A 72089-nucleotide genomic window follows, 5' to 3' on the forward strand; every position below is an offset into this window, starting at 1 on the left:
AGAGTTATAGTGCCCTTTTTGATAGTCGAAAGTAATTGGAGGGCATCTAGCCCCACCCCCACGCCCATCCTTCCCCCAAAGCCATCCAATCAAAATTTTGAGATAGCCATTTTGTTCGGCATAGTTGATTTCCAGATAGAAAATATCTTTTTGAGGAGGGCACTCCCCCACAACCCTCAGGGCAAGGGTTTTAAGTTATGCCCTGGGGGCATATAAGGTATTTATAGAAGGCGTTGTCGTAGAAACTTCAGAAAAGGCTCATTTGATTGGAAATTCAAAGGCTAGTGCCTTTAATAGTCAAAAGTGATTGGAGGGCAACTAGCCCCCCCCCCCCCGCACGCCCATCATTTCCCCAAACACATCCACATCAAAATTTTGAGATAGCCATTTCGTTCAGCGTAGTTGATTTCCAAATAGAAAATATGTTTTTGAGGAGGAAACTCCCCAAAAGCCCTCAGGGCAAGGATTTTAAGTTATGCCCTGGGGGCATATAATGTTTTCAAAAAAGGTGTTGTCGTAGAAAATAAAAAAAACTCAATCGATTGGAAATTAAAAAGGCTAGTGCCCTTTTTAATAGTCGAAAGTGATTGGAGGGCTTCTAGCCCCCCCCCCCCCACACCCATCATTCCCCCAAACACATCCAATAAAAATTTTGAGATAGCTATTTTCTTCAGCGTAGTTGATTTCCAGATAAAAAATATATTTTTGAGGAGGACACTCCCCCACAGCCGTCATGGCAAGGATTATAAGTTATGCCCTGGGGGATATAAGGTTTCTATTGAAATATTTGTAGTAGAAACTTGAAGAAGGGCTCATTCGATTTGAAATTAAAAGGAATAGTACCCTTTTTAATAGTCGAAAGCGATTGGAGGGCAACTAACCCCCCACTCACGCCCATCTTTTCCCCAAACACATCCAATCAAAATTTTTAGATAGCCATTTTATTCAACTTAGTTAAAAGTTTTGGAACTTAGGTCTTTAAGGATGACCACCCCTCCCGCCCCCCATTAGGGCAAGGGTTGTAATTTATGCCATGGGCCATGTAAAGTTTTTATCGAAAGCGTTGTCGTAGAAACTTCAAAAGGGTTCATTCAATTGGAAATTGAAAGGGCTAGTGCCTTTTTTAATAGTTTAAAGTGATTGGATAGTGACTAACGCCCCTCTCATGCCCACCATTTTCCAAAACACATCCAATCAAAATTTTGAGATATACATTTTGTTCAACGTTTTAAACGTTCTGGAAACTAGGTCTCTTAGGATAATAGCCCCCTCAGTGCCCTCAGTGCAAGGGTTGTAAGTTATGCACTGGGGGCATATAAGGTTTATATAGAAATATGTTGCATAAATCATAGGCAGCACGATCGCGCTGCCTAAGTAAAGAACGGGGACACTCGAGAACGAGACAAGAAACGGGGACTAAGTAAAGAGGAAGACCCTCAGGGCAAGGGTTTTTAGTTATGCCCTGAGGGTATATAAGAATGATGTTTGCACAATGTATTATTTATTAATTTTTTCCTTTAGGGTAGGGCCCTTCGTACCGAAGGAGTTATGGTAGAAACTTCGAAAAGCCTTCGTTCAATTGGAAATTGGAGTGTCTTGTGCCCTTTTTAATAGTCGAAAGTGATTGGAAGACGACTAACATCCCTCTCACGCCCACCATTTCCCCAAACATATCCAATCAAAATTTAAGATAGCCATGTTCTTTAACGTAGTTGAAAGTTCTGGAAATTCGGTCTTAGAGGATGACAACCACCCTAACAGACCTTAGGGTAAGGGTTGTAATTTATGCCTCTCAAAGAAAAGTAAAGAACTCCATTATAAAAAAATGAGCAAAAATAAAATCTAATAATCTACCAAGCGTGACACTACCACAAATTGGCATCGATAAATAAATGAAACCCAAAACGAACAGAAATTACAATACTTAACCGAGTCAAACTCAAAACGAGAAAAAATTAATATAAGTTGGGCGCAAAACCCCTATGCCTTCCGAAAGCCAGAACAAAATTTGCACTTTACTGAAAAAAATGCAAATGAATTTGTATTGTCAGTTTAATATACATATACTGATATTTAGTAATCAAAATCTTATTATTATTTGATTTATTAAAGTTATAAAAGTAAAAACATTTATATTTTTTCAGTAAAGTGTAAATTTAGTTCTGGCCTTGGGAAGGCATAGGGGTTTTGCGCCCACCTTTTCCCCAAACGTATTTAATCAACATTTTTAGATAGCCATTTTATTCAACGTAGTTGAAAGTTTTAAAAATTAGGTCTTTAAGGATGACAACCCCTCCCCCACAGCCGTCAGGGTAAGGGTTGTAAGTAATGCCCTGGGGCATATAAGGCTTTTATTGAAAGCGCAGAAACTTCAAAAGGGCTCATTCAATTGGAAATTGAAAGGGCTAGTGCCTTTTGTAATATTTAAAAGGGATTGGAGAGCGACTAACGCCCCTCTCACGCCCATCATTTTCCCAAACACATACAATCAAAATTTTGAGATATCAATTTGGTTCAATGTAGTTGAAAGTTCTTGAAATTAGGTCTTTTAGGATGATAACCCCCTCAGAGCCCTCATTGCAAGGGTTGTAAGTTATGCCCTGGGGGCATATAAAGTTTATATAGAAAGCTGTTATAGAAATTTCAAAAAGGTTTCATTTGATTGGAAATTGAAATTGCCCTTTTTAATAGTTTAAAGTGAGTGGAGAGTAATTAACCCCCCTCTTATGCCCACCATTTCCCCAAAAACATTCAATCAAACTTTAGAGATAGCCATTTTGTTCAACGTAGTTGAAAATTCTGGAAATTATGTATTTAAGGATGACAAGCCCCCCCCCCATATCCCCAAGGGTAAAGGTTTTAAGTTCTGCCCTGGGGGCATATAAGGTTCTTATAGATAGAGTTGTCGTAAAACTTCAAAAGGGGCTCATTCAATTCGAAATTGAGAGGGCTAGTGCGCTTTGTAATAGTCAAAAGTGATTGGAGGGTAACTAACCCCCCTCTCACTCCTACCACATCCACATACTCCTATCACTCCAAACACATCCAATCAAAATGTTCAGATAGCCATTTTGCTCAACATAGTAGAACGTTCTGGAAATTAGGTCTTTGAGAATAACACTCCCAGTACTTAGGGAAAGGGTTGTAAGTTATGCCCTGGGTGTATGTAAGATTTTTATTAAAAGTGTCGCTGGAAAAACTTCAGGACGGCTGTTGTGATTTGAAATTGAGAGGGCTCGGACCATTTTTAATAGCTTAAAGTGATTGGAGAGTGACTATCGCCCCTCTCATACCCACAATTTCCCCAAACACATCTAATCAAAATTTTGACTTAGCCATTTTGTTTAACGTAGTTCAAAGTTCTGGTAATTCGGTCTTAGAGGATGACAACCATCCTAACAGACCTTACGGTAAGGGTTGTAATTTATGCCCGGGGGGCATATAAGGTGTTTATAGAAAACGTTGTCGTTTCCAAAAAGGCTCATTCGATTGGAAATCGAAAGGCCTAGTGTCCTTTTTAATAGTCGAAAGTGATTGGAAGGCTTGACATTTTTATAGTAAAGATCGATGTGGGTATAATGTATTATTTCTGTTGTTGTTGTTGTTTAGACCAAGGCACTTCAAATCGAATGCGTTGTCGTGGGAGCTTCAAAAAGGGCTCATTCGATTGAAAATAGAAAGGGCTGATGCCCTTTTAATAGTCGAAAGTGATTTGAGGGCAACTAATCCCCCTTCCACTCCCACCCTCCCACGCCCATCCTCCAATTTGCCCATTATGTTTAAAAACCAAATATTGTCTTAAGATTAAATAAAATGCACTGTGATAATGCTAATTCCCGATAAGGCATCTCAGCAGTATCCCAAGAACGACTGAGGGCATTATGTTCAAACTTTGGGGGATACTTCTGCTCTTAAAATTTAACCAAATCAAAATAGCGTAAATGTATCCAAACTATCAAAGAAAGTAAACAGATTTTTTTTTGCGAATGGTACCAAGGTTTCCATTTCAGGTCAACTAGAGGAGGTATGAAACTAAATTAAACAGTACTATTGTGACAAGATTTTTAAAAGGGTGTATGATGTTAAAAATCGCTGAAAATTTTTCTCCAGCATACAAATAGCAGGTCAAACTATAAAATCTTAAAAAACGAAAAAATTTAAAGTATTATTTTCTTTTTCCCTGAAAAGATTATGTCAATATAAAACGAACATTAATTAAAAACAAAATTTCCACAAGATAAGTTTTTCAAAGAAAAGTAAAGAACTCCATTAAACAAAAAATGAGTAAAAATAAAATCAAATAATCTACCAAGTGTGAAACTTCCACAAATCAGCATCGATAAATAAATGAAACCCAAAACGAACAGAAATTACAATAAATCGAGTCAAACTCAAAACGAGCAGAAATTAACTTAAGTTGGGTGCAAAACCCCTATGCCTTCCCAAGGCCAAAAAAAATTTGCACTTTACTAAAAAAATACAAATGAATGTGCATGGTCAATTTATATAGAAATACTGATATTTAGTAATCAAAATGTTAATATTATTTGATTTATTTGATTTAAGTTATAAAAGTAAAAACACTTATATTTTTTCAGTAAAGTGTAAATTTTTTTCTGGCCTTTGGAAGGCACAGGGGTTTTGTGCCCAACTTGTGTTAATTTTGGCTCGTTTTTGAGTTTGACTCGGTTATTTATTGTAATTTCTGTTCGTTTTGGGTTTTATTTAATTATCGATGCTGATTTGTGGTAATTTCACGCTTGGTAGATTATTTGATTTTATTTTTTCTCATTTTTTGTTTAATAGAGTTCTTTACTTTTCTTTGAAAAACTTACTGTGTGGAAAAAGTTTTTTTAATTAATTCAAAGAAACAGAAGACATTTAATTGAAATCTGCTGAAACCTATATCACGGAAAGTGATTATCTTTTTTTATTATTGAGCAATTTCAATCAAATAAACGAGAATATTCAAAGAAAAAGAAGATATTTAACTAAAATCTACTGAAACCTAGATCTCGGCAGCTCATTATATTGTTTTTTATTATTATTCAACAATTTCAATCAAATAAACGAGAATATTCAAAGAAAAAGAAGACATTTAGCTGAAATCTACTGAAATTTAGATCTCAGAAGGTCATTGTATTATTTTTTACTATTATTAAACAATTTCAATCAAATAAACAAGAATATTCAACGAAAAAGAAGAAATTTAAGTGAAATCTACTGAATTCTAGATCTCGGAAACTCATTGTTATTTTTATTATTATTAAACAATTTCAATCAAATAAACAAAAATATTCAAAGATAAAGAAGACATTTAACTGAAATCACCTTAAACCTAGATCTCGGAAGGTCATCAGGCTATTTTTGATTATTATTAAACGATTTCAATCAAATAACATCTTTTCAGCTCTACTTGTAGCCAGCACCACCCCATTTCATTTCAGCACACCCACTCAAACACACAGGCATAGTATGAGAGACAAGCAAAATTTTGGTTTATTTAGGTTATCTTAAAATGGCACACCATATTAAGATAAACTAAATGAACCTAATTTTTTGCTTTTCTCTCGCACTATGTCTTTTTGTCGGAGCGGCTGTGCTGCCATCTATAGGTAGAGCTGAAAAGGTGCGGTGCTATCTGTAAATAGAGCTGAAAAGACGTTATTTGATTGTAATTTTTTAAAAATAAAAATACAAAATGACGTGATGACTTTCTGAGATTTAAGTTTAAGGTGATTTAAGGTAGTTGTTTAAATGTCTTCTTATCCTTTGAATATTCTCGTTTATTTGATTGAAATTGTTTAATAATAATCATAAACAACAATGAGCTTCCGACATCTAGTTTTAGTAGATTTCAGTTAAATGTCTTCTTTTTCGTTGAATGCTCTCATTTATTTGATTGAGAATGTTTAATAATATTAAAAAATAACATAATGAACTCCCGAGATCTAGGCTTAGATAATTTGTATTCTCGTTTATTTGGTTGAAATTGTTTAATAATAATAAAAAAAATTACATAATGAGCTTCCGAGGTCTAGGTTATAGTACATTTCAGTTAAATACCTTCTTTTTCTTTGAATATTCTCGTTTATTTGATTGAAATTGTTTAATAATAATAATAAAAAAAATAACATAATGAGCTTCCGATATCTAGATTTCAGTAGATTTTAGTTGAATGTTTTTTTTTGAATATTCTCTTTAATGTGATTGGAATTGATAAATAATAATAAAAATAGCATAATGACCTATCGAGATCTATTTTTCAGTAGATTTCAGCTAAATATGTTCTTATTCTTTGAATGTTCTCATTTATTTGATTGAAATTGTTGAAAAATAAAAAAAAATAACACGATGAGCTTCTGAGATCTAGATTTCAGTAGAGTTCAGTTAAATATCTTCTTTGTGTTTTAATACTCTCGTTTATTGGATTGAAGATGTTTAATAATCAGAGGCAACGCTATAGTGTTGTCTAAAGCAAAGGCCATACGGCTCCAATGTTTTATTATTATTTTTTTTCCCCCAGAGGCACTTCATATGGAAGGAGTCGTCATAGAAAACTTCAAAGGGGGCTCATTCGACTGAAAATCGAGAGTTCTAGTGCCCCTTTTAAGGGTCAAAGTGATTGGAAGGCAACCAACACCCCTTCCATGCCCACCAGTTCCCCAAACACATCCAATAAAAATTTTGAGATAGCCATTTTGTTGAGCGTAGTTGGTTTTCAGATTGAAATTATGTTTTATAGGAGGACACTCCCCCACAACCCTAAAGGCAGGGGTTGTAAGTTATGCCCTGGGGCACATAAGGTTTTTATAGAAAACTTTGCCATAAAAACTTCTAAAAGTACTCATTCGATTGGAAATTTAAAAGGGCTAGTGCCCTTTTTAATAGTCAAAAGTGATTGGAGGGCAACTAACCCCCCTCTCAAGCTCACCTTTTCCCCAAACACATCCAATCAAAATTTTGAGATAAATATTCCGCTCAACGTAGTTGAAACTTCAGGAAATTAGGTCTTTGAGGATAACTCCCCCCCGCAACACCCCTTAGGGCAAGGGTTGTAAGTTATGCTCTGGAGGCATATAAGGTTTTTATAGAAAGAGTTGTCGTAGAAACTTCTGAAAGGGCTCATTCGATTGGAAATTTAAATGGCTAGTTCCGTTTTTAACTGTCACAAGTGATTGGAGGGCAAATAACACCCCTTCCACGCCAACCATTTTCTCAAAGACATCGAATCAAAATTTTGATATAGCCATTTTGTTCAACGTAGTTGAAAAGTTCTGGAAATTATATGTTTCAGCAAGCCACTCCCCTCACAGTCTTCAGAGCAAGGAATATAAGGCATGCCCTGGGGGCATATATGGTTCTTGTGGAAGGAAGGCTCGTATAAACTTCAGACAGGGCTCATTTGATTGGAAATTGAAAGCTCTAGTTCAATTTTTAAGTGTCAAAAGATATCGGAGGCTAACCAGCTCCCCCCTCCCCCACAAAATTGCTCAAAAGTCAGATAACGAAACTCATGTATCGTCAAAAACCCCAGGGCCCGGGGACAGGCTTTGTAAGTTATGCCCTGGGGCATATATGGTTCTTAAGAAAGGGATACTCGTATAAACTTCAGAGAGGGCTCATTTGATTGGAAATTGAAAGTTCGAGCTCACTTTTTCAGAGTCAAAAGGAATGCTCGTATAAACTCCGGAGAGGGTTCATTTGAATGGAAATTGAAAATTCTCGTTCCTTTTTTAAGCTTCAAAAGAGATCAGAGAGCAACTAGCCCCCTTCCCTCCTAGCCCTAAATGCATCAGATGAAAATTTTGAGATAGACATTTTGTTAATATAGTTTAAAGTTCAAATATCAAAAACTCCAGTGTCGATTCAGCCCTCCAGAGCCGGGGCGTAGGCGTTGTAAGTTATGCCCTGGGGACATATATGGCTCTTATGGAAGGGATGTTAGTTTAAACTTCATAGATGGCTCATTTGGTTGGAAATTAAAAGTTGTAATTCACTTCTTATGAATAAGAAGTGATCGGAAGGCAGCTAGCCTCCCACCGCACTCCATTTATTTTTCCCAGAGGTACTTCATATAGAAAGGATCGTTGTATAAATTTCAAAGGGGATTCATTCGATTGGAAATTGAGAGTTCTCAGGCCCCTTTTAAGAGTCAAAGGTTATCGGAGGGAAACTAGCCCCCTCTTTTTCTCGTAGTAAAGGCCATACGGCTCCATTGTTTTATTACTTATTTATTATTTTTTTCCCCAGAGACACTTCATATGGAAGGAGTTGTCGTAGAAACTTCAAAGGGGGCTTATTTGATTGGAAATCGAGAGTTCTAGTGCCCTTTTTAAGGGCCAAAAGTCATTGGAAGGCAGCCAGCACCCCTTCCACGCCCACCAGTTCCCCAAACACATCCAATAAACATTTTGAGATAGCCGTTTTGTTCAGCGTAGTTGATTTCAAGATATAAATTATATTTTAAGGAGGAAAATCCCCCACAACCCTCAGGGCAGGGGTTGTAAGTTATGCCCTGGGGGCATATAAGGTTTTTGTAGAAGGTGCTGTCATAAAAACTGCAAAAAGGACTCATTCGATTGGAAATTCAAATGGCTACTGCCCTTTTTAATAGTCAAAATTAATTGGAGGGCAACTAACAGACCTCACAAGCCCACTTTTTCCTCAAACACATCCAATCAAAATTTTGAGATAGCTATTTGGTTCAACGTAGTTCAAAATTCAGGAAATTAGGTCTTTGAGGATAACAACCCCCCTCCCAACAGCTCTCAGGGCAAGGGCTGTAAGTTCTGCCCTGGGGGCATATAAGGTCTTTATAAAAAGCGTTGTCATAGAAACTTCCGAAAGGGCTCAATCCATTGGAAATTTAAAGGTCTAGTTCCCTTTTTAATCCATAGTATTGTTTTAGCTTTAGCTTTAGCACAGTTTTTATTGTATCGAATACATTAAGGACTCAGGTATCCACTGTGCAAAGTATGCCACTTTATTTTCAGGCTGATGATATGTGCCTTCAAACCCTGGGCAGTTAAATTGTTCTAAATTAAAAAGTTGAATATTAGGTTCACCTTTTTCAATTAGAATATTGTCTGTAGGTGAATTCCCTTTTACAAATAATACCTTAGCCCCAAAAAAGTTACCCATTTCCTTCACTTTATCCTGAACAGCCTTCAGTTCCATACCACTTTCATTATATGGCTTAATCACTTGTTTGTAAAACCCATTTTGGTTCATGTGATCTAATGTAGGTACGCATAATCGTCTACCGTGTTTATAAATATTGTATTTTATGTCCCAATGGTAACAGTCAATTTCTTTACGATATTCATCTAGCAGCATGAACCCAGGTTCAAAAACAATGCCATAAGATGAATGTTCTAGTCCAATAAATTCTGTATGAAATATACCAATCATATTACAGTCTTTTTTTTTTACTTAATCCTAAGGATCGTGAATTCAAAGAAACTCTAGAGCTAATGATATTACAGTGATATGTTCAAACACTTGATCTAAATTCCCAAGGCTGGAGACATTAGTTTTGGAAGTAATTTGACAACCAATCAGAACACTCTTTTTCCAAGCACATTGACAGCAATAAAAGATTTTAGTAAGCACAGATTTTGAGAAGTTTGAATAGTTTCTTGATTCGGTGAAATATTGTAAAATCCTTTGATGATAAGTAAAAGCCTATGTAGTTGAATTTTTTCTATGCAAAAGTACTTCTTTATTTATTTTCGGTACTCAGTCATAAATTAATAGACTTATGAATCTGATAGTAGTATCTATGTCTCTGAAAATTCCTTTTATAACATCTCCGAATTTTTAATAGACATTCTATATGTTTGACGTGCTAACACACCCTAAAAATAATAATCACATAAGAAAGTAATACATAAAACATTTTTAATGGAATATTGTTATGTAGAATATTAATATAAAAATATATTACATATATTATTATACATTATTAGCATCATTGAACAACTTTTGACATTTTGAATCTGTTTCATAAATGATTCATCATGTTCTCTCTTGATACTGTAGCTATTCTCTTCTGTTAGTTCGTAACCATTAGAATAATCAGTATTCCATTTTAAGTCATACGCAATTTTCACTTGGGTGTCACCAAAAGGTTCAATATGCGTTTCATTTTTGGTATTATTATGTTCATTGACTATATTGGCGCTTTATTTTCCATCAATTTATCTTTATATTCTTAAGTGATATTGTCTGCCGATGTCCTTTCTATTTTTCTAGCGATTTCACTGTCTATTCTCAAATTGTGTTTACACAGGTAACAGCTCTGGCACGTAGACAAGACAGGATTTATGACATTAGTGCAGCGGTTCGCCTTTCTTTTTCCCTTTGCTTTCATTTAAATATTAATACCAGAACGATGGCAAAAGGATCTATCCACAGGTAACGTGTTACCAGAACCATAAGCAAGAAGATGCCCATCTTCATGAACTATTATTTTTATGCTGGCATTCTCTTTGAGCACTATCATCTCTGGAGATCTAACTATCACATATCAACAATGAGTAATGTTGAATGGTTTCGGTAGTCCAAAGAAATTTAGCTCCTCGCTGTCATGACAACGCGCGCATACGCGTTGTTATTTCCAATAACATCTCCAATAATGCTTGTTTCATAGTTCAAGTATTTATCCTTGTCAGCATTCAACACAACTATGATTTTATCGTGCGCACTCACTTTCGTCGAATGTTTCATCTTCATTTTTTTTCAATATTATACAGGTGGTTATCGTTCCAATGTACGAAAATTACCGATTTAATACAAACAATAAACTAGGCATTGTTCATAACTGGTCATACAGTAGCACTGGGGCAGACGCGTTGTGTCAATGAGCACACATAGAGTACCACTGGTACAGTCACTAGCATATTTCATGTCACTTTAAGACATGTAGAAAAAAGTTGAGAAATGTTTTGGTTGTAGTAATAAGGCCTCCAATAAGACGTTCCCACATCTTTGCAAACCAAGTGCCAAGACCATAGATCGTTATTGTGTAATAGTCCATTCCATAAGCCTTTCGTCTTGGACCAAGAGTAGCAACATAGCAATCAAGATCAGGACAAACAAATACCATCCTCATTTTTAAATATGATGCAAGTGTTTATCCTTCCAATGTACAATAATACTGTTTGAAAAATATACTAAACTATGTAGTGTCAATGAGTAGCCATAGAGTACCACTAATACAGGCTCATAAATAAAAAAATAAAAAAAGTTGAATGATTTTCTAAGTCTAAGAAATTCCAAGTCAGAAAAAAAGAAAAGTATTACTACAAACATTACTTTTCTAATAATAGAAATCACGAGTAACACATCTATATCATTCTCATTTTGTATTTCGAAAACATTAAATGTGAATTTTTTTGGTTTTAAGCATATTTATATCATTCTAAGACATGTAAAAAAAAAGTTGAAAAGAAATTTTATGGTGAAAAAATATAAAAAATAAAATATAAAAGTTCAAAACAAAGAATAGAGCCGCGTAAATAAAAAAAAATAATAAAAAAAGTTGAATAATATTCCGTCCAAAAAATTCCAAGTCAGAAAAGTGTTACTTTTCTTTCTAATAATAAAAGTCACGACTAACATATCTATGTCATTCTCATTTTGTATTTTGAAAATATTAAATCTGAATTTTTGTGGTTTTAAGCATATTCAATGTCATTCTAAGACATGTAAAAAAAAGTTGAAAAAATTTTCTATGTTAAAAAAGCATAAAAATAAAAAATAAAAGTTAAAACAAAATTAACATAAAAAAGTATAAAAAATGGGGGAGGGGTGGAGGGGCAAAAAATTTGAAGGGGGGGGGCCTTGGAGGTTAAGGGGAGGGGGCACCTGGGAGGTTGAGGTCCTTGATGGTTAGGGTTTTTGATGGCTGGGGACCTTGATGGTTCAAATCCATAAATACCTCACTACTTTATTTCTAGGGATTTCTAAGGATTGTTCTGAATTTCTATATTAAAATTCTTTTCTTGGCAACTATGACTTTATTAGTTTCAACTTTTTAGCATACTCCAATGCTAAAAAATATTTTATATTGACCACACTCCTCAATTGGTACTTGTGTATTATGAAGACCTCAGTCGAGAAGTGAAAGCTAGGTTAAGTCACAAGATCACCTTGTCACTGCTAACCGTTTTCATAGATTGGTACCCATGACGTTATTCTAACCCAATTTTAACATTTATGTCACGTTGCTTGAGACTTACCATTCCCACAGACTTACCTTAACTGGTAAGCAGTTTTAACCCTTTACCGCTTTCATTCTATCGAAATAAAATAATTTCCTGATTATTCTCATCTTGGTTTCATTCCTATATTCAAGTCATTAATTAAGACCATTTTATGCTTAGCTATACTGAGCAAATATTATAATCTAAGATCATTGACCTACATAAAATATTGGTTTAAAATACATGTTTAAAAATCTAGCTTCATATAACTATTAGGTCAGAAACCTGTCTGGTTTGGCCCAAAACCTGTCTGGTAGGTTTTGTGCGCTTAGAATAAATTATGTTCTTACTACTAAGGTCAGGGATATGCTCCCCGAATATTCTCTTCGAATAAAACTTCGTTAATATCTTTTTGAAGTTGGGAGAGGGGGCGGGAGGGCCAAATATCAGCTCCCATAAGTTTTGGAATAAAATATCGTTGTTTTTTTTTTTTGGGGGGGGTCGGGAACACGGAAGGTCAGGGGTCAGCTTCCATAAATTTTGGAATAGAAATTGTTAATAATTTTGTCGTGGGGGTGGGTCCATGGAGAGCCAGCACTAAGTTCCCACAAGTTATAATAAAATATTGTTAATTTTTGAGGGGGGCCAGGCCATAGACGGCCAGGGGTCAGCTCACATAAGATTTGGAACAATATATAGCCAATATTTTGGCTAAATAAATACGGAAATTAAATAATAAAACTCAAATAAAATTCTCAAATTTGGAAAACGTTATTTTCCACGGGGGGAGTATTTTCTGGGGGGTGTTTACCGGGGGGTATTTTCCACGGAAGTATTTTCTAGGGTGTATTTTCGGCGGGGGAGGGGGTATTTATCTCGGGGGTATTTTCCAGGGGGTATTTTCCGGGGGTATTTTCCGCGGGGAGTATTTTCCACAGGGGGTGTTATCCGGGGGATATTTTCCGAGGGTATTTTCCGCGGGGTGGTATTTTCTGTGGGGAGTGTTTTCCGGGGGGATATTTTCCACGGGATTATTTTCTGGGGGATATTTTCCAGGGGGGGGGGGGTAAACTGCGGCCACCGTTCTGCGGATGAAAGATTACCAAAGATTGTCCTTTTTAGCCAACCATCTAGGGCTGAGCTAAAGGTCGTCCCTGGTTGGGGTGGGAAGATTTCGTAAAGAAAGATTTAAAGGCAATAGGAAACTCCTGGGAGGGAGTAAAGAGGAAGGCTTTGGATAGACTGGGGAGGAGGAGGAGTATACGTAGCTATGTTGGCCTCAGGTGGCTTAGTGTTGCAATGAGTTATCAGTCGTAGTATGTAAACAAAGGTAAAATTGTATAACTTACTGCGCTTCTAGAATCTTACTTGGTACTTATTAACAATCCAGAACACACTTTAGAAGTGAAGTTAGGTTAATTACGACGAAATAAACCAAAATATAATATACAAAATTATGGAAACTACGACAAAGAATTAGGAACAGCAGGCCATGCAGAACTCATTATATTAAAACCTAACGCCTAACCCCCTCAGTATATCAAATATATAATTAAAATTGAACTACATCGTAGTTTTTCTCACTCAAATTAAGCAAATCATAACCGATTCCTGAGAGGCAAACCGGTTTTGTTAGATCTTAAGCAGTGTTATTCTTGAATGTGTAATGGATTGTTAACAAGTACCGTTTAGTTAAAGTAAATCCTGTAAAATGTTCTCATTTGTTTTTTTTTATTTGGATGGAATTGATCACTTATTGATTTGATCTGTAGTTGGGTCCATGAAATCATCTCTATAAATTACTTTGATGTCAGTGTTTGTTTTAGATAAAAATACAGTACAAAACTGTGTCTCCTAATGGTTGTCAAATCAATCTTTCAAGATGATTTCAATGTTTCTTTGCTTGTTTTTTCTTCTCAACTCATCCTGGGCAGGTATTTTGTGGTTTTGTTATACTATTCTATCAAGTACTTTTTTGTGTCAACACTGTGCTTTGTTGCAATTCCGCTAGTATTTGCTACCATAGATGAGACAGTAAGTAGTGGGATAAATTATGTCCTCAAAATTGAGGTGGTGAATGTTGAAGTTTATGATATTTTGCCCCCGCACGTGTATTGTTAATGGTTGTATTTATAAATTTTGAAGCATTTAAAAATAATCTCTTGCAGACAATTCACCCACGAAAAATCCCCCAACTCTGTGTAAATTCCTTCCCCCGTTTAAAGAATTTCCCCTACAGAAAACTCCGACTTGTGAAAAATTTAACCCCAACAATTTCCTCACAGAGAATTGCCATCAAATATTTCTCTCAGCCTCAAGTGGAAAATCCTCCCCTCCAGACAAATCCCTCGTGGGAAATTTTTCCAACATGTAAGGCAAAGATTTTATTTTTAAATTAAAAGTATTTGAAAATTAGGTGAAGATTATTAATAAACCCGTAGGGTATTGTTGGATTACTAATATCCAGAAAATATAAATAATGTGAACACGAGCGACTTTCATGTATTTGTGTTCAGGAGCTTCTAATTTTATATATATATATATATATATATATATATATATATATATATATATATATATATATATATATATATATATATATATATATATATATATATATATATATATATATATATATATATATATATATATATATATATATATATATATATATATATATATATATATATATATATATATATATATAATATATTTCCCTAAAGGTTCTTTTTCCGAAGGAAATTCTTGTCTTAATATTAGAAAATTTAAGGGATCCTCACTTCGTTGTGTTTCAACAAGACTTTCTAAGGATTTTGGTAAGAAATTAAAAGTATCAAAAAATTGCACGGTATATCTTCTGTCTTGATCATTCTTCCAGGAAGCCTTTAGGGAAACCCTATTAAAAGATGTTTTATGTCATAGGAAAGATTATGGAAGCAGATAGGTATACAAACTTTTCTCCGATTTTAGCACCGATTTTAGCACCGATATCGAAGATTTAATTATTAACTCCGAAAATTTAACACCGATTTACAACCATCGTGGACCATGCATCTGAAAGTTCCCGTAGTATGGCAATGATCTTCAACATAACACTTTCCAATAGTCTTTCGGTCATTTTGTAGAGGTTTTTCACATATCCAGCATATATTACTGTTTAGTTTCTCTTTATCAGCTTCAGTTATTACCATTTTCCTGTTTGTGTCATGTACTTTATCTAAACAACCTTCTGCATCTTTTCTTAAGCCATCAATATGGCAAAAAAGCCCTAGATGCTCTAAATTTTTAACTAATTCCCTTTTTGCCTTAACTTTAGCATAGTCGAAAGCTATTGGCTTGAGCTGACCTAAATATTCCTCTGTTTCTTAAATTATTGGTTCAAAATCCATGAAAATGGTATATTCAATTGAAATTCTATGCGAAAAAGGATTAAATTCTAGTGTCAATTTATCCTTCGGTAAAATGTCTGCTATCTGAAGTCCTTGGGGAGGGGGGGGGGACAATATTCTAAATGATCCCTTAAACCACCCTTATTAGTTTTTGGGGCAAGACAATAGACGCAAAAAATCTAGTGTCATATTTTACACGTGGAATGAGTCTACTAGTCTACTAAGGTTCACTATTGGAAAAAAATTTCCGTACTTGTTATTTTCTACGTATAATAAAAAGGAATAATATTTAACGCTAATATTAGACAGGCCGCGCATTGGACATAATTTTCTTTTTTCAAAATCATCAAAATAAGGAGTGTTTATTCCTACACTAGAGTGTTCTGTCTCCCAGAGCTTAATACTTTTCCTTTTAATGGGCCACTTTCCCTCAAAGTATTTAAAGGAAACTATAGGAAATGTTCCCCCTTCTAACTCTGCTTCGTTCACAGCTAGAAGCTATGTCTTACTTTTTACATTACGACACAAAACTTGGTGGCCACTGGCTAAAACAGACCACTAAAAACATTCACTGTGTTGGTTAAAGTATAAATTAACAACAACTTTCTTATTCTTTAAGGATTCAGAGATTTAGGGCCCTTTTGGACCAATGTCATAGCTATAGTCTGCAAATGCTAGGTGCAAGTTTAGTCCCTCTGTTACTGTAAAGGTAAATCCAGAATAATTTTTAGAATATTTTTCAGCGGTCTTGTTAATTTTGGTTTGTATCCCCAAATTTGTGAAAGGTTTCCAATTTTGATAATAAAGTTACTTTTTGATCGTTCATGCCTTCTTTAGAGAATACAATATGAGCAGCAAGTTGTACCCTTTAGCTTATTTTTCTTCTTTTTGAATTTTTAAAGGAATTCTTTTTTGGATTTTTTAAGCGGATCGTAAATATCCTTTAAAGTAATTTTTTAATAAAAAAAGAATTGAGTCAGTTTTTCCTTCACCTATCTAATTGAAAACAACCTTACTTTGATTTAAATCTTGCAGTTCACTAAATAAGGCACTTCAAAATCACGGGGTAACAAATTGGCACTTCACTATTGAAAGGTAAAATTTCTTTAAAAATTATCTTGAAATTCAGGAAGCGGGAGTGTAATCAACCGATTTTCTTCACTTGTGGTGAATATTTCTTCAAAATTATCTTTAAATTCAGAAAGGGGGGGGGGGGGGGAGAGGGGGGTATAATGAACTGATTTTCTTCACTTGTGGTGAAAATTTCTTTAAATTGTCTTGAAATTTAGAAGTTGGGGGAAGTCTCTCTTCCCCCAATTTAGAAGTCTCTCTTCACTTGTGGTGAGATTATCATTAAAATTACTAGGGGAGACTGTGTCTGCTTTTTTTTAAGAAAAAAAGGAATTATTCAGTCTCTCCTCCACCTATCTGATTGAAAACAATATTACCTTGATTTGAATATGGTATTTCACTAAATGAAGGCTCTTCAAAATCAAGGAGAGTAACAAATTGGCTCTTCTCACTAGGGATCGATAAAATTTCTTCAAAATTATCTTGAAATTCAGGAGGTGGGGATATAATGAACTGATTCTCTTTACTTGTAGTGAAAATATATTCAAAATTATCTTAAAATTTAGGAGGCGGGGTATAATTAACTGATTCTATTAAGTTGTGGTCAAAATTTCTTCAGAATTGTCTTGAAATTCAAAAGGCAGGGGAATGATGAACTGTCTCTCTTCACTTGTGGTGGAAATATTATTAAATCACAAGAGGAGACTGTGTCTGCTCCAATATAGCCTACTGTCTAGCATCAAAGTCTTGAAACATTTCATTTGTCAATCTTGCTACAATGTATTCACTTGGGGTTGCATGAAAATTATCATTTAAGTCTTTCCGTTCATTAAATTTCAATGAAGAGTCTATAGCTGGGATGAAGGTTTTGGGGCATAGAAATTGCCTAATAAAGGTTCGCTGTTTCTAGGCATCGATATGAATAAAAAAATTTCCAACTCTTTGTCGATTAAAGAGTCAAATTCTGCATTAGTATCTATAGATGGATTATCTGTTAGGGGCGTAGGAATGGCCCAATAAAGGGTCACTGTTTGTAGGCATATATATGAATCCAAATTTTTCCAACTTTTTTCAAACAGTTCGTGGTACCGAACTGTAAGCAAGGAAAGACCCGGCTCGATAGTAACCGGAACTCTAAAAAACGGAATTATGAAACCAATAGATGCATCAAAAGAATCAGATTTTTATTCTGATTTGAAATATATAAGTTTCATAAAGTTTAGTCCTACCCATCAAAAGTTACGTGCTGAGAAAATTTGTCTGATTTGCGAAAAAAGGAGGGAAAACCCCCTAAACGTTATACACAGTAATGAAAATCACACCATGAGGTTCATTGTATCAGAGAGCCCTACTGTAGAGGTTTCAAGCTCCCATCTGCAAAAATTGGAGTTTTGTAATTATTGTCGGCGGAAAGATCACAGATGTGTGTTTATTTGTTTTTTTCCCCAGGGGTGATCGTATCGACCAAGTGTTTCTGGAATATCATGAGAGGGCTCATTTGGACGGAGATTAAAAGTTCTAGTGCACTTTTTAAGTGACCAATAAAATGGAGGGCAACTAGCCCTTTCCACGCTCATTCTTTTCCCAAAGTCACCCGATCAAAATTTTGAGATAGTCATTTTGTTCAGCATGGTCGAAAATATAATAGCTATGTGTTTTAGGATGACTTAATCCCCCACAGTCCCCGGGAAAGGGCTGAAAGCTATGAACTTTACCCAACCTTTACATATAGTATTGGTTATTGTATTGTAGTATACAGACGTTTTCAAGAGGGATTTTTTCTAGTAGTGGGGGGTGGGTGGGTCGGGTGTTATGTGGGAGGATCTTTCCGTGGAGGAATTTTTCATGGGGGAAGGACACTTCTATGAAGGGGGTGCCGGATTTCCCAGCATTATTTAAAAAAACGATCAGAAACTAAACAAAAAAAACAAACAAGATTTCAACTGAAAGTTAGAAGCAACATCAAAACTTAAAACGAACAGAAATTATTACGTATATGATTGGGTTCGCCCCCTAGTCAATACCTCACTCTTTACGCAAAATTTTTTTTTTACTTTCATAAGAGCTATTTATCCTAATTAACTGCTTTGTGATTAAGGGGTCATTTTTAAAGAATTGGAACAAAATTCGAAATTTAGCGTAAAGAGCGAGGTATTGACTAGGGGGCGAACCCCCTAATTTACGTATTAAAAATATATAAACATAGAAGTTCGTTACGGAAGTTAATTCGTAAGTTATGTATATTTATTAGTAATAAAAACGTTATTATTAAATAAAATTTAAGAACTTTCGAGAAAGCCATTAACATCATATTAGCATATATTATTGTAAAAACATATTTTCCATGAGATTTTGTTCGTGGGGGGGGGGGGGGGTATTTTCCTAGCCAGAAATAATGTCTTGAAAATCTATGCATGGAGCTTAGAACAAAGTTAAAGATCAGATAGCGTCTAGACTCTGCCTCTCAGGTTAAGGGTCCGAAGACATATGTTTTCATACGAGAAAAAGTGCGTTAGAAATGGTTTGCACAATGTGTATGCCACATAGGGATTTGCCTTATAAATGAAGAGAGTGGAGTTACATAGGATTTGTGGTCAGGAACCTACCAAAAGGATAGGTAGTAGCTCGACATAGGAAAATACGAGCGGAAAAAAGAGAGTGGCTCTATATAGGATTTGAGGTTAGGAACTAGCTACAAAAACGGATTGCAGCTTCTACATAGGATTTGGGGTCAGGAACTGACCCCTCTGCTTATGCTTGTGGAATTTCCTTCCAAAGCAATCAACAAATAGGTTTTCAGGGATAATATCCTTGGCAGACTCTTCAAAACAGAGGTGCAGCATCTTCCAGTGCTGTTCTTCAAATACTCAGAGCGTGTTCGAAAGATACTGCAAGCAAAATTCCAGGACAAAATCCAGTGAGACATCCAAGATTGTTGTCCATAAGCTAATATACAGAATGCACTGTGTTTGCTATTTTTTGCAGAAGAATCTCTTTCAGGTTGTTTAAAAAATTACCAAAACTTTTTTGGGGTCTGAGGATCTATCTTTATCTATTTAATTATTATTTTCTTATAAATTATTATTTTACTGGAGCCTATTTAATATACTTAAGTAATTTAGTATATTCAATCTATTTAGTTTTTGTGGTCTATAGTTTTATTTTATTTGCATTTTTTATTTATTATTATTACTTTTTTCTTCTTCTTCTCTTTGCTTTTCGCTCTGTGAGTAAGTGATATTTTTTTTTCTCTGAGTAAGTGACTAATTTGTCTCCCTCCTTATTTACAGACCAATAAGTCTTTGGGGGAATAGTAAAGTGTAATATTGTGTGTGTATTTCATGAAAAATTAAATCTTATCTTATCTTTGCATATTTGGAACTAGCGTTAAAACGCTTATCAAATGGAGTGTTCATGTTTAACCTAGTGAAGTAATAGATAAATTGTAAATTTACCCATTTGACTGTGTCACAGCTCTTTCTTAATGCTAATTTTTTGGCATTATGTACTAACAATTATTGAGAGATAGTTACAAAATAACTAGAACCAGAAAAATTACTTAACTTTTGTCTATATGCTAGGGCTGTTTAGCCTACAACCTACAGAAACAAGAGATGGAGGAAGGGGCTGGAATACAGATAGACTATAAGCAACTCTGATAACAAGAACAGAGCTTTTGGACACGCCTTCAGTGTGGGGTGTTTACTCTTGTACTTAATTCGAACTTACTACGTTTTTGTTTTCTATGTAAACGGAGGTACAATTAGAGAGATAAGTCATCAAATGGAGGGTTATAGGAGACCCTGTAGAAAATTCACATCAACACCACATCATATCTATCATTGGGAGGTTGTAAATTTGCCCAATTGGTGCTAGAGCTCACACATGAGGAACTATTTTGGAACTTTTAGAATGGTGCTAGTAGGTGTTTTGGAACATCTGTAAAATTCAAGTTTTCATTGGGGGCATTCATGAAAAAGAAAATTAAAAAGATATTATTTAAAAAGTTTTAATGATGAAAAACTCGAACGATGAATGACATAAGCAAATTACTCTAAAATATAAGAGAAATAAAGTGAAATATCCATTCTTTTGGGGAAGAATTGTGGGTGGCACTGACCCAATGGAACCCCTGTGTTTTTGTGCAAGTAGAATCATGATAAACGTGAAGGTTCAGTGCTCAGTAGAAAAAAAACCATCATCAAGTATTTCAAAGTAGTGAATTTGAAACTTTTTTTTTTTTTTAGACCAGGAACATCCAGACTCAAAAACCGGAGCATATTGTGCATATGGATGGAGTCTAGTTTGCAGTAGTGAAAATGACTGTAGCTGCTTTCAATATGTAGACGGCTACGTTCGCTACGAAATTGCTGAACAGATTTGTAACGGTTTTGGAGGAGATCTTCCCTCAATCCATTCAGAAGACAAGAACAAGTTCATTTACGTGTTTCCAGACGACTTACGACGCGGTGCCTGGATAGGACTGAAAAGAATTAATAATACATTTATATGGGTGGATGAAAGTGATTTGGACTATACCAGCTGGAATGATGATGCTCCCACAAATGGTGCCAATTCCAGTGACTGCGTTCACTATGTTGGATACGAAGACGAGGGATATACCGTGCCCTTCAAATGGCGTGACAGTCCTTGTACTGAACTACGACCAATCCTCTGTGAAATGCCACTTTCTATACCAACAACTACAGTTCCACCAACAACAACAGTACAACCTGACCCATGTCCTCAGAACTATACAGAAAGGTGTTTCCAAAATAACGCTTGCTATTGCTATTCTGTCAAATCGAGTATGTATTGGGGAGATGGTGTTTCAGTTTGTAGAAGTGAAGGTGCTGATATGGTCTCGATCCATTCTAGTGAAGAAAATAACTTTATCCGAGAAATTGTACCAAGCCGGGCTTGGATTGGCTGCTTGTATAATTCAGTTTATTGGGTAGATGGTACCTATATAAATTATCAAAACTGGTACAGTTCCTATAATAGCTACCTTTTTGGATACATTGACTCCACTAGTGGATATAGTGGATCCTGGAGGGCTAGTTCTTCTGCTAGTGACAGTTTAACTGTTGTATGCAAGGTGTCAACGTATAGTGCTTCATAAATAATCCTGTCTCATTAAAATAAGAAATAGAATGCCTACGTTTACCTTAGAACAACTCTCTAGCAGAAAAATGTTTGAAAAAAGTGCTATATTTCAAGCATTTTAAAATAATTTTTGTGTGGTTAAGTTTGCAAGGATATACTATTTTCAGCAAAAAAATAAACGATAATAGAATAATATTACAGAATTCTGCTTTCATTCAATAAATACAAAGGAACTGAGAAAAAGTCTAAGACTTAATAGTATTATTGATAGAAAAAAGATTGCCCCACCCTCCAAAAAACCAAAGTCACCGTTCCTACCCCTCCCCTATCCATGAAATTCTGGCCTGAGAGTTTCATCTCGATCTCATAGCCGTGAGACAAAACACGATAGATTCACCACAACTAGTACTTTGGCTATGTTCCTTTAAGAAAAGATTCCCCTCCTATTACCGAATTATTTATCTATTTGTACCCCACAACCCTTGGGGCAAGGGTTTTAAGTTATGCTCTGGGGGCATATAAGGTTTTTATAGAAGGCGTTGTCGTAGAAACTTCAAAAAAGGCTCATTCGATTGGAAATTCAAAGGGCTAGTGCCCTTTTTAATAGTCGAAAGTGATTGGACGGCAACTAGACTCCCCCCCCCCCCCACGCCCATCATTCCCCCAAACACATCCAATCAAAATTTTGAGATAGCCATTTTGTTCAGCGTAGTTGATTTCCAGATAGAAAATATGTTTTTGAGGAGAACAATCCCCCACATTCCTCAGGGCAAGGGTTTTAAGTTATAAGGTGATGAGTTTTTAAGTTTTTAGGTTTAAGTTATAAGTTTTAAGTTATAAGGTTTTAAGTTTTTAGGTGATGAAGCCGAGGCTTCATCAAATTTTACAAAATGGTCTGGTTGAAGCCAAATATGCTCTGCTAAAGCTGAAACGAAAGTTTCTGGAGGCTTGCTTAATTGTAGGGTTTTTTCTATTGAATTACGGTGTTCAATAAACCTTTCAACAAATTGTTGGTGAGTCCTACCAATATAGAACTTCCCACAAGAACACGGAATTTTATACACCCCACTTACTAAATTTCCCCGAGTTAAATCCTTATCAGAACTAAAAAAACTACTCATTGGCCTCAGCGATTGGAAACATGTATCAATACCAAATTTACGTAAAACCCGTGAAAGTTTCTCCCCCAAACCAGGTACATATGGTAATGAAATGAAGCTTTTTGAAACAACTAAATCTAAAGACTGAGAAACCTCAATAACCCTACTACTATGTTTGGCCCGTCTATTTTCAATTATTTTATCAATGAACTTAATTGGATAACTATTACAAAATAAAATATCCCTCAAGTATAACAATTCTGAATCCAGAAATTCCTGGGAACAGATTTTAAAGGCTCTATCCACTAGTGAAATTACAACCCCCCTGTTCGCCTGTATCTTTTGACTCATATAAATTGAGCTAGAACTTTCAATTTCCAATCAAATTATCCCCCTCTGAAGTTTATACGAACATCCCTTTCATAAGAAGCATACACGCCCACGGGACAACACTTACAACACCTATCTCCCGGGCTCTGGGGGGTGTTTTTGTTATCTAATTTTTGAACAATTTCCAAAACACTGGCTATCTCAAAATTTGTAGGGGACGGATTAGGGGAGAAAAGTGCGTGGGGAGGGGGGGGGGGTAGTTTAACTCTCTTGACTCTTAAAAAGTGAACTAGAACTTTCAATTTCCTTTAAAATGAGCCCACTATGAATTTTATACGAGCATCCCTTTCATAAGAACCACACATGTACTTAGGGCATAACTTAGAACGCCTTCGCCTGTGCCCTGGGGAGTTCTATTGACACCGAATTTTTTCTTATCTGACCTTTGAACTATTTTTAACAAGATGTCTATCTCAAAATTTTCATCAGATGGGTTGGGGGATAGCTGCCCTCAGATCTATTTTGACTATTCAAAAGTGAGCTCAAACTTTCAATATCCATTCAAATATGCTCTCTCTGAAGTTTTTGGCGAGCATCCCTTTCATACGAACAATATATGCCCCAGGGCATAACTTACAACGCCAGCCCCCGGACCCTGGGGGGTTATGATGACACCTGAGTTTTTGTTATCTGACTTTTGAGAAATTTTTAACTTAATGGCTATCTCACAATTTTTATTGGATGCATTTGCGGAAAAAAGGGCGTGGGGGGGGGGGGGGCTAGGTGCCCTCCAATCTCTTTTGACTAGAAAAAACTTAAATGGAACTTTCAATTTCCAATCAAATGAGTCATCTCTGAATTTTTTAAGAGCATCCCTTCAATAAAAACCATATATTCCCCCAGGGAATAAGCTACGACACCTGCCCTCAGGCCCTGGGGGGCTGTGTCGACCCCGGAGTTTTTGTTATATGGTCTTTAAACTATTTAAAAAAAAAACTATCTCAAACCTCTTACTGAATAGGTTTGAGGAAAACAGGACGTGGAGGGGGGGGGGCTAGGTGCCCTCCAATCTCTTTTGACTATTAAAAAGTGAACTAGAACTTTCAATTTCCAATCAAATGATCCCCCTTTGAAGTTAATACAAGTATCCCTTCCATAAGACCCATATATGCACCCAAGGCATAACTTACAACGCCTGCCCCCGGGCCCTGTTGGGTTGTGTCAATACCGGAATTTTTGTTATATGATCTTTGAACTATTTTTAACAAAATAGCTATATTAAAAATTTTATTCGTTGCATTTGGGAAAAAAGGGTTTTGGAGGGGGGAACCTGGTTACCCTCCAATATCTTTTGACGCTTAAAAGGTGAACTAGAACTTTCACTTTAAAATCAAATGAGCCCTCTCTGAAGTTTATAGGAGCATTCCTTCCATAAGAACCATATATGCCGCAAGGGCATAACTTATAACCCTTGCCCCAGAAGACAGTGGGAGGGGGAGTCTGCTGCTCAAACATATAATTTCCAGAACTTTCAACTACGTTAAACAAAAAGGCCATACCAAAATTTTGATTGGATGTGTTTGGGGAAATGGTGGGCGCGGAAGGGGTGTCAGTTGCCTTAGAATCACTTTCGAATATTAAAAAGAGAACTAGCCATTTAAATTTCTAATCAAATGAGCCCTTTCTGAAGTTTCTACGACAAAGTTGTCTATACAAAACCTTATATACCCCAGGGCATAACTTACAACCCTTTCCCTGAGGGCTGGGGTGGGGAGTTATAATCCTGAAAGACCTAATTTCCAGAACTTAAAACTACGTTTAATAAATTGGCTGTCTCAAAATTTTGATTGGATTTGTTTGGGGAAAAGGTGGGCGTGAGAGGGGGGTTAATTGCCCTCAAATCACTTTCTACTATTAACAAGGGCCCTAGCGCCTTCAATTTCCAATCGAACGAGCCTTTTTTGAAGTTTCTACGACACTTCTTTCTAGAAAAACCTTATATGCCCCCAGGGTATAACTTAAAACCCTTGCCTTAAGGGTTGTGAGGGAGTTTCCTCCTCGAAAACATATTTTCTATCTGAAAATCAACTACGCTGATCAAAATGGTTATCTCAAAATTTTGACTGGATGTGTTTGGGGGGAATGAATGGCGTGGGGGGAGGGGCTAGTTGCCCTCCAATCACTTTCGACTATTAAAAAGGGCACCAGCTCTTTGAATTTCCAATCAAATGAGCCTTTTTTGAAGTTTCTACGACAACGCCTTCTATAAAAAACGTTATATGTCCACAGGGCATAAGTTAAAACCCTTGCCCTAAGGGTTGTGGGGGAGTGTCCTCCTCTAAAACAAATTTTCTATCTCGAAATCAACTACTCTGAACAAAATGGCTATCTCAAAATTTTCATTGGTATATTTGGGGGAATGATGGGCTTGGGGGGGGGGGGCTTGATGCCCTTCAATCACTTTCGACTATTAAAAACGGCACTAGCCCTTTGAATTTCTCATCGAATGAGCGTTTTTTGAAGTTTCTACTACAACGCCTTCTATAAAGACCTTATATGCCCCCAGGGAATAACTTAAAACCCTTGCCCTGAGGGTTGTGGGGGATTGTTCTCCTCAAAAACATATTTTCTATCTGGAAATCAACTACGCTGAACAAAATGGCTATCTCAAAATTTTGATTGGATGTGTTTGGGGGAATGATGGGCGTGGGGGGGGGGCTAGTTGCCTTCAATCACTTTCGACTATTGAAAAGGGGACTAGTCCTTTGAATTTCAAATCGAAGGAGCTTTTTTTGAAGTTTATACGAGAACGCCTTATATAAAAACCTTATATGCCCCCAGTGCATAACTTAAAACCCTTGCCCTAAGGTTTGTGGGGTACAAATAGATAAATAATTCGGTAATAGGAGGGGAATTTTTTCTTAAAGGAACATAGCCAAAGTACTAGTTGTGGTGAATCTATCGTGTTTTGTCTCACGGCTATGAGATCGAGATGAAACTCTCAGGCCAGAATTTCATGGATAGGGGAGGGGTAGGAACGGTGACTTTGGTTTTTTGGAGGGGTGGGGCAATCTTTTTTCTATCAATAATACTATTAAGTCTTAGACTTTTTCTCAGTTCCTTTGTATTTATTGAATGAAAGCAGAATTCTGTAATATTATTCTATTATCGTTTATTTTTTTGCTGAAAATAGTATATCCTTGCAAACTTAACCACACAAAAATTATTTTAAAACGCTTGAAATATAGCACTTTTTTCAAACATTTTTCTGCTAGAGAGTTTTTCTAAGGTAAACGTAGGCATTCTATTTCTTATTTTAATGAGACAGGATTATTTATGAAGCAGTATACGTTGACACCTTGCATACAACAGTTAAACTGTCACTAGCAGAAGAACTAGCCCTCCAGGATCCACTATATCCACTAGTGGAGTCAATGTATCCAAAAGAGTAGCTATTATAGGAACTGTACCAGTTTTGATAATTTATATAGGTACCATCTACCCAATAAACTGAATTATACAAGCAGCCAATCCAAGCCCGGCTTGGTACAATTTCTCGGATAAAGTTATTTTCTTCACTAGAATGGATCGAGACCATATCAGCACCTTCACTTCTACAAACTGAAACACCATCTCCCCAATACATACTCGATTTGACAGAATAGCAATAGCAAGCGTTATTTTGGAAACACCTTTCTGTATAGTTCTGAGGACATGGGTCAGGTTGTACTGTTGTTGTTGGTGGAACTGTAGTTGTTGGTATAGAAAGTGGCATTTCACAGAGGATTGGTCGTAGTTCAGTACAAGGACTGTCACGCCATTTGAAGGGCACGGTATATCCCTCGTCTTCGTATCCAACATAGTGAACGCAGTCACTGGAATTGGCACCATTTGTGGGAGCATCATCATTCCAGCTGGTATAGTCCAAATCACTTTCATCCACCCATATAAATGTATTATTAATTCTTTTCAGTCCTATCCAGGCACCGCGTCGTAAGTCGTCTGGAAACACGTAAATGAACTTGTTCTTTTTAAATGAACTCGTTTGTTTGTTTTTTTTAGAGATTTTTCTCTTTGTTGGTTTTTTGTCATGGCTGGCCGGTTCGGCTTAAGATCTTTCATGCTCGTATAAAATTCCAAGAGGGCTCATTTGATTGGGAATTGAAAGTTGTAATTCACATTTTAAGAGTAAAAAGTGATTGGTTAGTGATTTTAAAATCAAAAACGAACAAAAATTAATTTTAAAAAACTTTCCGAAAAATAAGTTTTCCAAGAAAAGTAAAGGCCATTTTAAACTTAAGCTCAGCAGATACAAATACCTTTTAAAATTCAAACTCAAAACGATCAGAAATTACTATTAAAGAATAAATGAAACCCAAAACGAACAGAAATTAAATAAGCAATAATAGAAAAAACATACAACAAGTAATAATATAAATGAATAAATCGATCTTAAAATGAGTAATGCTTAGATTGAATATGACTATCAACTTAAAATGAAAAAAAATATTTTCCTATTGAAGTATAAATGAAACTTAAAACGAACAGAAATTAAATAAACAATCAATGCAAACAAACATACAATGTATATTAATGTAAATTAATAAATAAATCTTAAAACGGGTAAAACTTAAATTGAATGTGCAAATCAAGCTTGAAACGAACAAAAATCACCACAAACAAGAGTTTGGGTATGACCTCCTTCTCTCACTGTAAAAGTCTAAAACCTACTGCGTCATTGGCGCTTTACTGAAAACTATATGCGCCTTGATTAGTCTTGGAAAGTATAAACAACATCAGATTGAATATTTGATGTATAATAGTATTAATAGTTGGAAGATCCATCAGTTCAAGAATTTGTTTCACTGTAATTGTATTTTTATTTTCAATACTGTAAGATCTGGAAAAGAAAATATTTGTAATATCATCAGTTTTCCGTTAAACGCCTATGACGCAGTAGGCTTTTGATTTTTTTTTACAGTTAGGAAAGGAGGTAATACCCAAGCATTTGTCATTGGTAAAACTATATTCATATTGAACAACGTTAAAAAGAGCTAATAAACCAAACTGAAAATTTGGTGCATAATGATATTAATTGCTGAAAGCTCGCCAGTTCAAAATTTTATAATAGTTTTAATGTTTATTTTTAATATTAAGTACAAAAGAAAATATTTGTCATAAAATTGGTTTCCAGTAAAGCGCCAGAAAAAGATAAGAAAAAAGAACAGGAAGATAAGTCTGCGAGCCAACATTAGAATATTGAAAACTAGAGCAGTGAAAATGGTCAATTATGGTTATGAAACTCGGGGGCTCCGATAAAACGGAGGAGAGTTTGCTAATTTTTTTCTGGAAAAACTGCCTTCTGATTATTTTGGTACCAAACTGACTCCCTGTATCTCAAACAGTAACATGTTCGAGAAATGTGGTTCGATTCCACTTTCTATGGCTATAACGAGAGAAAAGATGAAATGGCTAGGACATGGACGAGGATGAAGGAAGACAGATTTGTCAAAGATTGTCCTTATCTGCTAATCGTCTAGGGCCAAACAAAAAACAGGTCGTTCCCGAACGGGGTGGGAGGATGTCTTAAGGAAAGATTTGGGGGAAATGGGAACTTCTTGGGAGGTTTTAAAGAGGGAGGCTTTGAGTAAATTAGGTTAGAGGAGGGGCGTGCGTTTCTGTGCTGGCTTTAGGTGACTTAGTGCTGCAATGTGTTAGTATTGGTAGCCGTTGTAGTATATTGAAGCAAAAGTGAACTCGCCTAACTTACAGCGTTTAACAAAAAAAGAATACTGAAAAAAAAATAATTAAAATACCCAAGAACGCGAAAAGAAATGAAAACTAAAGCTCTTTTACCAATTTTTCTTCTGCATTATTAGTGTTCAATTAAAGAGGTTAGTTTTTCTTATAGCTGAGGCAGAGATCCTTGCCAAAATATCTATTTTTGTCTTTAGCTTCGTTTATTCCACCGGAAATCATGTTCGTTTTTTGGTTGTTTTTTAGATATATACATTCTTTTTATAATCTCTTCATTTTTGTCGAACTTCATGCATAGCCAGTGTGGTCTTAGACCGTACTTATTACTTGCAACCCCTACCTCATGGGAAGAAGAGGGGAGTTTAATCTTCGAAAGCATAGTTAGAGGACTTTTCAAACATTTATAAAGAAATAGCTATCTAAAAAGTGTTATCGGACGTTTTGGGTGAAGCTAAAATAGACATGGTAGAGGGACTGGTTGCCCTCCAATACAGTTTATATAATTATCCAGTATAATCATTCCCTATCTCACCCATTATAAAAACCCGGACCGAGGTGCAAGTGCTCCGAAGAACGTAAAAACATAAGCGGCATTAGATCTTTTCACGGGTAGACAAGTCAGACGCAAAACAATTGGAAATAAGTGGAAACCCGCTATTACGAATAATGCACTTTGTAACCATTTCTCATTGATAGACGCAAACACACTGATCCATAAGTGAACAAATAAGTGGGAGGAGCTTTTTGTTCGCACCGAGAACGAAGACCAGAAATGATCTGCGATAAACTTACTGGATAATTCTATAAGCTTTGCCCTTCAATTACTTTAGTGTCTTAAAAAATACACTTTCGGTTTCCGATCAAATGAGCCCCCTGTAGAGCTTCCACGACCATTAGGTCGACACGATCACCTTGGGGTGAAACAATTGGAGTGCTTGTTTGACATGGGATGTAAAATTGGCTCAAACTCTTGAGAGATCTTTCTATGGGCCAGAAAATTGAACATTTTGCTTTGGGGGGGGGGGGGGAGGAGGCCTTGACACGGTTCAACTTATTTTAGGCCCTTATCAGAGGCCAAGAGGAACTTAATGCATAAAAAACGTTCCAGGGTACACCCCTCCACACACACATTAAAAACTCCCCAAAATTTACCATAAAATTTATTGCTCAATCAAATTTAAGCTTATATCCTGAAGTTCTTGGGCTAAGGGGACTCCAATAAAGAAGATAAATAGAAAAAAATATTGAATCTTCAAAGACAAGGCCCAACCGTAACTCTTATCTTCGGTCACTTAGCATTGACGAGGTGGTCGTAAGAACGTGGGAGGAAACACATTCGAATGTAAAATTTAAAGTTTTACTCTTTACTTTAAGAGCCAAAAGCTATTAAGGACATCTAGCCTTCATCCTGTGTTTTTTTCTGTTACTCGCCATCCAGTAGCCCCCGGGATATTGAATCAAATTTTTGAGGGGGCACTTTTGTACAAAACGTTGAAAATTCTAGTAAGTATGGCTTCAGGGTAGAAACTATTCACAGAGCCCTAGGGACAATCGTTCTCAATTAAAGAAATTACATATTGTTCAAGGTAGTCAGAGAGCCAAAATGAAATATTGGGTTTAAGTTTATTCTTATCATTTGCGTCTGAGAAGGTTCAATGGTTGTTTTAATTGCTTCTGATTGTGTTGAGGAAAAAAACCCACGCTCGGCATTCCGAGGTCTCTCTTGAGTCGTGTTGCTTGAGAATGCAGCGCTAATCAGGTGGTAAACTCTATCTAAGGCCAAATACGAACGTGAGATCAATAGAAGACAAGTACCGCGAGCGAAAATTGAAAAGAACTCTGAAGAATGAGTTTTATATTGAGTTGTCCCCCTCCCCTCCAAAATGAAACAAAATACAACCGAAATGAAAGGTGATAAGTATCTTTTTTAAAGCTAGATAGCATTTCAATCGCATTAATGATGTGGCGCCATTGAAATTCATGTTTCTTGCATTTTCATCAGTACTTCCACAGAAAAATTATAGATCATATACATCTAGATTGAATCAATTGTTATTAGATTGAAAAGCCTTGCCTTCCTATAAGATGTCATTTATGGCATTTGCTGGTCATTATAGATATGCTTATGGAAAATATAGATAAAAATATGTATTTACAAGAAGAGTAAACTCTTTCAACAGAGATTTTATTTAGGTTTGAGGGTGACCTTTTTAATTTATTAACTAAAAAAACAAGTTTTTTTAAACTGAAAGTAAGGAGCGACATTAAAACTTAGAACAAACAAAAATTATTCCGTATATGGACGGAGCTGTCCCCTCCTCAACAGTAGGGATTACAGTGCCACCGTGAAAGGGGCACCACTGCTTCCATCTATAATCGAGTCTAACGGTACAAGATGATGTGTCTCTTTCTAGACCTGTTTGATGGTTATAATGTTTGATGGTTATATGGTCTGATGGTCGTACTGTTTTATGCCTATATGGTTTGATGTTTTTTCATAGTTCTGATCTGTCTGTTGATGGTTATGCGGCTTGATGTTTATATTGTTTGTTGGTTATATGGTTTGATGTTGTTTCATGGTTCTGTTTGTTGATGGTTATACGGTTTGATGGTTATATTGTTTGTTAGTTTTATAATTTAATGTTGTTTCATAGTTTTGTTCTGTTTGTTGGTCAACTTGTTTGATGGTTTCATGTTGTTTCATAGTTCTGTTTGTTGATGGTTATATGGTTATATGGCTTGATGGTTATATGATTTGATGTTGTTTCATGGTTCTGTTTGTTGATGGTTATATGGTTTGATGGTTATATTGTTTGATGGTTATATGATTTGATGTTGTTTCATAGTTCTGTTCTGTTTGATGGTTATATTGTTTGATGGTTATATGATTTGATGTTGTTTCTTGGTTCTGTTTGTTGATGGTTATAAGGTTTGATGGTTATATTGTTTGATGTTGTTTCATGGTTCTGTTCTGTTTTTTGGTCAACTTGTTTGATGGTTTGATGTAGTTTCATAAATCTGTTTGTTGATGGTTATATGGTTATATGGTTATATGATTTGATGTTGCTTCATTGTTCTGTTTGTTGGTCAACTTGTTTGATGTTTCTAAGCCTAATGGATACGGACAGAAGTCTACACCATTGTCAGATGAGAGCGTGTCTAACGGGAACAAGATCACGTGTCTCTTTCTAGGCCAATCATAGGAGTCGGAAACACGAACGGTACAAGATCATTGACACTTCATTTCTAGGTCAATGGATTTACATAGGTTTCTCTTACATCAAAAAAGGATGCCGAAACAAAGGAACATTCAGAAATTACTTTTGGGAGATTATTTGGGTGAAACAAATTAATCGACATTTTAGGGATTTTTTTTGGGTGAAACAGTTTGAGACATTTTAGAGGAAGATTTGGGGTGGAACTCTGTGGTCGCTATAATAGCCAAGTACACAATTTTGGATTAGTGAAAGAATTATGAGTATGAACCATCAATGACTCTAACCAGAATGGACCTCAACGTTCAGGGGCCACCTCTCCCTAACCCCCAAGACCCTCTTTCCACCATTCCAACTCTTTTTCAGGACACCCCCAAATTTTCAATAGAGGCTCAAATTAAGAGTTAAAATTGTGTAAGAAAAAAGTTAGCAGAACGTCAACTTTGACCTCATCTTTCAGGATTTAGACAAGCGAATGTTTTGATCATCCAATTCTGTTACTTTTTACCTCCCATTTTCAAATATGGCATTTAGAATGTCACACCATTTTTTTTTAAAGTCCCACCCCACTCCCCACCTCCCATGACCTAACATGTTTACCCATTATGACATTTGTATTTACGAACCTTACCGCATCAGCTATTCATGCCAACATCCAGTAATAAAATCACTTTTAAAAGAACCAACAATTTAAAATTAAGACACAGTATAAAGGTCCTTTTTCAAACACATTTTTGACCGTTCTGCTAAAATAAATGACTAGAAACACTTTACAGACGTTCACAAAACGATGAATCTTTCTTTGTTCTCTATAGTCCGGGTGTCATATGAAACATTTATGCATCACGTCCAGAATTGTGTGTATTATTAGCGATATCTATTAATGACAAAAAGCTATATCATTTTCTCAGGAGTGAAACAAAGCTCATTTCAAATTAGCTAGTGAAAATATTAAACAATTTAGGCGACTTATAAAAACATTAATATTTTTTTTGGGAGGTGGGGGGTGATTCAAGGGCTCATTTGGTACATTCTAATGTCCTTCTTTTTCAAAATTAGCTAGTGGAAGTTTTACGATCTATTGATTATATGGCTTTATTTTATTGCTCTTTTTTGGTTTAATGGAGTTCTTTACATACCTTTGAAAAGTAGGATTTTTTCTTTGGACGCAAACCTTCTATAGTTTAGAAGCTAACCGTATTTTTACTTTGTTTTAGTATTCAGTAAACTGCAAATTTATGCTTTACCTTGAAAACGCATAGAGTTTTCGAGCACTACTCTTGTTAATTTCTGCTTGTTTTGAGTTTAACTCAGTCATCTATTGTGTTTTCTGTTCGTTTTGGGTTCAATTTATTTATCAATGTTGATTTGTGGAATTTGTTTTTTTTATTGCTCTGTTTTGGTTTAATGGACTTTAAATTTCTTTGAAAACTGGGATTTTATCTTAGGACGCAAACCTTTTACAGTTTTAGAGGTTATCCGTATTTTTACTTTGTTTTAATATTCAGTAAACTGCAAATTTATGATTTACCTTGGAAAGACATAGAGCTTTCGAGAACTACTCTTGTTAATTTCTGCTTGTTTTGAGTTTAACTCGGTCATCTATTGTATTTTCTGTTCGTTTTGGGATCAATTTATTTATCAATGCTGATTTGTTGAAGTTTTACGATCTATAGATCATTTGCTTTTATTTTATTAGTATTTTTTGGTTTAATTGAGTTCTTTACATTTCTTTGAAAACTAGGATTTTTTGTTCGGATGCAAACCTTCTATAGTTTTAGAAGCTAACCGTAGTTTTACTTTGTTTTAATATTCAGTAAACTGCAAATTTATGGTTTACCTTGGAAAGACATAGAGCTTTCGAGTACTACTCTTGTTAATTTCTGCTTGTTATGAGTTTGACTCGGTTATCTACTGTATTTCCTGGTCGTTTTGGGTTCAATTTATTTATCAATGCTGATTTGAAGAAGCTTTATGATCTATAGATTATTGTATTTTAATTTATTGCTCTTTTTTTGGTTTAATGGACTTTACATTTCTTTGAAAAACTGGGATTTTATTTTAGGACGCAAACCTTCTATAGTTTTAGAGGCTATCTGTCTTTTTACTTTGTTTTAATGTTCAGTAAACTGCAAATACATGCTTTATCTTGGAAAGACATAGAGCTTTCGAGCACTACTCTTGTTAATTTCTGCTTGTTTTGAGTTTTACTCCGTCATCTATTGTATTTTCTGTTCGTTTTGGGTTCAATTTATATATCAATGCTGATTTGTGGAAGTTTTACGATCTATAGATTATCTGGTTTTGTTTTATTGCTCTTTTTTGGTTTAATGGACTTTACATTTCTTTGAAAAACTGGGATTATGTCTTAGGATGCAAACCTTCTATAGTTTCAGAGGCTCTCCGCATTTTTACTTTGTTTTAATATTCAGTAAACTGCAAATTAATGCTTTACCTTGTAAAGACATAGAGCTTTCGAGCACTACTCTTGTTAATTTCTGCTTGTTTTGAGTTTGACTCGGTCATCTATTGTATTTTCTGTTTGTTTTGGGTTCAATTTATTTATCAATGCTGAATTGATGAAGTTTTACGATCTATAGATTATTTGGTTTTATTTTATTGGTCTTTTTTTGGTTTAATTGAGTGCTTTACATTTCTTTGAAAACTAGGATTTTTTCTTTGGAATCAAACCTTCTATAGTTTTAGAAGCTATCCGTATTTTTACTTTGTTTTAATATTCAGTAAACTGCAAATTTATGCTTTACCTTGGAAAGGCATAGAGCTTGCGAGCACTACTCTTGTTAATTTCTGCTTGTTTTGAGTTTAACTCGGTTATTTATTGTATTTCCTGTTTGTTTTGGGTTCGATTTATTTATCAGTGCTGATTTGAAGAAGTTTTACGATGTATAGATTATTTGGTTTTAATTTATTGCTCTTTTTTTGGTGTAATGGACTTTACATTTCTTTGAAAACTGGGATTTTATCTTAGGACGCAAACCTTCTATAGTTTTAGAGGCTAACCGCATTTTTACTTTGTTTCATTATTTAGTAACCTGTCAATTCATGCTTTACATTGAAAAGTCACATAGCTTTCGAGCAATAATCGTGTTAATTTTCGCTTGTTTTAGGGTTTGAATCAGTAATCTATTGTATTTCCTGTTCATTTTGGGTTCAATTTATTTATCAATGCTGATTTGATGAAGTTTTACGATCTATAGATTATTCTGTTTTATTTTATTGGCCTGTTTTTGGTTTTATAGAGTTCTTTAAATTTCTTTAAAAACTGGGATTTTGTTTTAGGACGCAAACCTTCTATAGTTTTAGAGGCTAAACATATTTTTACTTTGTTTTAATATTCAGTAGACTGCCATTTTATGCTTTACCTTGGAAAGGCTTAGAGCTTTTGAGCACTACTCTTGTTAATTTCTGCTTGTTTTGAGTTTGACTCAGTTATCTATTGTACTTTAAGTTCATTTTGGATTCAATTTATTTATCAATGCTGACAAGTGGAATTTTTATGACCTATAGATTATTTGATTCTATTTCATCGGTCTTCTCTGGTTTAATGGAGTTTTGTACATTTCATTGAAAACTGGGATTTTGTCTTAGAACACAAACCTTCTATACTTTTAGAGGCTAACCGTTTTTTTACTTTGTTTTAATATTTACTAACTGCAAATTTATACTTTACCTTGGAAAGGCATAGAGCTTTCGAGCACTATTTTATTGCTCTTTTTGGTTTAATGGATTTCATTACATTTCTTTGAAAACTGGGAAATTTTTTTGGGACGCAAACCTTCTATAGTTTTAGAGGCTAACCGTATTTTCACTTTGTTTTAATATTCAGTAAACTAAAAATTTATTTTTACCTTGGAAGACAAAGAGCTTTCGAGCACTACCCATGTTAATTTCTGCTTGTTTTGAGTTTGACTCAGTTATCTATTGTATTTTCTGGTCGTTCTGGGTTCAATTTATTTATCGATATTGATTTGTGGAAGTTTTACGATCTATAGTTTCTTTGATTTTATTTTATTGCTCTTTTTTAGTTTAATGGAGTTCTTTACTTTTATTTGAAAACTAAGTTTTAGTTTAGAGTATTAGTTTAAAGTCTTAGCTTAGAGTTTTAGTTACGAGTTATAGTTTAGTTTTAGTTCAGAGTTTTAGTTTAGAGTTATAGTTTGATTATAGTTGGAGTTTTAGTTTAGTTTTTGTTAAGAGATTTAGTTTAGAGTTTTAATTTAAAGTTTTAGTTAACAGTTTTAGTTAAGAGTTTTAGTTTAGAGTTTTAGTTTAGAGTTTTAGTTTAATTTTAGTTTAGTTTAGAGTTTTAGTTTAGTTTTAGTTAAGAGTTTTAATTATGAGCTGTAGTTTAGTTTTAGTCAAGACTTTTAATTTAGAGCTTTAGTTTAGTTTTAGCATAGTTTAGTTTTATTTTAGCGTTGTTTTAATTTGAAGTTTTAGTTAGAGTTAGAGTTTAGTTTTAGTTTAGAGTTTTATTTAAGAGTTTTAGTTTATAGTTTTAGTTTAGTTTAGCTTTAGTTTAGAGTTTTAGTTTTGTTTTAATCTAGAGTTTCAATTTAGATTTTTAGTATAGTTTTGTTTTGGTTTAGTTTTAGTTTAGAGTTTAGTTTTGATTTTTAGTTTAGAATTTTAGTTTAGATTTTTAGTTAAGAATTTTGTTTAGAAGAGAGAGTTTTCGAACAGAAATTCACATATTTCATCTTTTAGATATTTGATTCTTCTCCGAAATGTCTCAGTTTCAGATTTTCCTCTTTTTATACTGTCATTTTTGCTCATTTTATAGTCGGTTATTACCTATTATTTATTCAATTAGTAATTTGTGAACGCAAGGGGGACTAGGGCCTCCCCCATCCAGATAGGTTTGAAAGATCTCTCGGAAAACTTCAAATAATCGAATCTTAAAATGTATTTTAGGTCTTTTAGTCGATCCTACTGTGTAAAAAACCTACGAAAGTCACTACCCCTAAGAGGTATGTCCACCTGCGTTATCGAACTGTTCCGCATGGTTCATTTATCGCACCAAACTTCTCTTTGATGGAAGAAAGTCGAAGTTTATCTAACAGTTCGTTTTCAACCATATTGGAATTGAATGCTTTTTAAACTCATAATATAAAGGACTCTTAAGATGATTAATAAAAAAGCTATAATCAGGCATAATCCTTCTTCTTGCAAAAAATACAATGTTTCGAATGAACACTATTGATATTCTAGGACCACTGCGTCGATTCTATATCGACCCTTGTGTTTCAGGAGTTGTTGTTAAAGAATTAGGACAGATTTTGAACTTTTGCTTAAAGAGCTAGGTGTTGAGGAGGGGGCAATAGATATAGATGACAGTGCACAATTGAAACATCAAATACAATATTCCACATTTTTGCACGGAAATACCAAAACCATAGGTTAGGTTAGCTTACGTGCGCGCACGCAAACCATATAACCATATAACCATCAACAAACAGAACTATGAAATAACATCAAACCATCAAACAAGTTGACCGACAAACAGAACAGAACTATGAAACAACATCAAATCATTTAACCATCAAACAATATAACCATCAAACCGCATAACCATCAACAAACAGAACCATAAAACAACATCAAACCATATAATCATCAAACAACATAACCATCAAACCACATAACCATCAACAAACAGAATAGAACTATGAAACAACATCAAACCACATAACCATAAAACAGTATGACCATCAAACAATATAACCATATAACCATCAAACAGATCTAGAAAGAGACACGTGATCTTGTACCGTTAGACTCGATTATAGATGGCAGTAGTGGTGCCCCTTCCGCGCTGGCACTGTAATCCCTACTCTCAACGCCTCGCTCTTTACGCTAAAGATTTTTATTGTTTTAAAAAATAAAGTTGTGAGACACAGTCAAACTTTAGCGTAAAGAGCGAGGCGTTGAGGAAGGGACAGCCCCCTTCATATGCGGGATAATTTCTGTTCGTCTTAAGTTTTAATGTCGCTCCTTACTTTCAGTTAAAATAACTCGTTTTTTGAGTTAATATCTGAACGTTTTTGAATCAATGCAGCTTTGATTTTGCCTCAACGTACATGAATAATTAAAACGAAATTTGCATATTAATTTTCCTTTTTTGGGATAATTGACTTTATCGAAATTTTGTTATGACGTAACTTACGAATTAACTTAGGCCTACGTAACGAATTTCTATATTCGTATGTTTTTATTACGTATATTAGGGAGTTCGCTCCCTTGTCAGTACCTCACTCTTTACGCTAAAGTTCGAATTTTGTTCGAATCACAAACCCCTGAATCACAAAGGCTGGTTAATTAGAATAGATAGCTCTTTTGAAAGTACTAAAAAAAGCTTTAGCGTAAAGAGGAAGGTATTGACTAGAGGGTGAACCCCCTCATATACGCAATAATTTCTATTCATGTTAAGTTTTAATATTGCTCCTTACTCTTAGTTGAAAAAAACTTGTTTTTATATTTAATTTCTGATCGTTTTTTAATAATACCGGGAAATCCGGTGCCCCTTCGTAGAAATATCCCTTCCCTCAAGGAAATATCCTCCATGGAAAGATCCTCCCCGTAACCCCTAATCCGATTCCGACTTCCACTAGAACAAATTCCTCCTAATAACGCCTGTATACTTCCCAATCACCAATACTATATGTAAACAATGGGAAAAGTTTATAACTTGCAGCCCTTCTACCGAGAACTATGGGGGATTAAGTCATCCTCAAAGACATATTAATTAGATTTTTGACTATAATGAACAAAATGGCTGTCTCAAAAATTTTGATTGGGTGACATCGGGAAAAAATGAGCGTGGGAGGGGGCTAAGTTGCCCTTCAATTTATTTGGTGACTTAAAAAGGGCTCTAGAACTTTTAATTTCCGTTCGAATGAGCCCTCTCACGATATTATAGGACTACTGGATCAATACGATCACCCAACATCCGTGATCTTTCTTCTGCCAAAAAATACAAAATTCCACATTTTTGCAGATAGGAGCTTGAAACCTCTAGAGTAGGGTTTTCTGATATGCTGAATCTGATAGTGTGATTTTCATTAAAGTTCTAAGACTTTTAGGGGTTATTTCTTCCTTTTTGCGAAAATAAGGCAAATTTTCTTAGGCGCGTAACTTTTGATTGGTAAAATTAAACTTGATCAAACTTATATATTTGGAATCAGCATAAAAATATAATTCTTTTGATGTATCTATTGGTATCAAAATTCTGTTTCCTAGAGTTTCGGTTACTATTGAGCCGAGTCGCTCCTGCCTTACAGTTCGTTACCAGGAACGGTTTGATAAGGAAAAATGGTCTGAAAAATATCTGCATGTATATTTTTTCATCAAGACCTTAGAAATTGACTGATTAAGGAATATTGAATTTGAGGTTTTGGACAAGTAAATTCACAACTAAATCTAATAAGCAAAAATTAATAGTAATTTTAAATAGTAATTTGTTTAAATAGCAATTTAAATAGCAATGTAAAATAGTAACTTCCAAAGCCAATGGAGGAATCTAGTGAGTAGAAAGTCAATCCATTTGCAAAAGTAATATTAAAGAAATGCAACAGTACGTTTCTAATCAATTCAGTTTTTAAAAAAGATGCAAAATTTTATCTGCGAATGAGCTATCAGCGACTAAAAAAATACTGTTATCTTCCACAAAAAGTGGTGGTTTGCATTTCGTGTCATTTAAAAAGATCTTTATTCGAGGGTTGCTTCTATAGCCCTCGTCCCTTATTTTTCATTAAATAAAAAAAACAAGTTGATTTTAAAACTGAAAGTAATGAGCGACATTATTCCCCCTTCATCTTACCCCCTCCCAGAACTCTACTAATATCCGTAATAGGATTGAAAAGGCCAATTGAATTGGTTTCACTAGGCGGTGTGTACAACAACCAAACTCAGTGTTTCACCGATTCAATCGACTGGCCCCTTACTGGGAATATTACACCCTTTTTATTAGAACGCAAACCCTCTTGAATTTCCATTTCGTACTGTAGCATAGTAACACCGATATTTAAATGCGAGTTGCCCGTTCAAAAATATCTATCGCTCATAGTATTACCGGAAATTTTTCCGCTAAACAAGTGAAATCTACTGGGGGAAAATGGAGTCCTTCTTTCCCATGCACGGCCCAGTAGTTCAAATTTTTTTTGTACCTTCATTTCGTAGAGGTGCTAAAGCTCATATAAGGAAAGCGTACATGAGACATTTTTTGGCCTGTTTCGAAACAGTTTCGTTGAACGCCCTGACATCCTTCTAAATCGGGATCATATTTTAAAACTATACCCCTTTCCCTATATTCCCTTCTTAAAATAAAATCTTCTTTAAATTTACATATATTTACACTTAAATTTTCAATAAATAAAACTGCGGAACCACTCCCATTCTCATTATAATTTTCGAGATGAGTGACAAAATTGTGGTCCAATGCATAAATACAGTCTCGTAATTTTCCAAATGAGGATACACTACCAACATATCGGTGTTAACATAATGGTCATACACCTCCCCATGAATCTCATTTGGATAAAATATTTCTAAAACAGTTGAGGCTTTGATACTGTCCCGACTCCCCAACAGCTGAATCTGGTTTTCTAAGAGTGCACGATTTTTTTCTTTATATTCATGAACGATTTAAATGGGGTCGGTTATAAAATTTCCACCCCCCCCCCTAAGTGTATTAAATGGATCAACAAATTTTGCAGTAAAAACGTTTATTGTATTCAATATCGAATTTGTTTGTTGAAATTCTGGTAGCGACGAGAATTGTGTATTATTACTCCCACCCCCTTGTATATCATTATTACCCTCCCCCTTGTATATCACCAACTAAACCTCCTCCCCCACTTTGTTCAACAATAGGGCTGGTCTGTGTACTAAAATCTCCCAGTTCACTCAACATACCCTCGAGTGTATTAGGGCTGTGAGAATCTGCCCAAGCAAATATATTTTGTTCTTCAATTATACTTGGTTGAACTGGGACGATGTCCATTAAATCAGTGGTGGAAGGGTTCTCATTTAACTCTCTGAAAAATTATCTAAAGTTTACATTGTATTCGGGCTTAACCACGGTAAATCACACTCTGAAGTATCTTCAATTTCTTGTTCAACTATATTATTATCAACACAGAAATAATTATTCAATTTACTGTCTGATCATTCCGTATCATTGATAAAAGTGTTGGCATAACTATCACTACTTTCATGGCATTCCCGTACCTGAATATCACGAAACTCCAACCCAACAGAACAAATAACCTGTTGTTTTCGTACACGAAGTAATGCCAAGGTGACAGAGAGTGTTACATCAGGATTAACAGGAATTTCCTTTCGTAAAATGAAATTAGATGGAGCAAGCGTAAATTTAATATCAACTTTATATTTCATGGTAGCCATTTGGGTGTATTAAATATCTCTTGATTTATTTCCCCAACTAAATGTAATTCACTACTTGTCGCATTTTAAGTGCATCTGTACTATCAGTATCTGTAATATATTTATATGCATTGGACGAACCACTGAACTCGTCTAATTTGAGAGGTTGTTTCTAATGCTCACCAACGTTCCATTTTTGTAGATACTGATTTGCCGAAATAAATTATGTAATATAAAATTTTCATAGGATATTCCATCGGTAAGAATTGGCATTGTATTGTCAGATTTTTATACTATGTCATGTAAATCTATAAACGTTAAAGAAATATCCATGAATTCGTCTTCATTGGAATTTTCCATATTAACCATATTTTACACTCACATCAACATTTTCTGCATTGAATAGATTTAAAGATGAAGTTACTGACGGATGGGAATCCGTTTTTGGTAGATATGCCCTTGTTCAATCGAGGAAACGAAATCCTTTTTTGATCTAACAATTCTCTTCCTTGATTTCTTCTTTTTCTTTGACAAGAGTGATGACTTTCGTTTGTGACCTGAGTAGAGAATGATGAGTGATGCACTGTTTCTAGATCTTTTTAAACATATTCCATTCTGTCGAGATTTCAGTTGCTCGCCAAGGATTCGTGCACCGGACCTGATATTTTCTGAAACACTTTTTCTAAAATCCTTGCCAGAACCTCAATCGTGTTTTGTAGAGGACGCAAAATCTGCCGCATCCGAAACAATATATTTGTTAGTTAAGGGTTGTGCAGAGAGAAACAGCATAGCAAACCAACTGCCAAGCCCATAGCCCGAGATTGATGAACGACATTTGTAATATATCATTACATGACCAAATTGTCTTGGACCAACAGTAGCAACGTAGCAATCAATATCAGGACAAACGAATGCCATTTTCCATTAGACATCTTGTTACTGAATGACGATGGATCAAAAATTACATGAAATCAAGGTAAAACCTCTTGCTATTGTTAAAGGAACACCAAACTCAGTTCTTAGTGTTAATTGAAAGAGTTCCAAATAGGAAGTGTTTACAGGGATTCAATGAAAATGCTTTATATTGTAATAATGAATGTGATCTTGACGGGTTTTTCGTTCAAGAACTCATAGGAGGGGATTATTGCTATTACCGACTCTAGTTTTTTCAAAGAAGGAAGCGTGAAGAAATATAAAACTGTCCGAGTAGAAGGCAGGAAAATATTCAGCAAAACTGATATGATCCCTGCCACTATTGCTTCCAGCACTTTTACCATTGATTATATTGTGTTTAAAACCAAGATCATCTCTTAGATTATCATTTAGAACAACCTTTTCACTGGCAATGAGTGAAATAATGTAGATCTTGCCCGCTTCCATTGAATAGTTGAATTGAAAGGTTCCATTTTTACTAAGGAAAATTTTTCTATTGATAGCAAGACACAAATCAGTCATACTTCCAAACTCTTTGTATGGTAATATGGCAGATGGGTATTCATATGAATTGATCTTTTCAATTAAATGTTGATCGCTAATGAGTGGCCTAAATTTGTGGTCTAATTTTTATATCATATTCATGATCTTTTCTCAGAATATCATATGTATCTTTGAGAATACAATCGACAAGAGCAACTTCATATTCAACGTCGAATTTAATGGTGGTAGAGAGTTTTGTCCAAAAATCTTTGTTTTATTCAAATCACTGTATAGTGGATCAGATACATTGGACATGAATGTCAGACATAAATCATTGGGAACTGATAATGTCTTCAACTGCTACCCAAGAATCAAAATGAGAGTTGTATCCTAGCCACCGAAAAATCAACTGGGTCTTGTCCCTGCGAGTACGACTCTTTAATTTCTTTTCAATTGGATAGATGTCACTATTATTTTTAACTTTTTGTAATTCAGAATCATAAAAAAACACTGAGAATCTCTTCGTCTTTGGTGCTTTGTAGACGATATGTTATGGGTTTAGTGTCTAGGAGTTTTGGCACTTTAGAAAGTTCAGTGGACAATAAGTAATTCTCTTTTTCAAAAATATTAGTTGTTTTATTAATACGAACAGTATCACCGGTATTGAATTTTATCTTTACCACCTTTTCACTGGAACTGGAATATTGTTTAAGAACAGAGTTAAATGTATTATCCTCCAATCCTCGATAGACTTCCTGAGGGCTAACGTTTGACAGAGATCAATGGGGTCGTTGATTATAGATTTGAATGATTTTATCTAAATCTTGAATAAAAGCAACAGTATTTTTCAATGTACAATATCTCAAAATTAAAAGTCGAATATTTCCTATTAATTGTTCAGCCAATGCAGCCTTTATTGGATTTTGACTATGATGGAACGTTGCATTATTTTCAATAATACCTTTTCTACATGTGGACTAACAAATTCACTACCACGATCATTTTGAATTGTTCTATAACTATCTTGTTTATGAATACTTTCTGTACCTTGAGCAATTTCAACACCTCTCTTTGGCCGCAATGGAATAGCATATGCATAGCGACTATAGACACTGATTGCAAGGAGAACATACTTATAGGGTTTATTTTGACGCCTTTGAATCTCATCTAGAGTTAAAAGATCTGTTTCCAATGTATGCAGTGGGATAAATGCTTTAAAATTCGATAATGATTACCAAGAACCCATGATTTCGACATAGAGTGTAGCTTGGTTTATTTTGTAGATACTGTTTTGCAATTTTGGTGCCACCGCCAATATCAGTGGCGACTTTAGGAAGTGCTGTGGGGTAGCTTAGACTTCCCACTTCACCAATATTTTCATAAAAATGTTTTAAAGCTTCAACCATTTTGAACGCAAACACGTAGTGTAATGCCCGCTAACCTTTTACATAACAGTGGATGATGATGATGATGATGGTGACGATGAGTTGATATCAAAACGTCTTCGCTTTTGTCTAGCCATAGCAGTAGCCACTGGTGTAATCAAACCTACATTGTCAACTCTACTGCTACTAGGTGTGCTAGTATTTTCCAAGATCGATTTAAAATCTTTTTCTTCTTCTTTTTTAAATGGTGTTGCTGTTTCAGGAAGTAGTAGTACTATATTCCTTTAGTTTCTTTAGCATTTACTTATTGGTAATAATTTTTTTAGGGAAGTTTAATGTATTTGAAAAGTTGTATAGATGATTGTCAAATGATATTAGTCCTTTATGGTTTGTAACCATATTAAAAATTAAATCAAGTAGATTATAACGTTTCCCTTCAATTATAAGGCGTTTCCCATTGCTATCAACTTGAAAAGGGTGATTTTGTCGACCACTCTTCAACATTATATATGTTAAGAATCTTTTACTTTTTTCACGATATGAGTGTGGCAGAAGGTTTCCAATACTTGACAATATTGAATTCAGTTCCTCCTCCTTTGATTGTGTTGTTGTTCCAGCAGAATCTGGAATAGATGTTTCCTTTTCGGGATCAATGAGACTTAAATTGACTGGTCTCTCGCGATATGGTTTTTGTTTTTCCACTCGCCGAAGTACATCTTGAAGTAAAAAAGTTTTTTTATTATCGGCAATATTCTCATTATTAATGAATTTACTTAGATTGTCCTCAAAGTGTTCCCTTGGTGTAAGGGTTAGTTCTATTGCTGTCAATTTGTAGTGTTTAGCCATTTCGTGAAAAATGTTTACAAGTCCTTCAATTATTGGCAGTAAAAGTGTAAAAAAGCTACCACCTGCCTTAGAAGATGTTTTCTTTTAAAATCTTTTCCTATCTTTATGGAAACCGAGGCAAGTAAAATGGAACGATGCTGCTTTGTCTGTTGTCCTACACCTTCTGGCAATTGAACATTGCCCTTGGTTAAATTTAAGCAAAGTTCATATAATAGATTAATAAATTCTTTGTCAATGCCATGTTTGAGTATGGCTTTCCTACGTGACGGTTTTGAAGTGCTATATTTTTTGAAGTGATATTTTTGAAGTGAAATAAATGTCTATTTTTATGTCGTTTCTTCAGTTTCATAATGGAAAATAATAACATTTTTTACTGTTCACCAGAAGATATACATTAATTTCATTGTCAAAGATATTTGTGACTACACGCAAATCCTTGGGTGTATTCTACTTAAGATCAAATAGAATGTATCTATAGGTTTTATTTGTTTCCTGACTGTAAGCTGAAAGTAGAAATTTTGGAGCAACGGGGTTATATTTGTTTATTGACAGTTATTAGAGAACTTGAATCGCAAACAACTCTGTAAATGATATAGTAGGTACAGTTCAAATCAAGTACTCTCATGAAAGAGATTGTGTAGAACAAGGGTTAAAGAAATCTGTTAATGAAGCGAGCGAACAGTAAACAATTGTAGAATTTCCTGAGACCATTTTTCAAAGGATTCAGCTAAACTATCAATAATCAGCTAAGAGTTTGGTTCAATAAAATTTAAAACATCAAATCCGCGTATGAATTTTACCTGCAGCACAGTATCTGGTGCACAAGCAATTGTTTTTGTTTTATCATTAATTAAAAAAAAGCTTTTTTAACAAAATAAGCTGTTAAAAAAGTGAAGAACTCCATTAAACCAAAATAAACAAAATTGAATCAAACAATCTACCAAGAATAAACTACCACAAATCAGTATCAATAAACAAATGAAACCCAAAACAAACAGAAACTAAAATAAATAACAGTCAAACTCAAAACGAGCAGAAATTAATGTAAGTAGGGTTCTAAACCCCAATCTTTCTAAAGGCCAGAATATAATTTGTACTTTACTGAAAAAATTCAAATAAATTTAATGAAAAAAAAATCTGCATTGTCAGTTTGATATACATAAGCTGATATTTATTCCTTAAAATCCTAATTGATTTTTGATTTATAAAAGATAGAAAATTTAAAACATTTAAAAGAATTTTTTCAGTAAAGCACTAATTATATTCAGGCTTTTAGAAAGCTTGGGGTTTAGAACCCTACCCATATTAATTTCTGCTCGTTTGGAGTTTGACTCTTATTTATTTTAATTTCTGTTTATTTTCTGGTAGATAAGTTGATTATATTTTATTCATTTTGGTTTAATGGCGTTCTTTACCTTTTTTAACAGCTTATTCTCCTAAAAAAGTTTTTTAAATTAATTTCTGTTCATTTTATATTGGAATAGTCTTTTTCAGGGAGAAAGACTAAGCCTCTTCTAAAGTTAAACAACCATCCCTTCCATACAAACCATAAATACCCTCATGGACATAGCCCACAACCCTTGCACCTAATATATGGAGATGTTTCAACCCCAAAGGCCTTGTTATATGATATTTAGACCATTTTGAATAGAATAGCTATATCAAAATTTCTATTAGATGCATATCGAGACAATACGAGGTGTTAGTGTGTGTGTTTGGGGGGGGGGGGGGTAGATGCGCTCTAATCACTCTGAATCTTAAAAAGAACACTAGATCGTCTGATTACCAATCCAATGAGCACCCTCCTATGTTTATATGACCCTGCTTTCTATAAAAACCTCATTTGTCCCAAAGGCAAAACTTACAACCCTTACCCTTAGGGCTGGGGGTTTTGTTATCCTCAAAGAAAAATTTCTAGACCTTTCTGATACGCTAAACAAAATTGTTATCTCAAAATTTTGGTTCGAAGTGTTTGGGGAAATTATTGGCATGGGGGGCGGAGTATTTGCCCTTTGGCACTTTCCACTAGTAAAAAAGGCACTATTCTTCTCAACTTCCAATCAAACGAGCCCTTTTTGAAGCTTCTACGACAAACTTTCTATAAGAACCTTCTATTCCCCAAGGGTATAACTTACGACCCTTGTCCTGAGGGCTATGGGGGGAGGATTGTCATCCTCAAAGACATAATTTCCATACCTTTCAACTACGTTGAACAAAATGACCATATCAAAATGCTGATGGGAAAAGTTTGGGGAAATTTGGGGTGTTGGGGGAATCTCCCTCCGAGTACTTTCGAGTATTAGAAAGGCCAATAGCCCTTTCAATTTCCAGTCAAATGAGTCTTTTTTGAAATTTTTACGACAACGCTTTCTATAAAAACATTATATGCCCCCAGGGCATAATTTAAAACCTTAGCTCTCAGGGCTGTCATGCTCAAAGACCTACCTTCCAGAACTTTAAAATATGTTCAACAGAATGGCTATCACAAAATTCTGATTGGATGTTTTTGGGGAAATGGTGGGCGTGAGAGGGGGTTAGCTACCCTCCAAACACTTTCGACTATTAAAAAGTGTACTAGCCCCCTCAATTTCCAATTGAATGAGCCCTTTTTGAAGTTCCTATGACAACGCTATCAAAAGAAACCTTATATGCTGCCATGGCGTAACTTACAACCTTTGCCCTGGGAGCTCTGGGCAGTTGGTCATCCTCAAACACATCATTTCCAGAACTTTCAAAAACCTTATATGCCCCAATTGCATAGATTTCAACCCTGGCCCTGAGGGCAGTGGGGGGGGGGGAGGGTTTCATCTCCGAAGACATAATTTCCGGAACTTTCAACTACGTTGAAAAAATAGCTATTTCAGAGTTTTGATTGTATTTGTTTGGGGAAATGATGGGCGTGACAGATGGTTAGTTGCCCTCGAAACATTTTCAACTATTAAAAAGAGCACTAGCCATTTCAATTTCCAGTCGAATGCGCCCAAAGCTTTCTATAAGAGCCTTATATGCCCCAGGGCATAATTTACAACCATTGCCCGGAGGGCTATGGGAGGAGGGCCGGTTTCATCTTTAAAGACATAATTTCCAAAACTTCCAACTATGTTGAATAAAATGGCTATCTAAAAATTTTGATTAAATGCGTTTGGGGAAAATATGGGCGTGAAAGGGAGGTTAGTTGCCCTACAATCACTTTCGACTACTAAAAGGGGTACTAGCCCTTTTAATATCCAATCGAATGAGCCATTTTTTAAGCTTTTACGACAAAGCTCTCAATAAAAACCTTTTATTCCCCAAGGACATAACTTATAACCCTTGTCCTGAAAACTGTAGCTGGAGTGTCCTGCTCAAAGATACAATTCCCAGAACTTTCAATTGCTTTGAACAATAGACCTATCTCAAAATTTTGATTGGTTGTGTTTGGGGAAATGGTAGGCATGGAAGGGGTTTTAGTTGCCTTCCAATCACTTTCGAATATTAAAATGGGCACTAGCCCTGTCAATTTCGATTGAATGAGCCCTTTTTAAAGTTTCTACGCTATCTATAGAAATATCACATGCCTCTAGGGCATAACTTACAATCCTTGTCCTGAGGGCTATGGGATTTGTCATTCTCAAAGACCTAATTTCCAGAACTTTCAACTATGTTCAACATAAAGGATATCTCAAAATTTAGATTGAATGTGTTTTGGGAAATGTTGGGCGTGAGAGGTGGGTTAGTTACCCTCCAATCACATTCGACTATTCAAAGGGCACTAAACCTCTCAATTTCTAATTGAATGAGTCCTTTGAAATTTTCCGTGACAACACTATCTACAGAAACCTAACATGCCCCCAGGGCATAACTTACAACCCTTGCCCTGAGGGCTGTAGTAGTATTGATATAATATAAGAGAGCGCACAGGTAGGAAATTACTGTGTACAATTAAAGAGAGCGCACAGGTAGGAAATTACTGTGTACAATTAAAGAGAGCGCACAGGTAGGAAATTACTGTGCACAATTAAAGGAAGTGCATAGTCCCCCCATATAGCTATAATTAAAGAGAGCGCACAGGTAGGAAATTACTGTGTACAATTAAAGAGAGCGCACAGGTAGGAAAATACTGTGTACAATTAAAGAGAGCGCACACTCTCCCCATATAGGAGTAATATAAGGTAGCAGACAGTCCCCCCATATAGCTACAATATTTACAAGCGCAGTGTCCCCCCATATATCTATAATATTTACAAGCGCACAGTACTCCCATATATCTATAATATTTACAAGCGCACAGTACTCCCATATAGCTATAATGCTTTCAAGCGCCCAGTACACCCACCAATACAAGCAGACAATGTAATGACCGGATTCAGCTACTGTGAGAATTCGTGCTGTTCACGAAACCATGGTTATTCTTTTAGTCTATAGTTGGTAGTGGGAGTATCAAGAATGATTGGATTTGAGAAACAGAAGATCTTACGGAATCTAGTCAAATTGGAAAAATGTTTAGTGTTAGATGATGACTTTTTGGAATTATCTCTTCAACGGAAAATATTTTCTCTAGAAATACTTAACTGTATAATCGGATCTGATTCTCCATCCTTGGATTATTGTATGAAGCTTATGCATTGCGAATCAAATGCATTTACTCAATTTATTGATGTATTAATTGAAAGGAAGCAAAATGACATTGTGATTCTGCTTTTAACCACTACATAGAAATTCATTCTTTAAAACAATAAGAAAGAATTTTTTTTGACGATGCTCGATTACTCCTCCTCCCCACTAGAAGACAATGTTATTTCTTTATTGATTTTGACAGTTTCTTTCTGGCAGTGAGACGGACAACATCGGGAAAATGTATCATACATGTTCACTATGTTTACATACATTGGGCAGCTGGTAATCATCCGAGAACTGTACTACAGTTGATGACTATAATAGAAAGTATAGATTATGCAATCCGTGTAAATTGTATAGAGGATATGCTGTAAAAATTATGGATTGTAATTCCTGTCTAGAAGAGACTTGTGACTCTCATCCTAATGGATATCTATGCTCCAATTGTCATTTTGATAAGTGTGACCAGTGGGAAAATACTTACCCTGGTATGATTGGAAAAAAACCCTAAACGTGACTTCAGTTTATTTCTAAGGGGTTGGTATCGTCGCGGCTTAAAATTGTATTGGGAAGAAGAATTTGGAGCACGTTTCAATTGTAAAAACATGAAGAGAGTATGGTTCCTGCGTCATCGTTGTGAGGACAATACAAGTAATGATTATAAACCTAGCGATTTTCATTTGGCTGTGACAGAAAGTGATTCTTCATATGAGAATATTGTGTGCGACATTACTTCAAATAATCAGATAGAAACAGGTGAATTTTTCAATATGAATCGGAACAGTATTATTGACTTCACAAGAAGATTTAATAAAAATGAAGTTACAATATATTGTGGAAAATGTGATCCGGACTTTGCACAACAGGATCAGTACAAATTGAATCCAAATGATCTGCCACCACTAATCGTTGTCAACGACGATGACTATGATGATGACAATCTAAATGACTATGAAGAAGAAGAAGAAATCTAAACAAATGAAGACAATAGACTTTTTTATAGTGCATATATATTTTATTAATAAACAAATTCACATACATTTTTAAAACACTTTATTCTTAGGGCACTGAAATCAATACTGTGCAGGTCTGAGAGGGTATTTTCTACTAGAAAGTCATTCAAACGTGGACTTTGTACATAGATGTTGAAAAACTCACTGAAAGTATAAACAAGACACCGAAAAATGAAATAAATTAATGCACGAAATTCCCAGTGTTTGGTCGATAAATCCTTTACTCACATCCAACTTTACATAATTGTCAACTCACTTCCTTCAAGGTAGTTTTTGATGTGTGGTGTGTAGAATGCATATGGTAGACCAAGAGGATCATAAAAATTCTATATTCTTCGTTGCTTGATAGATGCATAGCCAATGACCCGTCTGCACAGTCGATGGACTACTATTAACAATGATAATGGTTTTGTTAACAGTATGAATATATTGAAGGAAATCTGAGGGTGTACAATAGGATGTGTATTTGGACATAAAAGGATCCATGCTAAATGTATTGATTATTTGAGTGGTGTTCATGGTGCTAAGTCTAAAAGAACACTACCATCGGGGGTAATTTTCCAGTAGGTTTCAAATTGATTGAGTAAGATTAATGTTACACTCTCTGTCAATGGTTGGTCAAAGGTACACTCCAAACGTACAGTACCCGTTCGGACAATACTCATATCTTGAGTACCAGACAAGTTCAAAACAATGATACCATGACATTTTGTGAACATTGAATCGGTAATACCATTTTCAGATAGTTGAGAATCTCGATCTAGGGATTGCATTGTCAACTCATATAGGGTCCTATAGGATTTATCAAAAGACAAATTGTAGAGAGGAATTCCATTTACTTTACAGACAAGAGAGGAAAGTCCAAATAATTCAAATTCATGTGGTGAGGTTGTCCACGATCCTATAGCACTGGCAATTTTTACGAAAGCCAAGACGAGTTTCGACGGAATTTCACCATTGATAAATTAAGAATCGGTGTAGGTACTTGATCCAGTGGCAATATGACGTTGACTGGTGATTGTGTGGGGAACGAGCAGTTTGATATAATTTCCAGAGGCTCTTAGTTTTTCAATTGCCAAAGCAACGGAACTCATAACCTGTTGTTTTCGGACATGAAGTATTGCCAAAGTTAGATTGACATTAGCATCGGGTGCTGCATCAAGTGTTTTTCTCAATATGAAATTGGACGGTGCAAGTTGTAACTTTATATCAATTTTAACATCGGGGGGCATCTATTGGGATATATTGAATATTTCTTTATGGAGCCTACCAATTAAATGATACTCCTTGCTGACTGCCGAAGTTAGCTCACCGTCAGTATTAACATTTATTCTATAGCAATAGCCCATTAGCAGACCTCTCAATTTTTTAAATGCCATTGGAGTCATCAACATAAATTGTATGTGACTAGTATAGTTTGATAGATTGTTGCTGGTGCTCACCAATGTTCCATTTATGTAGACACATATTTGTTTAAATAAATTGTGTAGTATACCATTCTCATAAGATAGTCCATCGACGTTGGAGGGAGGTGAATTGTCAGACTTTTTCCTCACCACAACTTTTAAATCAATAAATGTGAACGATAAATCTATGAAGTAGTCTTCATTGGAATAAATTTGAAAATGTATGTTTTCAGAGAGGGGTTGCTGTGGATAGAATTGTTCATAGTACCCATGTTTTACACTGACATCCTTACACTGTCAGTGTAAGTGACACTTACACTGACATGATGTTTAATCATGATTACACTTACATAGTACCCATGAATTACACTGACATGATTTCTGCATTGAAAAGATTTAGAGATGTGGTGACAGTGGGATGAGAGTCCCTGTGGGGTAGATATGCCAGCTAGGAAAAGAAATCCTTTTTCGATCTGACAATTTTTCTTCTTGGTTTCTTTTTCTTACTTTTCTTTGACAAGAGTGATGATGATGATGTCTTTCGCTTCTGACCTGAGTAGAGATCGATGAGTGAAGAGATGTTTCTCCTCCTTTTTAAAACCTTTTCCACTTTGTTTCAATCACTCGCCAAGGGATCGTGCGCGGGACCTGAAATTTTTTGAAACACTTTCTTTAAAATCTTTACCATCCCCCCAATCGTGTAGCGTAGAGGATGCAAAATCTGCAGCAACCGGCGCAATACATTTTCTAGCCAGCGATATTGCAGTGCAAAACAGGTTAGAAAACCAATTGCCAAAACCGTAGCCCGACATTGACGAATTTCCTTTGTAATAGTTCATTTCATGACCCATTTGTCTGGGTTGGAGAGCAGTAACATACCAATCAATATCAGGGCATACAAATATATTTTTTCTATTAGCCATTTTGTTGTTGTTGTTCTTGCCGAATAGGTTGAAAATGACATGTAATCATGGCCAAACCTTTTGTTATTGCTAGAGGATCACCTAATTCCCTTCTTAGTGTTAACTGACAGAGTTTCAAATACGAAGTGTTTACAGGTACATACTGAAGGTGCTTTATATTATAGTGATGAACTTTTTCATGGGTTGTTTTTCGTTTAAGAACACGTAAGAGGGGGACATTTGAATTACCAACTCTCGATGTTTCCACAAAGGACGCGTAGAGAGATATGCAAGAGTCCGAAGCGAGACCAGGTGGATAATCATCAAAAATAACTTGATCCATTCCTTTTACAGTGCCAGCGTTTTCCCCATTTATCAAATTATGTTTAAAGCAATAAACATCTCTCAGATTATCGTTGAGATGAATCAGTTCAGTGTCAATAGGCGAAGCATTGTAAATCCTATCGCATTCCACTGAATAACTAAAATGAAATGTACCATTCCTGGGATGTGAGATTTTTCTATTGATTGCATCAGAAAAATCCGTCACAGTGCCATATTCTTTATATCTAAACTTAACATCTGGGTTTTCACTAGATTTAAGTGCTTCAACCCATTCATAATCGACAAAGCGTGACCAATCGAATGGTATAACTTTTATATTATACACACGATCCTTTCCAGGATATCATAGGTATTTTTCAGAATGCAGTCGACAAGAGCTACTTCATACTATCCATCATCGAACTTGATGGCGGGGGAGAGTTTCGTCCAAAAATCACTTGTTTTATTCAAATCATTGTAGAGAGGATCGGAGACATTGGACATAAACGTTACATAAAAATCATTGGGCATTGTCAATATCTTCAACACTGATCCAAGAATCAAAATCAGAGTTGTATCCTAGCCAACGAACAAGCAACCGTTTCATGCCCCTGTTAATAATATCTTTTTCAATCTGATAGACTCCGGTGTTTTTAACTTTTTGTATTTCATAATAATAAAAGCCGCCAAGAATCTCATCATCTTTCATGTCACGTAGACCATACGTTATGGGTGTAGTGTCCAAGAGTTTAGAGACTTTAAAAATTTCAGTGGACCATAAGTCATTACCTTTTTCAAAAAACATCAGTAGTTGGATTGATTCGAATAGTATCCCCAGCATTGAATTTATTCTTTTTCTTCTCATTACCAACACCACCATTGGAATATTGTTAAAGAAAATTGTCAAATGTGTTGAAATCATGATGAACTTCTGTTGGGGTTGAGTTGGACAGGGATCGATGTGGACGTTGATTATAAATTAACATGATTTTATCCAAATCATGAATAAAAGCAGCAGTATTTTTTAAAGTGCAATATCTAGAAATTAAAACTTGAATAGTTCTTATCAGTCGTTCGGCCAATGCTGCGTTTATTGGACTATGACTATGATAGAGGATTATATTATATTTCAGTAGAACCTTCTTTACATGGGAATTAACAAATTTACTTCCCCGATCCGTTTGAATGTTCTTACAACAATCCTGTTAAAGGATGATTTTAAGAGTTTTAGCAACTTCATCGCCGTTCTTAGACTGCAGTAGTATGGTATATTCATAGTGACCAAAAACATTGATTGCAATTAGAATGTTCTTGTATGGGTGATTTTGATAGCGTTGAATCTCACCCAGAGTCAAAAGATCTGCTTGTAATATTTGTAATGGGAAAAAGGCTTTAGTTTTTCAATAGTGATTACCACGAACTCTACGATTACGGTGTAGAGTGTAACTTGATTCATTCTGTAGATACTCTCCCGCCCGATTCCTTTCAAGTCCAGTGACTTGAGCAAGTGTGGTGGGTGAACTTAAACTTCCCACTGCACCAACATTCTCATAAACATGTTTCGATGCTTCAACCATTTTGAACGTAAACATGTAGTGAAGTGTCCACTGCCCATTTGCTTACTAACATGTGATGGTGAGGGGGATGCAGTGATTTTAAGACGTCTTCGGTTGACTCCCCCACTCATAACTCTTGTCAAATCATTGTTTCCACTTGGAGTGCTAGTAGTAGTATTTTCTAAAAATGATTTAAAAACATCTTTTGATATTTGACTAAATTCCTTTAATCGTTTTAAAATATGTTAATTGGCAATAAGGCTTTTGGGAAAGTTTGAAGAGTTTAAAAATGTATGCAGGTGACTGTCAAATGATGCAAGTCTTTTACGATTCGTGACCAAATCTGATAATAAATCAATTAGAATATAGGTCTTGCCATGGATTACAACCTGATTCCCATTGGCATCAATTTGAACATGTTTACTGTCATTGAGATATGTCAAGAGTCTTTTACACTGTTCACGATAAGAATGTGGCATTAGATCTGCAACACTTGTCATAACTTTAGAAAAATCTTCTTCTTCTTTTGGTATTGTCGTTGTTGATGATGATGATGATGATGATGATGATGGAGTCATTCCCTTATTGGGATCAATGACATTTACTTTGAGGGATCTCGCACGATAGGGCATGTGTTTGTCCACTCGGCGAAGTGCATTTTGAAGCAGAATTAATTTTTCATCGTCGGCAATTGTCTCATTGTTAAGGAATTTATTGAGATTGTCCTCGAAATGTTCCCTTGGCGAAAGGGCGAGTTCAACTGGAGTCAATTTATAGGGTTTGGCCATTCTCTCTCTCTCTAGAGAAAACTGTTTACAAGCCCTGCAATGATTAGCACTAAAAGTGTAAAGAAGTTACCACCCGCTTGAAGAAGTCGTTTTCTTTTAAAATCGTTTCCTTTATTTTTGCTTGCCGCTGATGCTAGGGAGCGTACAAGCGAAAGATGTTGCTTTGTCTGCTGCTTAACACCTTCTGGCAGTTTAAAATTGCCTTCGGTTACATATAAACAAAATTCAAATACGAGATTAATTATTTCTCTGTTGACACTATGTTTGAGTATGACCTTCTTAAGTCGTGGCTTTGAATTACCTCGGACGGTGAATAAATGTCGATGTTCATGTAGTTTCTTCAGTGTCATGATTGCAACTAACGACCTTTTTTACTGCTCACCGGCAGATATACAGTAATTTCATTGTCAAAAATATCGGTGACTACACGCAGATCCTCGGGCGTGTTCTGATTCAGGTCCAATAGAATATATCCGTAGGGTTGTTGGTAGCCTGATTGTAGGCTGAGAGTAGAAATTTCGGTTCACCCGGATACACCTGTCTGTTTAACGTTATGAGGGAACTAGAATCACGAACAACTCTGTAGATGATATAGTAGGTGCAATTCAAAGCAAGTGTTCTCATACACTTGCTCTGCTGAAAGAGATTGTGTAAAACTAGGGTTACGAAGATCCGTTCATGATGAGATCAGTGAGTGAGCAATTGTATTATCTCCTGAAACCATTCTTCAACTGACTCAGCCAGCTCATCAATAATAAACCGAGATTTTGATCAAATACTATTGAAAACGTCATGTCCAGGTATGAATTTTATGTCTGGGGCAATAGTTTTATTCTATCATAGGATTACTGCTAAACACTGTAGCAATAGTAAATTTTAGTTGGATTTTCTAAAAACATTTTGTCACGATTTTGAATTATTTTTGTTAAAAGTGTCATTTTGCCGGACATTGATGGTCCACATAGAAACGATCTGAATGGTGTTTTAAATTGATAAATGTTCCCTTCAACAGTTTACCTAGACAACTAACTGTAGACTCTCGCTGTCTAATGACAAAATAATTTGCCTACTACTTCTACTACTCCTTTCAAGAATAATAAAAATGAGAAGAAAAAGACGAATACAGAATCATATTTTGTTTTATTATGCATAAAAAAGTAACAACACTTAAAAAAATACTACATTGAAAAAAAGCACATTAAACATGAAAACATGAATTATTTATAATAAAAAATACATAGGCACTTACATAGTAAGTGTTACATAGTTTTATATTAAAAAATACATAACATTTACATAGGGACTAGAAAAAAACACTTTAATAGATACACTTTTTTTTATTTATTTATAAAACATACAACATTTAATGAATAATGCACTTAAAATAATAATATCACTTTTATTTACAGCATTTTTAAAGGCCCCCCCCGAAGGTCGCGACGGCCGGCCGAAGACAGGTACCCCCCCCCCTCGGGCCGGGCTCGGGGCCATAAAACAATTTGAACACTTTTTTATTTACAAAAAAAAACAGAACATAAGACTCTGCCTTGCTGTAAAAAAAATGCTTAGGTGGGAAAAAAAAACTACTGCTGAATTGTGAAAAAAATAATGCTGAATTGGGAAAAACAATGACTATTAAAAAAAGGAATCGCACCACACCCACCACCCAACCATTTACTATTTAATTTTTCCCGACCGAGGCGACGTCTATAATCTCGACACACACCTCGGTCAGAAGTTAAATAATGTCCATGGGGTAGCACCTTCACAACATCCACACACACATAGACTTTATCCGACACAGGACACATGGCTATTTTATTAACTAAAACTGTGTGGTTTTTAAATTTTAAAGAGCGAATCGCCATGACCTTCGCCCTTGGAACTATACTATTTTCCACACAGTTTATGTATACATTCATGTCAAAATTCTTATTCACGTGGTGTCTAGACACCACTTTGCAGACTTTTTCATTACCTCGTTGTGTGTTTGCGCACAGTACACCTTCGGACCTGCAAGCACACCACTGGAAATCAAGTCTCTTCCCGTCTCTGATTTTAACATTAATGACTCATTTGGGGCCTGGCGCTTCACTAACTCCGGGTAAATGGACTCGTCCCAATTAGTAAAGTCCATTCGAGAGCTAATGTGCACGCCTTTTTCCAAATCTTCCAATAAATTCGCGGTTCTAACTTTTAGCAAAATTGAATCGGTATCCCCATAATATACTTGAACTTCTCCCTCCCCCGACCATTGGCGCCTACAAATATCGTAATAGAATGACAACATGAGTTTTTTGATATTTCGGTTATTGCACTGCCAGCTGCAGTATTTTTATTTAGAATTACATTCCTTTTTTTTCTATTTAAGAGGACCATATTCGAGTCTATGATGGTGAATGAGGTAAAGTTTGGATCGGCAACGATTCGAGCATTCTTTTGGGTCAGTCACAACGTCACAGCGAATTCGATTGCGTACACCATCACACATTTTACCGAAGGCTGAGTTAAAAATGAGTTTAAAAATTTTATTTTCAACCTTCGTTTTTGTTTCGGAAAGTTTATCGACAAAATTGTCAATAAGCGTTTTCAAATAGGGTTTTTGGTCAAACTGGAGGGCTCTATGTATCCTTGTGACGTTGAAACCATTGGCTACCATCCACCGCAAAAAACGTGATGTACAACAATATTATCTTTCAGATGAAGGTCGGTGATAAGTTTTTGTTTTGAAGGTGTTCAGTGCACACCACCATCCTCTACCTTAGAAATATTGTATGGACTCAAAGAGTCCCTAGTCTCCGCTCTGTTTATGCACGGAAAAACAAAATCCTTCACCGAATCATGATGCTCCACGGGTATTTTACCATCGATTTAAAAAAACCATCCCCGTGGTCCATTCTCCTCAACATTGGCAATGTTGGGGAAATCTGGAGCACGAGTATCGATAAGCCATTTATAATTTCCACACGGCAAATAGCAGTGAAACATTGCCAACGGATAGAGGGAGTTCATATCTAAGAAAACTGCATCCGACTTTACACCGGTGTCTTGTCCAGTTAGATCAGTTTAAAGGATACGATCTCCATGAAAAACATACCCTTCCCTCATTGATATCTCTACAAATAGATGGTGATCCACGTCGGTGATCAAGCTTATTTCCTCAGTACTGATTTTAAAAATTAGATCCATTACTAAATGAGAAGTGGAAAACTATTAACCAAAATCCAACCAAAATTCTCCATATATTTGGTCGATGTTCTTACACCCAGTGGCCAGCAACAACAATACATCACTTTGCAGTTATAATCTACAAAAATACCACCCATTTTTACACCCTCCCATAGCCTAAACCCTCTTGGCAAATTCATAGTCGACAGTGGTGCATTGACGCTCGTAAAGTGAATCGTATAATGAGGTGATGGATGGCAATTTCTACTCAAAAAGCCTCGCGATGGAGTTGTAGTAGTCATACAAACATATGCCCTTACACGTTAGTAAATCATACATTTCACCGTCTGAAAAGTGCTGCTGCTGTTTAAGGAGGTGTTACTTAAGGAGGGAGAAACTATTGAAAATCGTCACTTTTCTGTACTTCAATGAGTTGTCTTAGGGATTTGGGGAAGAAGCTAAAGGAGTCTAAAAAATGGATCTTATTCACGCACAATTTATCATTATCTATTATTTGCCATTTGAATTCTAAGAGCAGCAGCTTTTCAGACGATTTGGGTATGATATTATAAGAAAAAGAACAATCTACCCATGCGCCATCTACAACTCCACCTCGTTGCAATCGTGCCAATGACGGTAAAATAAATTTCATTTCATAGCTGGAATTGTGTATATAAACAGGTAGAAACAATTGTTGACTAACGTTTAAATTACATGATTGATGGGCCACTCCACGAAAATTGCTCAATCCCAAAACAATCGGGTTGCCCAAATGGTCATGGTCGCGGACCATCCCTTTATCCCCTTTCCCCTTATCCCCTTTCCCTCTTTCCCATTACCCTCAACAAATTCCCCCTTACAAACCCAACATATTTTTTCAGTTTTAAAGGCCAACTCGTCCTCTGGTGATAGATTCATTGGATAGGATGTATTTCGCAGCCATGATATCAATTTATTTGCTGTTTTAATGAGTGCTGTCACGGCTGAGAGCATACAATCCTCACCATCCAATCTCTCAACTACCTCTACAAATTGGATGGAATTACACGAGTGTCTCTGGGCGTTAGCATAAGAGACTGCATTGACCTCATATTATTAACAAGATTTGAATTCAATGGATCATACACATCTATGAGAGCGGCTTCGCAGTCTAAGGCCACCTTGTCACTCTGTTTGAGTGAGTTTTGAAAGCTCTTAAATCGCAAGATGGCCCTGTCACCGCTAACCGTTTGCACAGATTGACATCCGTGACGCTTGCAATGCTTCATATTATTGTTTAACTTAATTTCTGACCGGAATCTAGAAATTCATGTCGGACAATAATAACATTCCCACCTCCCCTTTTTACCCTCACTTAAAACCAGACTTATTTTTGGTATTGGAAAAAATGTCCGATTGAATCGGGATCACTGGCTGGCTTGTAAAGAAGCCAAACCCAATGTTCCACTGGTTCAATGGACGCAGCCCTCACTGGAAATATAACCCCCTTTTTGCGGTCACCCCCCTCAATTTTGTTTCATATTGTAGCACAGTAACACCAATTTTTAAATGTGCATTAGCCCGCTCAAAAATAGTTATCCCATTAAGTGTTACTAGATATTGATCATTTAAACAATTAAAATCTACTTTAGGGAAATTTGGACTCCCATTAACTGCATAATAGTCCAACAGTGTCTTACTAGCTTCCTTTTGCAGAGGCTTGTGAGCTGCCACAAGAAATGTATATTTGAAGCATTGAAGCCCTGTATCGAAACGAAATCGTTGTACACCATTACACCCCTTTAAATCATCATTATATTTTGCCCCCACCTTCCCCCTCCCACCTCTTAAAATAAAATTCTTTTTAAATTTACCCACATTAATATCCAAACTCCCAATAAATAAAACCACCGACCCACTACCCAACTCAGTATAATTATCCAATTTTGTTACTGTATTGTCAACCCATTCCATAAGAACACCCTCAAAATTATTCAGGGCCGGATGAAGTGGTAGCATTTCAGTACGTAAATAACGCTCATACACCTCATCCACCTTTTCATTGAAATAAATTATTTTTTGTGCGATGGCAGCCTTAATCCCATCCCTCCCACCACCCTCCCGAATCACTCTTTCAAGAAGGGCTCGAATCTTTCCCACATAGGAGTGTACTATGTCTACCGGATCCGGTATGATGCTACCTGATGTTAGTGAATTAAATGGATCCTCAAACTCAGCCCTATAAACATATACATTGTGCAAGGCAGAGTCAACTAAATTAAAATCGGGCATGACAGGGGGCGTTACGGGGATTTCATTTTCTTCACCCATGTGTTCAAAGATGGGGGTGTTGCGTGGTGTGAAATCCCTCTCCTCACTCGACAACCCCTCGAGTGTATTAGGATTAACACGATCCTCCCATTCAAGGTTATTTGGTTGAGTCATACCCCCTTTAGATGCACTCGGTACATTAATGTAACTATCCCCTGTATTTGGAGGAATCATATAACAACTATCATCGCCAAACCAATCGATTAATAACTGTTCAATCCATTCATCTGGCTCGACATGGATATCATCTTCAGATTTTGTTGGTGTTGGTAATAAAGGTATTTCCATTTTATCAAATAGATTATTGTTCCTTAGGTTTGTTGCTGGTGGGAGTTCCTGTACATTTATCTAAAAAATTAATGTGAATTTATTTTTTTCTTTTACCAGAAAAAGAATATTTAGATTGTCTGTGTGTGTGTGTGTGTGTGTGTGTTTGTGTGTGTTTGTGTGTGTTTAATATGATTCTTCGAGTGTAACCTGGTATAAGAAAGAGAAATTATGCCATATTATTTTTTTTATACGGTGATGTGACACTTCAATTAAGCTGAAAAAAATATTTTCAGTGTTTAATGATCTAAAACTGTAGAACCGCTAACCTTTTATTAATTTTTTTTAATTATTAATTCATGCTAGATCCTAACATTGACATTGAGGTTTTTTTTTTTTTTTTTTTTCTCTTATAACACACACACCGAGATAGATATATACAGAGATGAGAGAGAGAGAGAGAGAGAGAGAGAGAGAGAGAGAGAGAGAGAGAGAGAGAGAGAGAGAGAGAGAAGATACAATTTTTCTTACGTGATCACGGAGAAAGGTGACTGGTTCAATGACTACATTAGCTTCATGGAATGGGAGTATGGTTTGTATGTTGAGTGTGGCAGTTGACCGGTTGACAGTTGGCTGGTGTACGATGGGTCCGGATGGTTGTGACATATTGCTGTGGATGCTGGATGGGGGAGCTGGATAGTTGGTTATTGGGCGGTTTACGGTTAATGTTGATGGTATTAATGGATTCGACCTACGACCAGGTTGCATAACCGATGGTCTGTTTGGGATGACCACCGGAGTCGCTTCACCCTTTCTTATCTTCTTAATGGGTAGGGGGAGCTCTGGAAAATCCTAAAAAAAAGTTTGTTTTTCATGAAAAAAATCTTGAAAGAGAATCATCAGTCCTCATCAATAGTATGCACTAGAATAAGTTTTTAAAATTTAAGTTAAAGGTGTCATCCTATTTTTCTGATATGATTTAGAGATGTAAAAAAAAGTTGAAAAAAAGTTTTAAGAAAAATGTCAGAAAAAAAAGTTAAAAAAAAAATCACTACAAACATTATTTTTCTAATAGTAAAAGTTGCGATACACATATCTATATCATTCCCATTTTGAAGTTGGAAAATATCAAATGTAAATTTCTTATGTTCTAATTGTGTTTCATGACATTCTAATAGATGTAAGAAAAAAAGTTAAAAAAAAGTTAAAAAAAAAAAATTGGTCACTACAAACATTATTTTACTAATAGTAAAAGTTGCAACACACATAACTACATCATTCCCATTTTGAAGCTGGAAAATATTAAATATGAAATTTTTGTGTTTTAAGTGTGTTTCATGACATTCTAAGAGATGTAAAAAAAGTTTAAAAAAAGTTAAAAAAATTTAAAAAAAGTTAAAAAAAAATGTTGGGGGGGGGGATGGGGGGTTGGAGGGGGGGGGGGTTGGAGGGAGGGGGTTAGAGGGTGGGGATGGAGGGAGGGGGGACGATTGTGACACTTTGGGCCGGTGGGGAATGATTGTGGGGAACTTTGGGCCGGAATAAAAAATAGGTATGATCTACCTCATGTGCTAAGCTCGCAATCCATTTAAATGCAGTATTTACATACTTTTTTTCATGTTTTGATATTGCTCTTTACCGACCTCTGGAGATTCAGATTCAAAAAAATATTTAACTATCAGTTAACTATAATGGGATCTGTATAAATTTTATTAGAATTAATTTCTTTACCCACTAAGAATATAAAAGAATAGCTTACTTCTTGTGCGTAGCTTTTGTCAATATTCCTTTTGTTTGAATGCATCATTATATCTCAAATGTCAATGTTGAACTGAGGAAATAACTAATTGTCAGAGTTTTTATATCCGTATTCAAGGTTAAACATAAATCAACCACATCTAGCAATTAAAGGTAGCGGGTAGTACTCCCATATAGCTATAATATTTACAACTAGACATTCCCACCACATATCTACAATGCTTTTAAGCGCACAGAATACCCTCCAAAACAAGCAGACAGTGTAAAGACCTATTCAACTACCGTGAAAATTCGTGCTGATCTATGTTAAAAGTGCGTGATATTTTCTTGGTATGGAGATTCCGGTCATCACACTGTCTGCTTGTATTGGCGGGCGTACTGTGCACTTGAAAGCATTGTAGCTATATGGGAGCAATGTGCGCTTGTAAATATTATAGATATATGGTTGTACTGTGCGCTTGTAAATATTATAGATATATGGGGGGACACTGCGCTTGTAAATATTGTAGCTATAGGGGGGAACTGTCTGCTACCTTAACTATTATACCTATATGGGAGGAGTGTGCGCTACTTACCATTATAGCTATATGGGGGGACTATGCGCTTCCTTTAATTGTACACAGTAATTTCCTATCTGTGCGCTCTATTTAATTATAGCTATATGGGGGGACTATGCGCGTCCTTTAATTATACACAGTAAGTTCCTTCATGTGCACTATCTTTAATTTTACACATTAATTTCCTACCTTTGCACTCTCTTTAATTGTACACAGTAATTTCCTACATGTGATCTCTCTTTAATTGTACACAGTAATTTCCTACCTGTGCGCTCTCTTATATTATATCAATACTACTGGCTGTTAGAGGGTTGTCATCCTCAAAGACCTAATTTCCAGAACTTTCAACTACGTTGAACACAATAGCTATCTCAAAATGTTGACCGGAAATGTTTGGGGAAATAATGGGTGTAGGGGGAGGGAATTCTCCCTCCGATTACTCTCGACTGTTAAAAAGGGCAATAGTCCTCTAAATTTTCAATCGAATGAACCTTTTTTGAAGTTTTTACGACAACGATTTCTAAAAATATCTTATATGCCCCAAGGGCATAACTTACAAACTTAGCCGTGAGGGCTGTGGAGGGGGGTGGGGGGAAGTTGTCATACTCAAAGACAAAATTTTCGGACCTTTCAACTACGTTGAACAAAATTTTTATCTCAAATTTTGAGTGAATGTGTTCGGGGAAATGTTGGGCGTGAGAGGGGGGTTAATTTCCCTTCAATCACTTTCGACTATTAAAAAGGGCACTAGCCCTTTCAATATCCAATCGAATGAGCTCTTTTTGAACTTTCTACAAAAACCCTTTCTCTAAAAACCTTATGTACCCCTTTGCATAACTTACGACCCCTAACCCGAGGGCTGTAGGATGGGGGGTCGGGTTTGTCATCCTCAAAGATCTTATTTCCAGAACTTTCAACTACGTTGCAAAGATGACTATCTCAAAATTTTGGAGTTAGTTGCCCTCCAATCACTTTTTACTATAAAAAAGCGCACGAGCTCTTTCAATTTTCAGTCGAATAAGCCCTTTTTTAAATTTCTACGACAACCCTTTCTATAAAAACAATACGAGGCTGGGAGGGGGGGGGGGTATCCAGTGGATACTATCCAGCCTTCGATCATTCTCAATCTTAAAAAGGACACAAGAACTTCTGATTAGCCATCCAATGAGCCCTCCTCCGAAGTATATACAATCAGTCTTTCTAAATAAACCTTAGCTGCCCCCAGGGCATTACTTACAGCCCTTGCCCTGCGGACTACTGGGGGGGGGGAGGTTGTCATTCTCAAAGAAATACTTTATGGACCTTGCAGTTACGTTTAAAAAAATGCCTATCTCACAATTTTGATTGGATATGTTTGGGGAAAAGGTGGGCATGGGAGGGGGGTAAGTTACCCTCCGAACACATTCGAATATTAAAAAGGGCAAAAGCCCTTTCAATTTCCAACGAATGAGCTATTTTACGAATTATCTATTTTAATACGTTGAATAAAATGGCTATCTCAAATTTTAATTGGAAGTGTTTGGATAATTGATGGGCAGGGGGGACATTTGCCCTCTGATCACTTTCGACTAATAAAAGGCATAGTCCTCTCAAAGTCCAATCGAATGATCCCTTTTTGATGCTTTTACAGCAAAACGTTCTATAAAGACTTTATATGCCCCAAGGACATGTTTTACAACCCTTGTCCGGAGGTCTATCGGGGGGCTGTGTCACCCTTAAATTTCCAGCCCCTTCAACTACGTCGAACATCAGGGATATATCAAAATATTGATTCAAAATGTTTTGAGAAATGAAGGCCGTAGGGGGGAAGGGGGTGATTCCCCCTTCGATTACTTTCGACTATTTAAAAGGACAACAAGCCTCTCAATTTCCCAAAAACAACCCTTTTTGAAGTTTTTACGAAAATACTTTCTATAAGAACCTTTTATGCCCCCAGGAAATAAATTACAACCTTAGCACTGCGGGTTGTGAGGGAGGGTCGTCATACTCAAATATATAATTCTCGGACCCTTCAACTACCTTCAACTAAATGGCTATACCAAAATGTTGATCGAAAGTGTTTGGAGAAATGATGAGCATGAGGGGGGGGGGGGGATTAGTAAGAAATGAATTTTAAACCCACCCCTATATATACCAATTCAGGGTATATATTTGCACATTAGGGGGGGTTAAACTTACCTGCCATTTACATCAGAAATAAAATTTACCCCCCCTAATGTGCAAATATATACCCTGAATTGGTATATATAGGGGTGGGGGTGCAATTCATTTCTTACTAAAATCATTATTACATTTGGAAAGAGCATAAAAAAAACATCAAGGGGTATGTTTACTTTATTCATAAGTCAATATGAATAATTTGAATTGCAAAACATTTACAGCTCTTTCAAAATATGTTAATACTGCATACTATGAGGTAAAAATTTCTTCCTTATCAGTAGCCCCAATTCTAGGCTAATGTCATTGGATCCTACTGCATAATAATGGCAATAAAAAAATTAAATACTCTTTAGAAGAAACACTTATTAGCATATTTACAGAGCAGAAGTTTTTACTTCTAATAAGTACGCCAAGCTTAAGTAATTGATCTAAAAAATATTTACTGGGTAGTAGCCTAGCTTTGATAAGCCTAGCATATAGCCTGAACCTGTTTGGTTTGTTCCCTGATTAAGTTGAAAAAAGGATTATAAGCCCAATTGATATGTTAAAGACATTTTCTTACATATTTTGTGATATTTTATAAGTATTGATTAAAAAAAAACTTTCTGAAAAATAAGTTTTTCAAAGAAAAGTAAAGGCCATTTTAAACTTAACCTCAGGAGATAAAAATACCTGTTAAAATTCAAATTCAAAACAACCAGAAATTACTATTAAAGAATAAATGAAACCCCAAACGAACAGACACTAAATAAACAATCATAGCAAAAAACATACAACAAGTAATAATATAAATGAATAAATAGATCTTAAAGCGAGTAATGCTTAGATTGAATATGAAAATCTAGCTTAAAGCGGAAACAAATATTTTGCTATTAAAGTAAAAATGAAACTTAAAACGAACAGAAATTAAATAAACAATCAATGCAAACAAAACATACAATATATATTAATGTAAATGAATAAATAAATCTTAAAACGAGTGAAACTTAAATTGAATATGCAAATCAAGTTTGAATCAAATAAAAATAACAACAAACAAGAGTTTGGGTATCGTCTCACTGCAGAAGCCTAAAACCGCATGGTCAATTTAGGGGGTAGAGGGTAGGCTAATTCTCGTAGCAGCCCCATTCCATCGTGGTATGGTTCACATTTTCAACACCTGGGGTCTGGACTATCATATAATCTACCAAGCATACAACTACCCCAAATCAGTACATTGAAAGCTGAAATTTCAAAGTCAATCAGTGATATTAAAGCATAAGTGTCCGCTCTTGAACATCAGGACGCCGATAAATGATCAATCTCTGATGTGCGTGCTGAGATTCAGACCCTTGTTCAACAAGAAACTGCCAGCATAAAAAATGATTTTTCTCAACATCTTGACAGTGAGGTCCAGCGCCTTTTCGCTGAAGAGCGGTATAGGCAGCGCAGAGCTCTTAATATAGTTGCGTATGGTATCCCATCACAACCGGATGAACAGCTCTACATCCAGTCTTACCTCAGCCAGAAGTATAAACTTCAGGACATACGTATTACAAATGTGAGAAGACTACCCACCCCTGCAAACCCAAAGTCTGCAAGTGCGCGCCTGCCTCCTATCCTCTTCTCTGTACCAAGTTTTGACATCGAAAGGACAATCATCAACCGTTCTTGTGAACTCTGCAAAGACATTTAGTTTCGTGGTGATGCTTCAAAGGCAGAGCGTAACAAACATAAAGCTCTTGTAGATGAGCTAAAGAGGCAATAAAACGCTGGCGAAACAGATCTCATCATCTTCAAAGGACAAATAGTGTCAAAAAACGTAGCTGTTCATTGCGATTGGACAACTCCAAAGCTAGCCTCAAACCAGTCCACGAAGGAAATCTAACAGTTTGTCGCTCACCTGTAAATAACCCTGTTTTCTTGCAGTTATCTTCTTTGTTTCATAATACTTCAAGTGTTGATATAAGCGTATCCTCTACAGAAAATGAACTTAGTCAATTATGTAGTGAACTTTTCTTGTCATGTGATAGCTCGAGTAATTTCAGTTTTGTAAGTGTCGTTTCTGAACTTACTTCCACGCCACCTGTGTCTATCGCAGTTGCAGCTCCTGGACCTCTGCCGCTAGGCGGCATGTCACAAAAGTCTCGGAAAAATAACACCCTACATGTTATCTCGAGCAATGTTGACTCTCTTACAAACAAGCTTCTGTAAACCCAAGTGCTCTTAAAAGAAGAGGCAGCAGATATTGCCAGTTTAGTGGAGATTCTGCCAAAGTATCCTGCAGGTCCTTCTACTGAGAGTTTGCTGCAGATAACTGGATTTCAGTGCTTCACTAATCTAGGACAGCCAAACTGCAGAAGAGGAGTTGGTGTCTACATCAGAGAAGGCTTCCAGGTTAGTGTTATCAACCTTCCTATTTTTAATGTACCTTGGGTTGAAAGTGTATGGCTTGATATTAATCTTCTTGACAAAAGTCTGTATTGGGTGTATTTACAGAAGCCCTAGCGCACCCAGTCTTGAAGAATGTGAATCATCACTTAAAAAAATTATTGATGGAATGGCTTCCTTGGTATCACAAACGATTGCATCTGATTTGATAATAATTGGCAATTTTAATTTCCCCTTGGTTGAGTGGGTGGATGGACTTGGTCATCCGGCATCTGGCGGTGGGGATTCACCATTGTTGTCTTGTTTATCTGATAATTTCCATCACCAAATGGTTGAAAAACCCACAAGGCACCATGGTGACCAGAACCCTTCCTTGTTGAATCTTGTAATTCTGAGTGACCCAGACTCTCTCATCAGAAATGAATTTCTTCCTCCAGTTAGTAACAGCAACCCTCAGTTGTCCTCTCTGTGCTGTCTATGAATAGTTGTCTTCAAACTAACTTGTGCCCTCAAACTTTTATTGACTATCATGAAATACAGCGGGAATTGGTATCAATTAATTGGTCAGAGCTCATTGCTTCTGATATCAACACGTCATGGTTGAATGTCAAGGAAACTCTCCTGTCAACAGAAAAGAAGCACTCCCGTGTTATTTATGAAAGAAAACCAAAAACACTTCCGTTTCTCACAAAGGATACAAAGAGGACTATCAATAGGAAAGCCAGAGCTTGGAAAAGGTACAAAAAGAAAAAAACACAGGAAAATTGGCTAAGGTATGCAAAGGCTTGGAATCTCGTCTTGGACTCAGTTAGGAAACTGAAGTCTGAATATGAGGAGAAGCTTGCCACTGATATCAAGGCAAACCCCAAATCCTTCTGGAGGCATGTTTCTGCTAAAAGTGCTAACCGTCACACCATTCCTGACCTCAAACATAGCGGGGTAACACACTCGTCACCAATAGATAAAGCTAATTTACTAAATGTCCATTTTGCCTCCACTTTCACCACCCGGTCTTGTCCAACCAACCTTGCAGCACCATCACATTCTGTATCTACCCCAATGCCTAGCCTGTTAGTTACTGAAGAAATGGTCTTATCTAGCCTTGATAAACTCAATGTTAACAAGTCCAAAGGACCTGACGGGTCCCACCCAAGGCTTCTTCAAGAGTGTAGAAATGTCCTTGCTTCTCCTCTGTGCAGACTCTTCCAGCTGTCCCTAAGAAACGGAGAGCTACCTACAGATTGGAAAACGTCATATGTCATACAAATCCACAAAAAAGGCCCCAAGGATTGTGCTGAAAATTACCGTCCCATCAGTATCACTTCTGCGGTTGTAAAGGTGCTCGAGAGATTTGTAAATAGAGCTCTCATTCAGCACTTTGAAACTAATAACATACTAACTCCTTCTCAACATGGCTTCAGATCTGGTAGATCCGTGGACACTAACCTAATACAGACACACGAGTATGTAACATCACTGCTGGATTGAGAATTTCCTGTTGATATGGTACCTCTCAAAAGCTTTTGACAGGGTATGTCATGAATTCCTGATCACCAAACTGAAGGCAGCAGCTGTTGATGGTGTTACTGTGCAGTGGATACAGAGTTTCCTATCAGAAAGAACACAACCCATCAGGGTCTATGATTCTCAAGGTGTTCCTCAGTTGTTGTCATCCATAACTGTGTTAAATGGCATCCCCCAGGGGACCATCCTGGGACCGAGTCTTTTCAATTTTTATATTAATGATGCACCAAACCTTCTCTCAAACCTCCTCACACTTTATGCTGATGACTCAAAACTTGTTAGCAAAGCTGCTATACCATCTGATCTCCAATCTATACAAACGGACCTTGATATTCTTGGAAGCTGGGCTGATAAATGGCTCCTCTCCTTTAATGCTGAGAAATGTCATGTCATTCATTTTGGCAAACATAATCCACACCAGCAATACCATCTCCAGGGTAACCCCCTCTCTGCAGTTACTGAAGAAAGAGATCTTGGAGTCATTGTTGATCATTGGCTGAGTTTCAGTACCCATTCAAAATCTGTATCTTCTTCTGCCTTCCAATCCCTTCTACTTATTAAAAGAACTATCTCTAACCGGCGTCCTAAAGTATTTATGAAGCTCTACAATGCACTGGTTTGTCCACGCCTTGAGATTGAAATGTCCCTGGCGTCCCCCTATTTTAAGGACAGGGAAATACTAGAAAAAGTACAGAGAAGAGCAACTAAGATGGTTGATGGCCTCAAACAAGTGCCGTAAAAAGAGCGTTTGCGTCATCTGAAGCTCCCTACTCTCATATACCGGAGGAAGGAATTTCCTATCTTTTCTTAGGTTCTTGGTTTTGTAACAGTTAGTTCAATTTACAAGTATTCAGGTTTCAATAAGAGTAACATTAGTTGCTTGAAATTATGGAAAATTTTGAGTTTGGGGGGAAGGGGGATTTTAAAACCTCTTTCCGTGATATAACGTCTCCTCTGAAGTCGATTCTGATGTTTTTAGCACTCTATCTATTAGTGCTTTAGAAATATTCAAAAGCTTCTAAATTAGAATTTTAGAAAAATTTTGAGTTTAGGGGGAGGAGGGATTTCAAAAACATCTTCCCATAACATAATTTGTCCTCTGAAGTTGATTCTGATAATTGTAGCGCTCTATCGATTAGTACTTTAGAAATATTTAAAAAGCTTCTAAAGTAACATTTTTGGAAAATTTTGAGTTTGGGGGGAACGGGGATTTCAAAAACATCTCCCGATGACACAAATTGTCCTCTAAAGTCGATTCTGCTGTTTGTAGCGTTCTATGTCTTAGTGCTTTAGAAATATTTAAAAAAGTTTCTGAAGTAGAATTTTGGAAAATTTTGAGTTTGGGGGGAAGGGGGATTTCAAAAACATATTCCCATAACATAATTTGTCTTCTGAAGTCGATTCTGGTTTTTGTAGCACTCTATCTATTAGTGCTTTAGAAATATCTTAAAAGCTTCTAAAGTTGAATTTTGGACAATTTTGAGTTTGGGGGGAAGGGGGATTTCAATAACCTCTTCCCATGATATAAATTGTCCTCTGAAGTCGATTCTGATGTTTTTAGCAATCTATCTATTAGTGCTTTAGAAATATTTTAAAAGCTTCTAAAGTAGAATTTTGGAAAATTTTGAGTTTGGGGGAAGGAGGATTTTAAAACCTCTTCTCTTGATATAACGTGTCCTCTGAAGTCAATTCTGATATTTGTAGCGCTCTATCTATTAGTGCTTTAGAAATATTTTAAAAGCTTCTAAAGTAGAATTTTGGACAATTTTGAGTTTGGGGGGAAGGAGGATTTCAAAAACATCTTCCCATAACATAATTTGTCCTCTGAAGTCGATTCTGATATTTGTAGCGCTCTATCTATTAGTGCTTTAGAAATATTTAAACAAGTTTCTAAAGTAACAATTTTGGAAAATTTTTAGTTTGGGGGGAAGGGGGATTTCAAAAAGATCTTCCCATGACACAAATTGTCCTCTAAAGTCGATTCTGATGTTTGTAGCACTCTATTTCTTAGCGCTTTACAAAGATTTAAAAAGTTTCCAAAGTAGAATTTTGGAAAATTTTGAGTTTGGGGGGAAGGAGGATTTTAAGAACCTCTTCCTGTGGTATAATGTGTCCTCTGAAGTTAATTCTGATGTTTTTAGCACTCTATCTATTAATGCTT

General features: G+C 35.8%; 2 protein-coding genes across 2 annotated transcripts; one reads left to right on the top strand and one right to left on the bottom strand.

Moving 5' to 3' along the window:
• The first annotated feature begins 14077 nt into the window (after positions 1-14077).
• Positions 14078-21992, top strand: LOC148954095 (C-type lectin domain-containing protein 161-like). The gene is made up of 2 exons (XM_089086913.1): positions 14078-14143; positions 20917-21992. The coding sequence occupies exons 1-2, from the start codon at positions 14092-14094 to the stop codon at positions 21789-21791; spliced, it is 927 nt and encodes a 308-aa protein (XP_088943039.1). The 5' UTR covers positions 14078-14091; the 3' UTR covers positions 21792-21992.
• Positions 21993-26326: 4334 nt separating this feature from the next.
• On the bottom strand, positions 26327-41603 carry LOC148954096 (macrophage mannose receptor 1-like). Its single transcript, XM_089086133.1, has 2 exons — positions 41427-41603; positions 26327-27232 (listed from the first exon to the last, which is right to left on the bottom strand). The coding sequence occupies exons 1-2, from the start codon at positions 41601-41603 to the stop codon at positions 26540-26542; spliced, it is 870 nt and encodes a 289-aa protein (XP_088942259.1). The 3' UTR covers positions 26327-26539.
• Positions 41604-72089: the final 30486 nt, after the last annotated feature.

Source organism: Artemia sp. Qi Xiang Cuo, chromosome 3, assembly GCF_049724085.1.
Source record: "Artemia sp. Qi Xiang Cuo chromosome 3, ASM4972408v1, whole genome shotgun sequence".
NCBI lineage: Eukaryota > Metazoa > Arthropoda > Branchiopoda > Anostraca > Artemiidae > Artemia > Artemia sp. Qi Xiang Cuo.

Excerpts from the sequence above, each read along its gene's own strand:
- LOC148954095 (XM_089086913.1), top strand. The coding sequence starts at position 14,092 with ATGATTTCAATGTTTCTTTGCTTGTTTTTTCTTCTCAACTCATCCTGG. Across the intron at positions 14,144-20,916 it reads TCTCAACTCATCCTGGGCAG|ACCAGGAACATCCAGACTCA; the intron begins GTATTTTGTGGT and ends TTTTTTTTTTAG.
- LOC148954096 (XM_089086133.1), bottom strand. The coding sequence starts at position 41,603 with ATGGCTACCATGAAATATAAAGTTGATATTAAATTTACGCTTGCTCCA. Across the intron at positions 27,233-41,426 it reads TGGAGTTTCGTGATATTCAG|AACAAGTTCATTTACGTGTT; the intron begins GTACGGGAATGC and ends TCATTTAAAAAG.